Below are 53057 nucleotides of genomic sequence, written 5' to 3' on the forward strand. Positions count from 1 at the left end.
TTGCATTTGAAAAAGAAAGATTCTATTTAAAACACATGTGATAGAAATGTAAACTGCATATAACTGGAATAAGATGAGCTCTAAGTCTAAATAACACTGGTTTTCTCCTTCGGGCCTGACAAAAAGCAGCAGGCTGTGGTTTCATATGCAAAACCATATGGCCTCACTGCCACAAATTGCTGCAGTTTTCTTGTAAATTCAGCTGTTACTGTATGAAATGACCCGGCCTCTCATGGCATTATATCTGACAAACAGCCCTTCCACTAAACATAGCCTAAATTTGTCTTTGCCCTTTTCACACCGAGGACATGATGGCACGGCAAGCGGCAGCAGATGGCCAAAAAGGCTTCCTATTTTCACAGACTGCTAATTAGAGTCCTCACCACAGCTCACCTTTAATGTCAGCCTCAGACTGCTTTTAGCGCAATTAGCCTAATGGGGTCTGGGCCTGTGAATAGCCTGTAATGTTTAGCCCGGGCCAGCCGTTGCATTGCCGTTTATACATGTCAAAATAAAGGACAAGAGGGGTCTGTTGCACCGCGGATCCATTTATCACTGCAGCTGACGAGGAGGATGAGACAGTAACCATGATTACCCAGAGAAACTATTTAATTAGATGCATTAATAATTGAACTAATTAGCTCCCATGTGTCTCCCAAATGAAGAGGGAACCCGGAGCTTCACTTGCACCTCATCAGCTGATTAATTAGTCTGTTGATCGTTAGCTGTCTTGACGGCCTATATGCGATCAGATGAGAGGGCGGATAATGAGGGAATTGTCGGTCGATGGTGCTGGTTAATTAGTGTGACCTGATCCAGGGGCCATGTTAGAACAGTTGTTTATGCCACAGCTTCTAATGAGGAGGATTTAGGGCCGGATGATCTATTTGGAAGCAGGCTGCAGTAGTAGTGTTGTTTATGGACTCGGGTGAGGACTGGCCTTGAAAACCCCAAAGAAAATCACTATAATGTTTCAATAATCCATCCACAGAGACTACTAATGCCTCTGTGGTGCTCAATATTAACTTTAAATAATGACCTTACCATACCTTGTGGTAATTTGACTCCTAAATCCTCAATATAGTGTCTTACAGTGGGTCTGGGACTCAACATTGAGTTCCAAGGCTATTTAAATTTCATCCATGGCATTCCTATAATATCCTTAAAATACTTAAAGGACTTGGTCTGTGGTAGTTCTGTTAGCAACTATAGCTATTTTTAGCTACTTTCATCTCCAGTATTCATATAATATTCAGGATTTATGTATAGGATATAGGCCTGCTAGATCTAGCCTATTAAAGCTTTATAGTGGTTTTATCTTGCTATTAAAATACCTTAAGTTAGGACTTGATTTAGGAAAACAGCTGTTAGAGATGAAGAGTTCCCAATCAATATTCCTATCATAACTTAAGACAGACTTCCCAGAATCTTCAATTAACTCTCCTAAGATTAGGAAAACTGAATGTCTCACTTTTCCACTTGAAATAGTAGCTACCTTCCTATTTACTTAATGGTACAGTAGCTTATGGTATTTGCTGACAGTAGCTTAGCTAACATTAGCTAACGGTAGTTTTAGTCAACTCTAGAGACGTTTGAATCCTCACACTCTACTGAGTTGGCTGCCTCTCTGAATGTGGAAGTGTAACAAGTTGACAATTCAGCCTAATTTCAGGCTGCTTAAAGCGATAGTTCATCCAAAAGTGAAATTTCACTCAATATCTACTCCCTGCTGTGCTGATGTGAAGATGGGTAAAGATCTCCAGGTCACAAAACACTCCTGGAGCTTCAGTGGAAAACAGCGTTGCAGCCAAATCCAGTACAACTGAAGTGAATGGTGACCAGTATTAAATGTAAAAAGAGAATACAAAAAACCCCACAAAATGTCTCCATACTGTTCGTGTGGTGTAATCCAAGTGTCTGTAAGTCGTGACATTAAAATTTGACCCAAAAAGACACCATTTGCACTATGTTTTTTGCCTAAATGTCAACAGTAGCCTTTCAGACCTGATCTGCATGCACACACCTGAAGCAGGTACACAGGCTCTCACCCAAGCGGCGCAGCTGCAGCAAAGAAATTATGTTCCTTTTCTATGTCAAAGTCCTCGGACATTTTCTTCTTTGTTGAAAGTTTGTAAAGTCAGCTCTGTGCACAACAAGTCACTATTTCTGAGCAGATCTCTCTCTGTTGTCTGAGTCGCTTCCAGGTATGTAAACACAGGTGTGAAGGTATCGCGAGATCTTGTATATCTCACGTCGTGCCGCTTGGGCAAGAGCCTGTGTCCCCGCTTCAGGTGTGTGCACATTAAAAATATAAAGAAATACATTTATATTGTTAAATAGGTGCACAGTATGACTTTAGATGTGACCATTTCATTTCATCTTAACTTTCAGTAAAAGATCTGAGTATTTTTCCACAAGTGACTAGCTAACATAGTCATTCAATTGCATGTATTTCCATAACATTCCTATAATATTCAAGGACCAGGGTGAAACCCATAATTGCTTTTTGTACATTCCAATAATATTCCTTTAACTCTCATGTAATAGTCCTTCAAGGACCTGTGATGGAGGTTAACGACATTTATGGTACTGTGCTGTGTATTCTTGCCCTCATCTGATCTATTACTGCTTTTGTTACCAAGAAATTTTTATATCAGTGCACAAATAGTGTATGAACACGGTGAGTACGTGTCACACGCACGCACACATGGACATACCGACGCGCTGAAAAGGCGCTGCTGCATCTGGCGAGCTGCTGAAAGCCAGTGAGCGCTTTGACTACAGGGCGCCCTGGAGATAATTGGTGTCCTTGGAGTTGAATAAGCTCATTCTAAAACACCTCAGGCCCGGGCTGTCCTGGTGTGTGACTGTCTATTGAATAATTGATTCAGAGAGGGAGGGGGCGGTTACTATCAGATCTCAGCATAATGACTTTATATAATTAGCACGCAGCGCTGAAAAAAACATTTGACTGTGGGATTTTTTTTTTTTTCAGAGAGAGGAGGGAGGAGGGAGAGGAAAGGGAGCTCTGCGAGAGAGAGAGAGAGGAGGTTCAGTTTAGTCTGTGCAGGAGAGCTGAGGGGGAAAGAGCTGCTGCAGCCTGTGCACAGACAGAAATGCTTCAGCACTGACATCAGCTCAGATAGGACTCCTGATTTGAGGACATCTCTCCTGCCGGCAAGGTGATACCAACCCGAGGACGCTGCGTTCATCCGTCCACGGGTTGAAGGAGACTCCATGGCTGTTTGTCTCGGCTTTCTCCGGGTGTATGACGAGCGGGGCTGAAGTTTGAGAGACTCCGGGTCGATGCTGTAATTTATTCAGAGTGTCAGAGCCCTGTGTGTTTATTACTGTTGCTCCTCGGGGTGTTATCTGGCGCGGGGGCATTTCTCCTGTTGTTGGATTGTTTGTTTGCAGAAGAATGGTGCTGGACAAAGAAGAGAGTAAGTACAGAGAGGACACGTTTCTGTTTCAGTACGTGTGTTATTTATAAAATGGACAGCAGAAAAGATTAAGTGGACTGTGTGCAACAGAAAAAAAAAACTGAAATAAAGATAGCAGAAAACAGGTAGTGTATTGCCCCAATATCCATGTCAAACTTAGACTGTTGAATACTTTTTTATCAGGATAAATTAGGATTATTAGGTTGACTGCGATATCGGCCATATTATTGGCCGATATTGGCCTACCTAGGTTGTATTGGACAGTATCTATATTCTGTACATCCAATATGATTATATTTGGACAGAACATAATGCACATCGTTTTTGTGTTTAATTTTTTAATATGAATGAATTAATATTAAAAATACTGGTGAAAGTTTTCTGTTTCATTGTCATTTTGGGCAATAAAGTTTATTGTTAAACTGTAAAATATCCTTTGTCACAAGTGTTTGATAAGCACACGTGAGGGATCATTGCAATATCTGCCAACAAAGCAATAGGTTTTACTCTCAATATTTTTATTTACATCAGCCCCAAAAGAGTGTCAGTCTCTTACAAAAACACAAACAAACCAAAAACTGTTGTACTTCTCTAATCATGACTCGATACTGGCCTTAGACATTTGTCCCATCATGATACTTCTTTTGAGGATTAAATTTATTGTTTTTATTGCATTTAAGGTGACCTAACTCGTTATGTTTTGTTAGATATCGTTAGTAATTATTTAATAATGTACTGAATATCGCAGTAAAAGAAATGTCTCAATACCATACCAGACTGTGACAATATCTCTCACAATATTTCATCTTTAATTATTTTATTTATTTATTTTTATTTAATATGATAAAAGAAGTAATATTGTTTGTGACATTGTCTTCATTTTGCAATTGTACATACATAATTAAAGCATTCATTGCCAAAGAAATGCCAACTTTTTGCACATGCTGAGGTCACTTTTGTTTTATTTTATCAAAGAAGGAAAGTAGAAGACCCTTTAAGTTAAAGTTTTTAAGGAAAAACAAAATTTATTTGATCAAACCATGCTATACACACAAACTTATTATTTATAACAGACATTTTTCAAGTCTTATTTTTTCTCTGTTTTTAATATTGCGATCAATTTTGTATCCTGTACTTTTTATGTTGAAGTTGTTGTGCCTTAAGTTTTTGGTATTGTTACATCCCTACGGTTGTAGTCTTATAGGAACCTAAAAAAAAATTACTGTAGTGACTATAGTGTGAATTCAGTTGTTAATCATGACTGACTTCTTTGCTTTTCACGTGATCCTGCAAGATATTTAACCCCATCTGTCTCTGTCAACCTGTTGTCTCCTGCCAGGTGTGTCCCTCGTGTCCCTCCAGTCCAGAGAGAAGCCGAGGGGCTGTGCCGGCTGCAACGGGAAGATCCGGGACCGCTTCATGCTGCAGGCATTGGACAGGTACTGGCATGAGGACTGTCTGAAGTGTGCCTGCTGTGACTGTCGCCTGGGACGGGTGGGCTCCACCCTCTACACCCGAGCCAACCTCATCCTCTGCCGCAGAGACTACCTGAGGTAACCACAACCCCCCTAAAGGTGTATCTGCACTGAATGAGGGAAAAATGCTAAAGGTGCATCATGCAGCTTTAAAACAAATCATCCCAGCAATCGCTGCTGACGCCAGCATAGAGGTCAAGTGCAACATTTGCAGTATATTGATGCTAAAGCAAATAAGGGTTAAAGGGCTAGCTGACTGTAGATCCACTCAGGATTTAAGTACCATAAAAGGGAATGGTCTGATAATGGTTTGATAATGTATTGAATCTGAGAGCCTCTCATTGATACCCCGGTGGAAACTGAATTAGCAAAGTGCGCAGATTTGTAACTTATAGATGAAGCAACATGTCCTGACCAGAGAAATGGCCATATAGGTTGTTTGCGTAAGCAGCTAATTGTTTTTATCTATTGTGGCAACCTCTAGTAAGCATAGCAGCAATGGAGGAAGTCAGCTGATGTAGTAAAAAGAGCAAGAAAGATTGTGTAGGGGTCAGGTTGGGGTGGATGGACGGGTTAGACCCACCCAGATTTTCACCCATGACACCACTCCACTGTTTGGAAACCAAACGTTGACTTATTTTAAAGGATCAATATGTAGCCATTGCACGTGGAGAAATGAGTACTGCAGTCCAAATAGTGAATTGGAGCCAAGGACTGTATATTAAATAGGGTGAAATCCTGTTTAATGTACAGTCTGTGGTTGAAGCACTTTGTTTTCCCTGCCCCCTCCTGTGCAGACATGGCAGAAACATGCAGGCTGTGCTCCACAAGAGCTCAGGATGGGCGCAACCTGGTAAACTGACAGTAACAAGTGACAGCAAGTCCTACACTGTTATTTGATTTGCTGTTTATAACTGTCGCTTGTCTGTCAATGTAAAGTTAAGCCTGTGATCCTGAAGACAAAAGCACTCTGCTCTGAAATACCACACTGCCTGCCAGACTCCATTAATATTTTGCTCAGTTTAACTGTTAATTTAACTTCTACAAGACTGTTAATGATTTCGTACAACTTATAAACAGACACTTACTCATTCAGTGAAAATTTTGCATTAATCTGAATTATGTGAAAAGGACACACAAAACTGATATTCTGACCCAGAAAAGAAAATTTCAAAAGGGGGACACTGCAACTGTGGCGTTTATGTGAAGCGAGAATATCAACGTAACATGTTTCCTTGATCTCTGATGACTTATTGTGATCATTTTATGATTTATTACAGTAAATATATGGCAACTTATAACATATGTCACATGGGCAACATAACCTAACATACTTGTTTTAACCCAAACCATGATCTGAAACTTACCAAGTAGTTTTGGCCAAAACCTAATCAAACTGCAACCGTTTTAACACAAAACAAGGTCTCTCTCAAAACGAGACGGTGAGGGACTTTTCACCACTGAAGAGTACAAGCAATAGGTGTACCAGACATTTCTTGTATCAGACCTCAGTCATACAAGACTTTGGTCATGTGGTTAACATTTTGACATGGTCAGTTTGTTTGGGTTTAGAAAAAGTTCATGGTTTGGGTTAAAATAAGTCATGTGGGAAGTAATAACCTGCTTGCACAAATGACCCATACGACTGATTTTCTGATGAGGATGGGCTGGTCTTTTAAAACATGAGGACGTGTATCATGTCGACATGAATGAGCAGTCTTGGTTTTACCATCAAGACTTTACCAAATAGGTAAACAGGTGTTGCTATCAGGAAGGAAAGAATGGTATTGGAACATCTTTAAATCCAATAATGCATGCACCATTGCAACACAAAACAACATCTTTCAGTTAGCTTTCCAAATGTAGATTACTCTGATTCTATAAACTGTCTTGCGTCAACTAGCACAAAAATGCTGATGATCCTTTTGGCTAACTTAATAAAGCTTTCAATCAGAAAACAGTGCAGGCAGGCAGCCCAACTCCATCAAAGGTGAGTCATGTTTCCTATAAATACTGCACAACACCTTAATTAATAAATCAAGTCCAAGCATGTTTTCCCTTTCCAGAGTCTGCTTTAAGTCATCATATTGGGACTCTGCACTGAGCCAAGTCTTCTGCCTCCACTGTATTTGAAAAGTGTTAATCTTGTGTAGTTTAATTGAAATGTAACCCATGTTCAGTTTAGTGTACAGTAAAAAAAATAAGCAGATTTAGTCACCATTATAGCAGATTCACCATTATGCACCAATACTCAGCTCTGGATTTTCAGGAAGAGCTCAATATTTTTGCAGTTAGATGAGAAGATTGATACTACGCTTGTGGTCTAATCTAACTCGCATAGCCCCGGCTACATGTTTAGTGTTATCACTTTGTTAACTTTTGGCAGTAAAGCAAATGAGCAAATTCCCCAGATGTTAAACTATTGCTTTAACTACATTATTCAGCCAAGAAAACACCACACTGAAGTGTATGCTATGCTTGCACCCACAGTATCTGCCATGTAATGGGGCTGGAACACTTAACACACTGTGAAGCACTTCAAACACTCTTTACAACCCCTTAGGATAAAGATAAATGTTTTTAGATTGTCTGAACAGCTCCTTTATAAAATCTTTTGTGTGGTGATTCATAGCCCTCAGAGGTCGGGTGATGAATAACCTCACTCCCAATTATTTAAACCATGTTTTAGCTCTTCTATAGATTTAACCAGGCTTCAACCTTTCCAATCTTTTGACCATGAATCTTGATGACACCACTTATATACAAACCTAACCCTGGCTCAGTTAGCTCTTCTGAGGGTTATATATCCTTCATTTTCTTGCCTGAAATAACGACGTCTGGTGTCAGGTCAGCAGGAGAACTCCTGATATCTCGGCCACATTGCTGAACTCATGTGTTAGTCTCATGTACAATCCAGCTGGATTTGGTTGGAGCTAAGTCTCTCATTAGCTGCGCTGCACTTAAGAGACCAAAACCCCTTTTGACAGTTAAATTGGCTAGATTGCCTCCTGTTTTCCTCATCATTGCGAGGGTGCAGACCAAAAGCCTTTGAAGAGCAGGATTAAAACCATGTGATTTCTTTTAATTGGACCATTAGTAGAGAATTAGCATTGAGCTTCGTAGCCTCGTTAAGGAGAATGAAAAAACCCACCAGGTGCCTGCTCAGGACTCAGGCTCGTTAGATCAGAACATTCAGTTAATTAGGACTCTCTTTTGTTCCAGCGCTGGTCACTCGTTTGATGACGTTTTCCATCGGCGTCCGAAGCTCTGGGAGACACATGCTCGGAGCTTTCCTCTCTCCTTCTGCGGATGTCGTTTTTCATAACAGTTCCTCCCAAACCTCCTTTTTCTATTTGGCCTCTAATGGAATATGGAAATCAGCAGCGGCCACTTATCTTCATGTGTGTCAGGCTCTCAGGGAGCCGTTTGTTCGCTCTTTTAGAGGTGAATGGGAGGTGAAGCAATCTGCAGCTGGTCAGCACTGAGTCACAGAGTATTTAAAAAACAACACAGGGTTTGTTCTCAGGTAGTGTGAGGACAGAGTTCAAATGCTGTCAGATAAATTCTTAGTTTCAGATGAGAGTAATAAATCGACTCTCAAATTCTCAAGTTCTGAAGTCAGTGCAAAGTCCTGTGAGGCAAAAAAAAAAAAAAACACCCCTCTGGTTCTTAAAGTTACATTTTTATCCATATCAGTGGATCTCCATTTTACTGCTCTTTATCAGCAGCTGATCCAAGTTATGTCAAGTTTATGAAAGCTTTAACATTCACTTCACTTGTGAGAAAACTTAGATGGTTCGCAAGAAGTGAAGCGTTTGAAGTTTTCTAAAGCAGCAAAAGGTGGTTAACTGCACCACAAGGCCTTAAATCACACCATATACTCCAGTTGAGCCTAAATTAGCATTGCTTTTGGTGAAAGTATGCTCACTTAACTTAAAAAATATTCTTAAATTGTTCTTGTTTTGGCATGGTAGTATTCAAGCAGTGAATAAGGAACAGTTGTTAATTAATTAGTCACTAAAAAGTAGGTCCTGGCCCATTTCTGCCAGTGTGATTGGAAAAAAGCAAAACACTAAAAATCCTGTGTCATTATATTGAGAAACTTTCTCAGAATAATAACTTACTTATCTTATAAATAGAAAGATAATGAAAATAATAATAGAAATAATGAATTAGTTTGTCAAAATAATGATGTAGTACCTAATTAATTTGAGAAAGTTTTTCAATATTTTGAGAAAGAATCTAATTTTTCCGAGATACTAAGACATTATTTTGAGTAATGAATATTTTGAGTCTCTCAGTATAATGATTTGCAGGATTATTTTTTCATCACAGTGGTGGAAATAGACTTCTATACCTGATTAACTCTCAATCTGGAACTAAGTTGTAGATAATCATGAGTTTAGTAGAGAACAAATTTTACACTCTTTTATGATATAGGGTGCAGGCTGATACAGGCTTGTGACTCCTTATATTTTTCTGTATATGACCCCTCAGTCGAAAAGGTTTGGCCACCCCTGGTCAAGGCTGTGGCTCCTTTGCATGTTAGCATTATAGCTCTATAGATAGCAATGTTGGTTGGTCTACCACTTTTGTCCAAATTGAAATATCTCAAAAACTATTGGATGGACTGAAAAGACACCAGCTCGTAAAATTATCATTTGTGGTTTTAAGTGAAATATCTCACGTCAAATAATAATAAATAATAAAAAATAATAATTTGTTTTATAACCAAATAATGGCAAAGATTTGCTTTGCCATTATTTGGCAAAGTCAAACACACTCCTGCCACACACTCCCATACCGTGTGTCTCATTATGGATCCTTTAGCGGAGACATCAGACAGTTTGTGATGATGATGATGCTGTAACCAGTGATGAACTAATCAACAATCCCTGAAGCCTGAGTTGTACTTTGTTTTTACTGTTAATTTGCAAATGTTAACATGCTAATACGAAACTACAATGGCAAACATGGCAAAATTAAACTATACCTGCTGAATGTCAGCATGCTAACATTGTGATTTAACCCCAACATTTCATGATGTTTTTGTGCCTGTTTTCATTCATCACTCCCAACCTACAGCTACTCTGTGCCACTATCTACTTCAGGTTATATATCATATCTTTTAGTACTTATACATACTCATATGATTATATACTATATATATACATACAGTTATCTTTCCATGAAATCATCAGTTTTTCTGTGCAGTGATATTTTTCATCCATTTCATATTTTCATATTTTTCAAACCACGCTGTGGAATTTTTAATGTGCAGTCATCCTTTTTACAGGGCAGTATTATTTATATCTATTCTGCTGGTGTAATTCTACACACCATGTGTGTTAAACAATGTTTGTGCAATTATTCTGCAATTACCTGCAATATCCACATATTTCTGGAAGTGAAGGGTGTATATAACATCTGTGACAATGACTCAGAGGTCAGTCGGTCCTGTTGAACTACTTTTTAGACTCGTCCTCTCTTTATTTCAGTGCTTTTTTCCTCTTCAGCTCTTGGCTGAAATGTATCTAAGTGCGTCCAGACTACAGGTCTGCTTGTCGCCCTCTTTCTTTCCCTCTGCAGGCTCTTTGGGGTGACGGGGAACTGTGCAGCCTGCAGTAAGCTGATCCCTGCCTTTGAGATGGTGATGAGAGCCAGAGACAACGTCTACCATTTAGACTGCTTCGCCTGTCAGCTCTGCCGCCAGAGGTAAGATTAGGGGAGCAATTAGCCAGGGAGATCAAATTCACTCGACTTATCTGGGAGGTGCACTAGTGAGCTCAGTGGTCGTCATGAGCGTATATTACCACTGCATTGTAATCAGAATGTGATGAAATTTACTACACAGTTTGAAACCTCGAGGGGGTTAAAGACTTTGTATATCACTCGGATCGTTAATCAGCCAGCAATCATGCAAGATTAATTTTCTGATTATCATAGCAGTGGATGTATGCTGAAAATATGCCTGAAATGCTCCCCTGGGACCTCATGATTCACTTCAGCTCAAGCAAGAACCAAGACCCAGTTCCATATTTTTATTTCTCTCTGCAGATTTTGCGTGGGAGACAAGTTTTTCCTCAAGAACAACATGATCCTGTGCCAGCTGGACTACGAAGGAGGCCATCTTAATGGCAGCACAGAGAGGCAGCCTCAATAAGAGGTAATATTGTGATGACGATGAATTACAGGCCCAGACAGCTGCTCTGACAGTTTGAACTAAACCATGCGCTGAGATGTCTGGAAGGTATACAAGTGAGCTCAGCAGCTCATCCCAAATATGACCATATGTAGACATGAGACTTCAAACCAGAGGCTGCTGACATTAGCAAGAGAATCCCAAGATAGGATGTAGCATATTATCTATGAAAACGTCTGCTTTATGTGACATTTAGGATGGATGCGTATGTTCAGTTTCAGGACTAGTTTATGGAAATGGATTGATGTCTGATAATTGAATCCATGTTGTGTGTCACATCAGATTTCTTAAGCACATATAAAGCAGGTTTAGAGCCAGATGTGTCTGCATTAAAGCTTAAAACTGTCTCTAAAGTTGCTTACAACCCTCTCAATAAATTGGACAATTGTTCACATATTAAATCAGCAAAACAAGCAGGTTGTTGGTGTTATTGCCAAATCTTGCCAAACTGATAAAAGAGCTCAACAGTCAGGCTCCAGAAGTGAAAACCTTATTCAAATTCTGAATATAGGATTCAGATTATTCACTGATCACATGCTACAAGATTGTGACACGATGGTATATGCAGCTGTAGAAGCCACAAGTCTGCATGATACCAACCTTCTTTTAAGAAAAATACTATTTATTTGCGATATCCTGGTGAAGTACTACACTACCCATAATCCCAAATTGTAACAGCAAAGTCTTTGATCAGTGGAGCTCGCTGTTATATGGAAATGTTTACCGCCCCAGCAAACAAATAGCTCTGCTAGGAGACTGGCAAGGTAGGTAGCTAACATGAGTTGTACTACATGTCATTATGCGTCAGTGAATATAATTTATATACACACACAACACAAAGTACAACATATTACAACAAAGTTATTGGCAATATAAACACTATAATAATGACAAATAAACTGGTTTACAGTATGACCAGAGATGTGATCTAAAAGGGATAAAAGGCCATTTTTAATTTCATCTGACTATGAAAGACGCAACCAATACATGATTATAACTCAACTCTGCAGCCCAACAGAGCTTTTTAGCCTCTTTTAACTCATTGTTTTGTTTTTAAGGAGCATTTACTGTATTTATTAGTATCACCGCTCACAGAAAACTCAGTTTCCAGATGCAACAGGTAGCTGTTTTTTTGTTTGTTTTTTAAAGAAGCACCGATAATGTATGGTATCAGCTCAGCACCAGACTATAGACAGACAAAGTCAGGGACTCGCTGTTAAACATAATGGAGCACTTAGGAGTCGGTGGAGACCAAAACAGAGCTAAGAGTGGATGATGATGATGTCCCTCCCTGTCAAGTGGTTGTTTAAATAGACAAGTGACACAACAGCATTATGCAAGAAGTGGTATTTTTTGAGATTTTGTGCCCCTTAGTGCAATTCACTGTCAAAAATGTATGTGCCTTTGTTATGATTACATTACATATGATTAAAAACTAGCAACAACTAACACAACCAAACATAAAACAGCTGCAACAACACAAGACATATCAAGCCAGCTAATGGTATTCCAACAGCAAGAAAGCCAGCTCGACATTTGTCTTTTATCTTGTGGATTTTGTTCTTTCTGGCGTCCATCCTATCACCCGGGCCCAGGAAAACCTCCTGCTCTCAGCAGTCCAAAGCTCCTATGCAAATATGGTGTAAATCCAAAAACTAGCTAACGGCATCCACAGTTAGCAGTTACTTTATCAACAGTCCGTCTATCAGGAAACTCTAAAAATCACAGAGGGTTGAGGCAGAGCAGCTTTTGTCCATAAAATTAAAGGTACATGGTACAAGAACAGACATTCAGGGCGCTGAGTAACAAAGAAAGAGGCCACATTCATCCTATCACGAGTCAGTGTACAATCACAATGATTTGTAAGCTGCTTTAAGGTAAAATAGTGACATAAATGTTGCTTTAAACAAGTGTCTGGCACATGGTTATTGCAGATCACATTGATTGTTCATTACTGTTTACTATAAACAAAAAGAATATCAGTTTTTGTCTGTGTACTTTACAAATCACTAAGCAAATCTCACAGAAACTGAAGCAAAATCTTAAATCCTGACATTCCCAACACTGGAAGAAGAAATATTTTACAATCAAAAAGTCAACACATAGAACTTTAAATTAGTGTGTTTTCCCCAATTGTCTGAGACACTGTGCATGTGTCCTTTTTGCTCAAATTCTGAATTTAGAATAACAGGAAGGACCAAATAAAAACAAGAAGCTCTACTATGTGATGTTTTTAATGAATATCATTATTACTAATACCATTATGTTTGGCAAAACACTAAAAGCAGCGTGGTTACTTTGGTTTTAGACTTTCTGCTGAAATGGTATCCTTTCAGTAAAAAAAACCATACATGTTCCCACCACCTGGTCGTTAGATGACCTTTTCACAACAATGAGGTGACATAACTTCAGAAATATGACACTAGATAGTCCACCGTCCCCTTTCTGTCCCTCAAAACATCGCAGGCTTTTGTTTGGTTTGATAAATAAGAGTAGAATAAAGTATGCAGTTGGCACTTGCTTTTAAACAGGTACTTCTCATTGACATTGGAAGCCAAGTTGCCTGCAGGTTTAAACACATCTACAGACGCTCTTTAAATCTTTAAGCACCAGACAAACAGATCCTGTGGGAGCCGAGCTCTTCCTTTATCGAGCCTCTCGATGGGCGTGAGCAGTGGGCGGCTGTGAGGGCAGATGGGAGAAGTCTGAAGGCAAGTGCAGCAAATGCCACAAAATCCACAATGATGAGGGTTTCAGGCTCTGCCTTGGTTCAAAAACATACCCTAAAGCCACGAGCAGCCCAACCTATCATTAAGATACCGACTCTACAACTACAGTTCATAAAATACACGACACCGCACCGGACATTTGATGGACTCTGGAAGTGGAGAGTTTTTACTTTTGGCTGGTTTCAGGTCTTCCAGAGTTCATGCTGAAATAACTTTAGACCTTTGGAGATCATTTTCCTTTTCCTACATAAAAATCTTGAAACATCTGACAACTCTGGAGGTTTTGGTCAATTTTCTTGTTAACTGAGGTGAGAAATGAGGGATCTTTAATACATGTGCGGTCAGATGTTTGTCATTTGCTGTATATTTTGTTTGGAGGGCGTTAAAACGGGAGTCGACCTAAGAAATGGGGCTCCAGCTCTGTAATTTTGATAAAATGGCTACAGTGAAGGTTTTTTGGCTTCCAGATGCTGTTAGTCTCTCTGACTTTTCTCTAAAGACCCAAATAGCTTTGTTGATGTTGGATTTTTTGTAGATTTATTTAAACTTTTGTCAGAGACCTCTGAATGTGACCACTGGACCACTGTGTTTCATATATGTATTTTTCTTGGTTGCAGCCCTCCTTGAATTATATATTAATGTATCTGATGTGAGCTTCATGCCACTTGGTTATATGTGAATAAAAAGTTACATAAAGTAACAATAATAAACTCTAATTCTGCATTTATTTTGAATACAGCATGAAATTGTGAAACATATGTTAGATAAGTGACATTTTGGTTGTATAACTACTGCGTTATACAACCTCTGGGAATTAGCTGCATTGAAGCTTATTAATCTCCAACTCTGAAGTGAAAACAGAGAAATGCACCTAAAGGGTAAAGGCCTTCTCATGACTATGAGAAAAATATAGAATAGTGTATATCTTATCCTTTAAATAACAAGACAAATATAAGTTTTATTTTAATTTCCTCATTTGTAAATCATTTGGAAGCAAGATTTAGCCTGAATAACACAGTGGTGTGACTATGGGGCCACAGAGAAGAGATATCAGTAACATTAACACAACCTGCGATTTACAGTGTAATTCATATTAATTCAGTGGAAGAAAACTATTATTATAAAGTTTAACTGAAATTTCATTGTCTGAAGTAGTTTATCACTAACTTGTTTATTTATTTTTCAACCTGGACCCTACTCTCCCATGTTCTGTGTACAAGTGATCAATGAAAAACAACAAATTTTTGAAATAAGTCCAGTATTTGGTTCTTGGTAGTTAAAATAGGCTGCAATGGTTGCATCAGAATTTCTAGGGATAAATGCACCTGTCAAAGCACGAATACTTGTTTTGCCACGACTCAAATTGTTATTCTAAGTGTCTGGCAACATTATGGAAAGGATCCCTGCAGAGACAAACCTTTTTGTTAAAGAGTTAGATATGCTTTGTCTAACCAGAAACAGGTGATTTATGGCTCATGTCAAACTCACCAGACTCTCTTTACAGCAACATTTCCCAATCCTAATCCTCAGGGCCCGCTGTCCTGCGTGTGTTAGATGTTTCTCTACATCAGACTTCTGCAGAGGCTTTGTGATGAGCTGATCATTTGAATCAGGTGTGCTGGAGCACGGAAACATCTAAAACATGCAGGCCAGTGGGCTCTAAAGACCAGGATTGGGAAACACTGCTTTACAGAGACAATAATATAAGCATTGTAATTTAATTCAAAGTCAACAGAAACAAAATAAAACTCACCAAAAGCATCTTTTAATTTGGTCAAAATAAACCCTTAATTCACGGATGTGAATTAGAGAGGAGAGGAGCGAGAGGTCAGACATCAGAGAGACAGTGGAGAGAAGTGGCCAGAACATTTCCACTTATACAGTTAGAGGCATCTTTCAATAACATAAAATTACTGTTTCTGTAAATGGAGCCTGGTGGCTTTGGCGAGCAATAAATCAGATGTTTCTAGTTAAAGAAAAAAGAAATTACCCTTGAACAAAAAGGTCTCTCTCCATAATAATGATCAGACATATAACTTTTTATTTTGCTCTGATTCACTGGTGATACTTTGTGTTGGTTAATGTGTATTGTGGTCATAAATCACTTCATAAATAATGTACACAATGTTTGCACTGATGCACTTTATATAAGGCAGTCATCTTCAGCATCAATCAAATTTTCACATAGGTTCATGAAATTCATTGTGTGCTTAATACATGACATGTGAAAGACTTTAACAGAGTGAAATAACAACACAATATGTATATATTATTGTGCAGTAAAATCATTAAATGTAAAAGGATGCTCATGTCAAGATTAGTGTGTACAAATCTAAGGCTAAACTAAGATTTTCCAAACACAGACGCTGTTATAAAATGTAGCTTACTTTCACATACAGTCAGTCTTGGGTCACCATTAAAGTTAGAATTTATTTGTCTTTGAAATATAATACAAATTTAATGCAGTGGCTTTTTCTAAAAGAGAAAAATATCATTTTCCATTGCAAGTGAGATTCACTCCACCATTTATTCATAATGTATACCACAATTTATTACAAGACAAATAACTTCTCTGTCAAACTTACCGCAATTAGTGGACACATAAAGCTGACGATATGTTTTTATTGAACCCCTGAAACCACACAGAGTGACCTGGAGCTGTTTTACATTTTCTTCTCTCTGTCCGCAGATCAGAACAGGACGACTGTGAGCCAGTTGGACCATGAAAGTCACAGCAGCACAGTCAGCTCATCAGACTGAACTACGCGTGGAAACAACACTGATGGGACATGTTTCCTTCCAGCAGCCCTCGATTGAACTCTGTATTATAAAGCTGCGTGGTAACAATCCTGAAATCTGACATGTCTGATCAGACAGATCAGAGATCAACCAGGAAGTGAGCAATGAAATTTATCAGGAGGATTTTTCCAGAGCACTTAATGTGGACTGTGGTGGTTCTGCCCTTTACTCTTTACGTTCAACAAATGATTTGAGAGTCTGTTCACTAAACTTGAAATACTAGATGGACGGAGTGAAGCCAATCGGGCCACACATAGCATCAACCAAGTCATCCATCACAGAGAAAATACTAAGTTGCGCTTTTTAAATTTCTCTCTGATTGTCAGATTGTTCTTGCAGTCACTGAACTCCACCCGTCTGGCATGTAAAGCCCCGAAAACAAACTGAAACGTGTTTGCAAAGACTTTTTGGCACAACTGAGGAGGACCAACTGTTTCTTCCTCATCTCTCCTCTTGGCCTTGCGACTCTGAAGACTGAACCGAGTGGCACTTCAGAACTACTTTTGTTTTTGATCTCTCGCTGTTTTTTTTTTTTTTCTTGACTAATTAAACTAAATTTTAATTTCTGTTTGTGGGCTCGTTATTTATGAACTGAGGTGACCAAAATCAGTGTGGGAAGGGAGGAAGACCATCTAAAGATCCCCTCCAGACATTTATTAGATACAGAAAACAGCAAAAAGTTCAATAAACTACTGATAAATTCTTAAAGGGATAGTTTGTATATTTTGAAGTGCAGCAGGGTTGGGAGGGTTACTTTACTGTAAAAAAGTTTTCTAATTCGGTTGTTAATTAACCATTAAAAAAGTAGTCAGTAACCTAATCTAAGTATCACAATATTAAAGTAACAGTAACTTGATTACTAATGTTAGTGGCTTTTCTGTATAACTAACATTAGTGGTTGGTTGGTGTATCTAACGCCGGTGGTTGGTATATATAGCTAATTATTCGTTTGGTCTGTGTAGCTAACATTAGAAGCTGTTCTGTGTAGGTAACATTATCGGATGGTCTGGTCTTACCTGTAAGGGTTTCTTTGAATAAGATGTTGAGACAAGATAATGGTGAAATTTCAACCAAGTGGAAGCATTTTTTCATGATATAAAGAACTGGCAACTGTCAGATTAGCAGGTTTCACTCAGTCCAGAGTGATGTTGAGACTCAAGAAGTGTTATGTGTATGTACTGCACATGGCAGTTCTTTATTTCAAGATAAGGAATACAGTTACCTTTTTAATATCCTGATCACATGATCCTGTTACATGTAATCCGTTTCTCCCCAAGCCTGTGATGCCAGCAGTAAGTGTGGGTCAAATGCCATAACAGGCTATTTTATTACAATAAGGGTCACTAACATCTAAACTGACACACCAGATGGTTTGTTACACAGAACCATCTGGGAAGCCGTCCACAGAAAGTCTTTGGAAAAGGTCAGGCGCTTTCCAAAAAAAAAAAAAAAAACACCTGGCAGGTGATTTAATGAACCATTGTTACATCTGGCACGGGCTAACTTCAACCAATCAGATCTACTGACCCTAACCGAAGCCTGCCGGAAGAAGAGTGCAAGCATCTCTTCCTTCAATAAAAAATAAGTTTTTAATGCCATTATTATATGCTCTTCTTTCACTGAAGAAATCTCCAGTTCTGATATAACTGATACTATCACAGTATTTACAGGAGTATACTGAGAAAGTATAAAAATTTGGCTTGATTTTACATGAAAGATCAAAGGTAAATTTACTATTTACATTACATCTAACCAGGGGTGTAATGGGGGATAAACCCAAATAAATTCAATTTATCACCTCATTGAAATGAGGCTGAGAGTTTTACTCATTTACTTTCAGACCACACGACTGCATTTAACACATTACGACACAAATAACTGTACTGTGTACATTCTGTTCATCCTGAAAACCCCAAATTACTGTATATTGAGAGGGGATAAATGTAAAAAGGTACCTTGTTCAGCCAACCAGTCTGCCATCTGCTGCCAGAAGCAAGCAACAACCAAAATAAATACTACAATAAATTCATTATATCCTCCACCTCCCAATAAACTTTTACTTACTAATGAAATCTGAATTTAAAAAGCTCAATGTGATACATAAAAGCATTGAATGGGACAAAAATGACATTCTTATACAGTAAGCAGTCAGTGTCAACAAAAAAGCAGAATAAAACCAACAAAACATCGATACATAGATTTGTATATAAGAAACATTTCTGGGATTGACTGTGATCACAAAAAAACAGCTAAACCTTTTGAGCAGTACGACTCACATACTGACAAAACAACTTTTCATCATGTTGCCATTGGCCACACAATGTGGCAAGCTGACACAGGTCTTGAAACCAGAATGAAATGTTTTGGGTGAGTTACTGTCTTTCACAGACATGCACGAGAGTTGGCATGTCCCATGAAACAGTTTTGACAGTTGAACTTAGAGTTTTAGAGAATGTTAAGACTGTTTTGAAAGCAATTGAGAAAAAGTTATAAGTCATAGGCAGAAAATTTGCCAGAAAACGATCCATGTGATTCACTTAGCTGGCAGCATATTTTCCAATTGAGCGCACATCAAAAACATTCCATATAATACATATTAACTATATAAAATATACATGGCTGTCTCACAGATTTTGATATTTGAATGATTATTTTGCATATGCTTTTACACAATCATGACTGTATGCTGAAAAGTGTCTGTGATTCAGAATTCTTGACAAACCCCTTTTTATGACTTTTATGCCTTTATTATTATTATTATTTTTTTTATTGTATTCTTTTTAATGCCTGGGGATATTATGTTTTCAGGTCATTCCATTCTTGTCATCATGATACCTGAAGAACTCCTACAGGGAATTTATTCAATCTTCAAAAATGTAAATGATAAAATGACGAGATGATGACATTTTATATCCGAAGGGTCAAAGGTCAACTTCACTGTGACATTATAACATGTACTCCTCTGTAAAAAAAAAAAAAAAAAGGCTTTTTGTTTTTCGTCAGCAAACAACCCCTTACAGAAAATATGTGTCCCTGTGAATAATTTGACTTTACCTTTTTTCTTTTTAAATATTTCCTCTTAGTAATGTGAAAGAACAGCAGAAATGTATTTGCCCCATGTCAACAAAAAATACCCATAACGTGCATACACACACATATGAGTGTTTCACTCTCAGTTCATCATCATCATCATCATCATCATCATCATCATCATCATTATATCATTATTTCAAAAAACACAACTTTCATCCGTATCTTTGCTTAATTTTACAACCACCTGGTTAACCGGATAAATTAAGTGAATAACAAATCTGAAAAGATACTTGTTTAGTTTTTGTTATTGAAAAATCGCAGTACAGTGTAATTAAAAACATTAAGACGTTCCTTTAGCGCCACCCGGTGGAAAGACGCATGCGTCACGGCTCCGGCGCACTTCCGGTCCTCCAGTCAACAACAAGGAAGTTCAGCCGACATCCAGCAGCCTCCGTCCCCTCTGGTCTCTCGCCGTAAACCTGACAGATATCGTGTTTTCTCCACAGGAAGGTCGCCGTTCACCTGTCGGTATGTCCATGTCAACGTTTCAGAAGGTGACCCTCGCGACGTGTCTCGTGCTGTGCGTCGCTCTGCTGCTTCCCAAAATGCTGCTGTCCAGAGGGAGGAAGGATGCTGCCGAGCGGCCGGACGGTGCGTCACCGTGAACGGTTCATCTTTATGCACTTTAAAAAGCCACAGCTCCATGTGTCGGGTTGAGGAATGAATCTTTTAATTTGTGAGCGTTTAAGGTCGTGATATAAAGAGTATTTTGGTATTTCAAACCCAGTGTGTGCTGCACATCACCGCTGTATCTTCATCCATGCAATTCATGCAATTACATTTTCATCCCTGAGGAGGGCGCCAAATGCAACTACAGTTTAGTGGATGTACTGTTTAGAAAATAATTAGGGTTTAGCTATATAAAATTTTAGTTATATATTGGCTATTGTCCCATAACCTGTCCCATAAAAAAAAAAAAAAAAAAAAAAAAAAAAGCATTTAAGTGTGCAAATCTGATGTTCACTTTGGTCCTCCTATTAACTGTTGATCCAAAATAATATTTGACATAGCAGTAAGCTTAATATATATCAAATCATCATTTGTAGAGTACCTTTAATTGGGAGGTGGCTATCCTGAACCCTAACCCCAAAATCCAACTCATGAAAATGATACTCAAATGATTTTTGCAAATTTTCTTGATTATTTTATTTTAACTTTTCACAGTAAAACAAATACACACACAATAGACATAAAGCACCCAATTACTTAAAGTAACAAAACATTCAGGATTGTTCATGTAGCTATAGTAACAGGATATTTCTAACATGAGCTTTAGCCAAGACGCGATGAATAGAAGCTGCAGAAAATGAGGAAGTACAAAACCTTTTACCACAGAAATCAGTGTGATATCCATTTGTGTCAAAGGGAGGTGTTTAAAAGGGGAAATGAGCCTGTATGTCACATAGGTGTGACGCACAGTGAACACTGTTGATGGCCTTTTGTTCTTTATTTCATTTCTCATTTTTTGGCATCACTAAATCTTTTCTTCGCCATTAATGTCTTGATTTCAGGCATGAGAAAACAAGATATTCAGCTCGGCGCACACAAGATAACAACTCATCACAGCAGGGTTGAACCAAAAACATTTTATATATGAAAGTTAGGTGACCAATTTTGTTATTTATGTAGTGAATCAGTCATGTCATGTCTCCCTGCAGGCCCAGGCCGCCTCCCTCCCATGATGCATCGTCAGATGGCTCCGGAGGGTCGAGGCCAGCGGGCTGCAGGCGCTGGCTTCTCCAGAGCACACAACCCTGAGGCCGTAGCCAGGGCCAAGGGGGCGGGAACGGGGGCAGGAACTGGGGGCAAATCCAACCTGGCAGGACAGATCATCCCCGTGTACGGCTTCGGGATCTTACTCTACATCCTCTACATCCTGTTTAAGGTGAAACAAAGGAGACTCAACACAGCTTCTGAATGATAAACCATATAGAGAGAGTGGAAAAAAAGTACTCACAACCTTTACTTAAAAGTTTAAATTTCCCAGTGCGTAAGTGTTCCTTTGAATGTAAAGGAAACAGTTTATGTTTTGCTCCTAGTGATGAAATTCAAACAAAATTCTTAGGTTTTTCTAAGAATTTCCTCTTAAACTTACTTTTAACAGGGTTTAGATTTTCAGACAGAGAAAGGAGAAATATTCTAATAATATTCAAACACTGAATGACAATGAATCTTTGAAATGCTACAGATTAGATTGTGCAGGGATAATGGGCCTCATTCTTAAGAGGAAATTTCTTGTTAAACCCCACTTATGCAGCTTTAGTGAAGATTCTGGTATTCACCAATATTATTAAAAGCTGCTGTAAGATGATGTCATTGTCTGAACTTACCAGACCGTTCTAGCTGTTCTTTAATTTGTCTTTGTCTGTTCACATTACGGATGATTATTCATCAAAAATCTCATTGTATTAATGTTTTGTAAAAGCACCACTGGTCTACCAAACAATATTATCACATTATCAACATATTTTTCTTCCATATCACCCAGCTCTAATGTACAGCAGTGCATATTCTATAAGATCATCATATGTTTACACTATTTGATATGTTACAGTATGGTATTGGAGAAAATGTGCAAATGAAGATATATTGTATATCGTGACTTGGCCTAAAAATATCAGTATATTATTTATGAGCCATATCATCCAGCCTTAAAGTGTTTTAACGCTCTTTGTCTCCTTGTTAGATCACATCTAAAGGGAACAACAAACCGTCAGAGAGCAGATTTCCTTCTGTTCGGTCTGAGAACATGAAGAGAAAGATCAGTGAGTATCATTTAGCACTAAGTATACTCATTCCTCAGTGTTCAGCAACCTTTAGCACTTACTTCCATATAATTTCTAAAAAAACCCCCACAAAACAGTAAGCACTTATACGGTACTATAGCCCTCTAAACATGCTTTTAGCTCTTGTTTATTTAGCGTTTGAATGCAGTTATTTTTCTTGATCCTCCCAAATTAATGTAACTTTCTGAGGACATACGCTACTGCAGTGCTGCAGCATTGGTATAAATAATATGAATATTTTAGTTCTTATTATCCAATGAGTGTTGTCAAACAACAGTTTGGACAATAATAGAGGCTCAAAAACTTGATCAGAATAATCTGAATTAACTACAAGAATAATACTACAGAGTGTTATGCTGACCAGAAGAGCTTAACAGTTTTCAAATTTTGATGTAATCAAGTTGTGCATGTCAGTACACATTTAAAAAAGATGTTGGTTGCATGAGTAAAAAAACCTTTTGAAAAACTGGATTTTTGTCTTTACAGAAAGTCTTCTTCCATCAGTGACAATTTGATTAATAAAAGCTTTTGGGCAGCTGCATGCATGTGTCACATCTGCATTCAGTTAAATCCAGTTTTAGAAATCTCTATGGCTGATGTGTATCTTTATGGTGCATTAACGTAATGAGAAATAAATTAATGTTGGTCATTTTCTGGCATATTGATTCCCACAAAGCGTCACACAGTAAGATAAATTGCAGGCTGTGAAAACAAGATAATTTTGTACATTACTGTGCGTTCGTCAGTTCTTATCAGTTCTGTAGTTTGTTTTACCTCAGATTGTGTCTATACTTGTGCAGATAGTTCACTCTTTCCTTTGTTTTGTTTTTTCCCTCCAGCTGACTTTGAGTTGGCTCAGCTGCAGGAGAAACTGAGGGAAACAGAGCTGGTGATGGAGAATATTGTTTCCAACGCCCACCACAGTCCTGACAGGTGAGTATGCGCTTTCACCGAGGAATCACTGCAGCGCTGAGCCTCCTCCCTCTTCTTTTCCTGACAGGAACCACTGGTTTGATTGAACTGATTTGTTTATTTGTTAATTTAATCAAATGTATGCAATAATCTCTTCAGCAGCAAAGATTAAGACAAAGGAGACACTCCCATAAAGTAAAATATGAACACAGAGATCCTTTCCTTTCCTCATGTGCAATTTCTTCTCTCCTTTTTATGGAATTATATTTTATCACTGTATGTGGGTTGTTTTTAACACTTTCATGTATTATCTTCAATCACTGGTCAGCACTTAAAGTTTATTTTCTATTAATAGTTACCTCAGTAAGCTGTAATCAGGATGTAAGAAGTTGTTTATTCTTTTGTGAGCTTTATAATATGTATATATTTTTAAATGTGTAGGTTAATGTGTTTTTCTTTTTTTTGACATTATTCTTCACAAATTATTCTTCATGCTCTGTCGGTGCTGCAGGGTGAAGGGAGTGACGGCGGATCAGGAGGAGAGTCTCCTGCAGCAGCTGACCGAGATAACTCGGGTGATGCAGGAGGGCCAGTTGGTGGACAACGTGGTTCCAGAGAAGAAGACCGAAGACAACTGGGAAGGTACATGAACACATGCTCACAGTGGCTATTTTATAATTTAGCATGAAGTAGAAATTGCATTTTACCCACAAGAACAAATATATACAAATACAAACATATTTTCTGTCACACTTTGAGATATTGCATTAGAAAAGGTTGATGGAACTGGTGCAAACCAGTTGATGGAAATGCATATTATTAGCATTTTCTTTTCTTTTTTTTTTACACATTTGAAAAGTTCACCTCAAATTCACTTGATAATTATCCAGAAACATGGCTTGTGTTTGTTTTATGTTTTGTCTTTTAGTTTGACTTTTCGATGCAGTTCTGCAGCAAACACTCAAATATTCAATCTCAATCCTCCTCACAAGCATTTCAACAAGGAAGAGATCTGAAAATGTAAAAACTTTTCACAAAAAGTTAAAAAAGTAACGTGATGCTCATAAGCTTCTGTCAAAGTCTCTGCAAGTTCATTTTGATATTGTATTTGCATGAACTGAAACCAGTGGCTTCCTGGATGGCAGGGCACCAGTCTAAAACGGTATACTGTAGCAGACATGATTTATAGTTAGTGGGCCAAAAAACAAATTTCAGCTGCAAGAATAACACAATTGTCATTGCATCTCCTAGAAACTTCAACAGAACTGGCTTGAAAGTCTGCAGCATGGAATAGTTTGTAGTGATGTAATGTCTCCTCTGTCCCCTTTCTGGTTTCCTTGCCAAAAAACATGGATTGATTTTCTATAGGTTATGCCCAGTTTTCAGCTGTTTTTAGACTGAATTAGGTGATGATGTGTGTCATACACTTCCAGGTATGATACACAGATACATCCATCAATGAAATGCTGATCGGTTAATGACTCATTAAATTTTTCTAAAAGTGTCTGCAGATTATCCCGAGGAGCCTCAGCAGTACTGGGAACATTCCCGGTGCTGTTGTCAGCACGGTCAGCAGCACTGCAGTCCACAGACAGAGACAGAGACAGAGGCTGAGAGGACACGAGCTGATGGAGCTGACGTGGAAAGCATTCCTGAGGATGTCACAGGTGGGGGAGAGGCTGAGGAAGCAGAGGATGCTGTGAGAAAATCAGATTTTACGGCAGTAAGTACGGAGGATGTGGGACCAGAGAGCATAAATGAGAGGGTGGAGGTGCATGAACAAGAGGAAGGAGGGGGTAAAATTGATCTGGGTGTCCCAGAGGAGGACCTGGCTGGAGTCCTCGAGGAGCTGGAGCTCTCACTGAGGATGACGTCCATGCTGGAGCAGGAGAAGATGGATGACCTCAGCAGGTCGACAGAGACAGAAACTTCGGGCAGCACGGTCAGGCGGAGGAACAAGAGGAGGAGAGCAAAGAAAGCCTCACACTGACCTCCAACATGACTGCATATAAACTCAAGCCGGGGCCTGGTGTAACTGTGGACAGCTTCTTTCTTAAATCTGTTCTCATCAGATGAGTAGAAGCATGAAAGTTGGTGAAAGCATGAAAAGGTTTATCTTTACTTGAAATGAATAAGTGAGAAAATGTGTATACAGGGAACAGTTTTCCAATATCACCTTTATCCATTGGCTAAAAAGGAATAAGTATAATTTATTTATTTAAAGATGAAATATGTAAGACCTGAGTGTTCAATAATGATACTGCAGTCCAAATTCAAAACATTGAAGCAAGTTGTTTCCACCCTCCCTCTTCTCCTCAGACTTGAAGTGCAGGCAGGTCGCCTGCAGGATGTGGGGATACTGAACCTGCATGAGTGCAAGACAAGCACATTAGACATTATACTAGTCCTACACTGTATCTATTTTTTCATACCTTTGTGTGACGTTTTACCTGAATATACGGTATTATGAGGGTATCTGCGTGTTGTACCTTTATCATCAGGACTAAATTCAAAATACTCTGAAACAGAGCTGGAGGCATTTTTCTTCCTCTTTACTTGTAAGTTCTGTAACTTTATCCCACAACTGCCATGTTTCAGATGCGCTGTTAGCAGAGACTGACCCCTGGTGGCACATGCTGCACACTACAACACACCGTCTCCCTATTGGTTTAATAGGAAGAGGAACATCTGTATTGATGGTATTGAAAATCATACCATTGGGATTTCTTAATACCCCGTTATATCATAATACCTTTATAGTGCCCAAGCCTACTACTCTGTAAGTTGTTCAGCGATTTATAACTCTGTCAGTTGTCTTTCAATTTTAAGCTAAACCTGTTATCCTGGTAACAAAAGCCCACTGCTCTGAAAACACACTCTGGAGTCAGAGTTCAGTGACTACATGTTGTACTACCTGCCAGACTCTATTAACATATTCACTTAAACCTTTATAAACATCTACTTCTGCAAGATTATTTGTGATTTCTTATGACTCATAAACACCGAGGAAAGCAAAGGAGAGACAAAAGAGTGTGATTTGGTCCTGCAGACCTGGTTGGTCAAATAGTTTCGACCCACTTTTAGCAATGGAAGCTGAGAGATTGTTCTCAGTCTCTATTGAGTGAAGCGTTTAGAGACCGAGTTCAATCCAAACAGACACTAACTCATTCATCATTAATTTTAGCTTAATTTAAAGTGAATAAACTTAAACGGTCAGTCATTCAGCACCTGAATGGAAATGTCAAAGGAGAACATGCTGGTTGTAGTGTCATTGCCTGAGAAGCAAATATATTAATTTAGCAAGCTTCCCCAATCTCTGATGACATATCACATATACATATGCTTATTTTATGATTTAGTGCAGTAAATGTGTTACAGATTTCTCTTTTAAACAAACTTAAGATATTTAAGGAAAAACAGAGGCCTCGTTTATAAAATGCTCACAGTTGAATACAGTAATATCAGTCTGCTTAGTGTTTTTTAAATGTAATTTAAACCAGTGGTTCTCAAACTGTGGCCCCTGCTGTTGAGTCACTGCAGGTGAGAGGTGGATGATCAGAAATGGAGTGAAAATAAGTTGGAATTAATATGATTTATTTAGGGAAAGTAATACAAGTTTGCTGATGCTATTGTCACTAAAATTAAACTTGGATAATTTTTTATTTGTCATTGTTAATGATTAATAATGAACTTTTTTTGGCATGCCAGAAATTTTGTCAACATGGAGATACTTTCAGGACTCCAGACACCATGTCTGTGAACAAACCCAGTATCAGTAGATCTGTTATGGGAGTGTTGAGAAGGTCTGCAACTAACCATTATATTCATTATCAATTATTCTGCTAGTCTTTCATTGTAACTGTTTAGTCGCTGAAACGTCAAAACAGTTGTGACACAATTTCCAATTCCTACAATTTTCTGTAAGGAAAAGACACTTGAAAGTTTTTATCACATTGCTTATGTCGCTGTAATTTACTGGGGTGTTTGTGCCTTTTTTCAGAATATGTGATAAACTCACTAAACCCTATTCAAACTAATTATTTTAAACTTCCTGTGGTCTTTATTACCTAGATAATTTAACACCCTTAAGTATGAAGAGATAAAATAATGCATTGTACTAAATTAAAGGGGACAAGACCTATTGGACATAAATAGTTCCCCTTGTCTTCTCATCAGTGTTTGTGAAGGACGAATCATCTGTACTGATAATATTTTAAGCTTCTAAGACACCTGCTTTAAATGAAAGATTTTTACTTTTATAAACTTTATTTATTTATTAGCTGTTTAGGAAACCAAATGGGTATGCATATCCATGATTACTGAAGTACTGTGAATAAAATTTTCTGGATTCTCCACTTACTGACTTTTAGCTTGATTTATTTTACTCTTAACTGTCACAAAAAAAACTCTTGAAACTCACAGTTTAGCTCATCCATCTATTTTAAATATATTTGCTGTGGTGCTCATTCCAAGTCAGATAAGTGAGCATTAAGTATGTAAATTTAAGTAAGGACAAGTGGCAGCACAAGTCAAAAAAAGAGTTTATTACTTGTATAATGGTACACTTTACTCATACAAAAGCAACATCACGTTGGTTGATGTTTGCAGAGAATATTTTGGATGAACAGTTTAGCAAGTGGCACATCACAACAACAACTTTCCCCTCTAAGGGTTACTCTGATGCGTTGCAGTTAAGTGTCAGGTTGGTCTGGGTTTGTGCCCACCCTCTCACTCATAACAGGAAGTTAAGTGGCAGGGCTGCCTCAGTGCTCCATTGGCTCATCGGATGCCTGTCCAGCAGCGGGTTCATCTGCAGGCTGGGCAACCTGAAACACAAACAGAAGTGTGGTTTTAGCTTCAGGGTCTAATACTGAAATGTATATTCAAAAAAAATATAAAAAACAGAACATTTGGGTTGTTAAAAGGAGAATTTGGATTATTTCAAGAGGAGTTTTAAGAGGTACTTAGCCATAGTTAGTGTACCTAGAGTAGAACTCTATATCCGTTTAAGCGTACGCTATAATTAAAATATTTCTACAGCCTTACCTTGCTGTTGGATAGCCTTCTCTAACAGGAAAACCACTATCATAACCCAAATATCTGTCTCTTTTGCTCAATCTGATACCTTCGGCAAAAACTGTAATTTTACCTCAGAGTTGCCTCAGTCTGTTTCTTTTTGTTATTGTGTGACTTTAGAGAATCTGAACAATCCTTTTAAAACTAAAATATGTTTGCTGCTGACCCTGTCCCCAGCAGAACATTACTTGTTTTCCAAACTGGGGGTGTGTTGACCCCATTTACTGTAGGTAATACACTGATTATGGTTAAGTACCTCATACAACCCATCTTCAGATAATCCAAACTATCCCTTTATATAGATGCATCTCTAAAGTTTCACTTTAGCTTCACCTTAATGCCCTTGTTTATCCACACACAAATATATTTAAATATTCGCCTTGACCCCAAAACATGAGTCTATTTTATCAGTATGCCACTGGGTTAATTACCAAGAGGTTGACTTAAGTGAAAGCAGGAATTACATCTGTCTAATCTGACCAACAGATCACACTGCAGTGACACAGGTCCAAACTCGAATTTATAAATTCTCAGATCCTTCGCAGTACCTTTCTCTGTGGCCTCTCCTCCAGTCCTTCGAGGAAGGGGGCAACATCATCATCGTCATAAATGGTGAACTCCATGTCCTTCCCCACAATGCCAATGGAAACATTCTGAAACAATGAGAAATATATGTTGTGAAATGGTCTGTACATTATAATCTGCATCCATAATATTCCTTAAAATTGATTTAGGATTTGTTTTCCTCAACTGTAATTACATTATCAATATAATTTTAAATACAGTGACTCATTTTATGAGAAAATTATAATCAATATTCAGCCTTATTACACCTACTAGGTTTGTTTTATCTCAGAAAAGTGCATGTCTCATTTGAGATAAAGACGACTGATGTCTTGTGTGGTGAGATTTCTGTGGCAGAATGTAGGACCAGACAGGAGTAGAAAGAGTTGGCATACCTTGGTGGTGAGGTCCTGCTCGGTGGGGAGGGTTTCTCTGAGAGCACGGAGGCCATGCTGGACCAGCTCATTCAGATTACCTGAGATTAAAACAATATGTTCTTAATGCAAGTATTTACACTGAATAATCAGCAAGTGGAAGACACTCTTTGGTACTGTGACTATCTATGTTTGCATGCAGAGCCCATAAACAAACACTGAATAAAACCTGATCTGCAAAAACAAACATGTTCAGCTACAAAATTTGCCACTGCGAGGCTCTCAGCTAAAACCTTTTTTGTCTAAATATGAGTGAACAAGGCTAGTAAAGGAAATTTCATCTTACAGTCTGAAAACTTGTCCATGAACCTCTCCAGGTAGGTGCGTGCAGATTGAGAGCGCGCTCCGATGGACATGGCTTTGCAGTCAAAGTAGTTGGCTGATGGGCAGGTCTGGAATATATGAGGTCCCATGTCCTGGACAACACAGAACAAATTAACATGAGCTATGGTCAACTTCCAAAATAGCATATTTGTACATCATTTATTATTTCACAAGGGACAAAAAAAATATAGATAATTAAAAAGTAGTAAGGCAATATTAGAATAAACAAACTTACATCATAGCCAGCAATGAGAAGTCCAACTCCATAGGGCCTCCTTCCATACCTCTGTGTTGGAATTTGGGTTTCTGAAGGTTCAGTTAAGGGTCTCGGTTGCCATTCAGTTATTTTAGTCCACAGAGTAACAGTTCAGCATATTCAAACAAGAAAAACAGATTAATATAACCAGTGATTAGACACGCAAACACAGACACAGCACCACATTTTACTACAGAGCTTCAAGCCAACAATAGAGAGGATACTGCTGCCAATAAGAGAGACAAGACGTGACGTGGGAAGTGGCCTGTCGAAGACAAATCTGGAGTCCAAGCACTCCTGACGCATGAAGTTACTGTGGGAGAGAGGGTGTTAGCATCCAATTACATCTGTTGGTGTGCAAGTTCACCGAAAAACTTCATTCAGACCATAAAGGCAGCTATGACCCACCAGAGCAGTCTGGCATCAGCAGTCAGTCCAGCAATGGAGATGCCGACGTGGTTGTCGACATGGAGGATCTTCTTCTGGTGGGCAGCCAGTTCAGACTGGGCTCTCTGCAGAAACACGAAAACATTCAATTATGCATTATCTAATACTCTGACTGTCACCTGTTATCTGCTTCATACTTTCTTGTGTATTTATATGTTAGAACAATAACTGGATGTATAATCAAAATATTATCAAACTGCAAACTGTCAAGATAATAATATGATTTTTCTGCAGATCATTCTGCCCTAGTTAAAATGTATTTAAATGGTCCATTAAATGGCAGAAATCCTAAATTTCTTCCATGGATTTAAAATAAAAAAGGGTATTGGGGTAGCACTTGACAGCAGGAGGGAACAGATCTTCAGACCTGATGAATGATTTTGGCTAAACACATTTTGTTATATCATTATTATATTAGATCTTATTTTAATGTGAGTATTCTACAATGTTGTACATTTAATGGGAAGCAGAAATACTGACAGACAAAACATTTAATGATGGTACCTTTAGAGCAACCAGGACAGCATGGGTTCTGGATTTGAGTCCTACAGTTGCAGAACCTTGCTTCACTGCCTCCATGGCATATTCGATCTGGTGAATACGGCCCTGGATCAACATGAACATGAATCATTTAATGTACATATTATAATATGGCATGTTAATGATACATACAGAATTAAGGTTGACAAAAATAGATAATCGGACACTTAATTAATATCACGTTTACTGACAGTACTGAAAGTATAACGAAAAAAAAAATGCTAATGTTCATTTAACACCTCTGCTTAGATCAGTCTCTATTGTCCTTCCTGAAATTTGACTTGCAGCAAACAGAGACAGTGTTCAGTGACCTTTTCTGCACCAGTCTTGTGTGCAGGTTGTTGTTGTGAAGTCATTAAGAGACAAACTTACCTGTGGGCTCCATACTGTCACATCGTTGTCGTACTGATTGCGAAACTGCGGATGAAAACAAAACATAATTTGAAAGTTCAATATTTTTAAATCACTAGAAGTATTACATAATACATAAGAGCTGGGCTTACATAGTTGTCTTGCATTATCTGCGTCTTTCCTCAGGTAACTTACTGACAGTTTCTCACGGACTACATGGGGCTCTGAGCATCCAGCCTGGACTTTTCTAGACTAAGGTTTTAAATTACTTCCACGGCTGAATAATTGATAAGCTAAGCTTTGTGAACCAAAGGGAGTCATGCAACCAAGAATAGGCATCATGCTAACCAATGTTGTTACTCGTTATGTTCAGCGGTGGGTACCACTTTAATCAAGTCCTGCAGCGAGCTAGCTGACATTAGCTGGATAAAGTCCCGAGTGTACAAAACTTTGAGAAATAATTACAGATACTAACTGACTGTAGTTGTGTCAGCTGGCTTGAGAACAGGAGTTTTTAGCTTTAAGTCAAATGCCGGTGAGCTAAGGGAAAACGAAAGTAAAAGACATGATACATCAATTTGATGCTAACTCAGCCTCTGTAGGCTAACGTCCGCTAGCTATTTAGCGTTAGCCTGCTAAGAACCTAACCAATAAACTTGTTAGCACGCAATTATGATACGTTAGTTGGCGTAAAATGAACCTTAAACATTATTTAATGCGGCATCACCGGACAAATATTAGCCGTGAGCCGTTTCTTTAGGAAGACATCATTTAAGCCGGCATCCATGCAGCTAACGTTAGCAGTTAACTGAGGGTGTTTTGCTTACTCACAGTGCAGTCAAAAGTTAGCTAGCTATCAGTAGCTCGGTGTGACTAAATGCACCCCGTTTCCAAGGTTTTCCTAATAAATTATAACTACATCAACATGCCGTAAAATTTATCCACTCTATAGCCAAATTATATATTGTTAAATGGATCAACGTAGATCAAATTTCATTCATAGTTACCATCTCTGCTGTTGAAAGTGTCTCGTCTCCTCCGCCTGCGCTGCGTTCCTGATTTGATTTATTATCCTGGTCGCGCAGTCAGTCAAAAAAGCAGAGCACCGATTTCAAATCAGTGATCGATTGGGAAAAGTTGAGCCCAGCTTAAAAATAATGTTATTAAAATATTTCGTAATTTCATCCTTTTTTAAAAAAAAAATGTTTGCCCATTTTTACACCACGAAAGTATTGCGTTATTATTTAATAATGATAAAATGTTGATTTGTGCTGTCAGTGGTTTCATCATTTCCTTAATATCGGGGAATTTGTATAAAATTCCAATAAAATGAAAAGAGAAGGTTTATTATATTAAGATGAAGTAAACAATCCTTGAGTAATCGCATACCCGGGGAATTTGCAATATTACAGCAGCACTGGGGATAACACAAAAGCAAGAAACATAAATAAAAATACATAAATAATAAATAAGAAACAAGCAAGATGTAAAAAAGAGAAATTTAAGAATAAGTTCAGCAGGAATAAATCCTCTATGCGTATTATTGAGGGGAACAGTTCATTCTTGCTTCTTTTTCTTCCTTGCACTGACACACAGGCGCAGTGTTTGGTATGAACACTAGGCGGCAGCAATAAATTAGAAGACAAGACACTCTGGGTGCATCATTTAATGGTGGACATTAAAAAGGAGGGAACACATATCTGTTGCTAAAAATGTTCCAAAAGACAGACGGACAAGACATCATATAGATAATAAAAATGCAGAATAATGGTGGCTGTTTTTTTTGCTTGTTTGTGGATGTCTGTCCATGCCTGCCAATGTCAATTATGGAGAGCTTTACTTAAAATAATGAAAGTCTGGACTGCATTGTTTCCTTTTCTATAAAGGTAATGGCAGATTTTCACTGATCCAGGCTCATATACTCGCAAATGAATTCAGATCATTTTAAATCTAAAGTTTATGTTGTAGTTTCAATTTATACAGCCGACTTTTGGTCTTGTTAAAAAACTTAAATGCATCACAGAGAATTTAAATCACTCTGGTACAATTTAAATGCAACAACAGACTCAACTTTATTGTATTATTCCAAATCATATTTTTGGTAGTTGTGTTTGATTTAGTGTCCTTCTCCTCATAAGAAACTAAATAATTCAGTAATTTAATATACCAATCAATTAATCAATAAACAATACAAGCAATAATGCAGTCAAGATAACATTTGTGAAGACTCAGGAGGATATTGTGAAATTACAGCAGTAGCAGTTCATGTGCTGCCTGCTTCTTTAAAGGTAAATGCCACCCAATTTAATAATTCACGTATGTTATTTCTGTGCCACAGAGCACTCCAGTCAATACTTCTCATCCAGAGTTTTTCTTTTCTAAAAGCTAGAAACCAGAGAAGTAACACCTGACCTTTAAACAAGACCTTTCATATAGGTGTGACAAAGTCAGCAGCTTATTTATTATCAGTGAAGCAGATGCTGATGCCACTTGAATTTGATATACACTGAGTTCCTTTTTGTCTTCTTTTGACAGGAAAACCATCTTCATCCACTGAAATTCCAAATTAATTCTTGCAATGACATTGAGCAAAATGAGCTGAAACAACTAAAACAGTTCAAATAAATCTCTCTCTTTTTTTTTTTTACTGGCTCTGCTTACATAAGTGAACCTATAAATCAAAGTCCGACCAGTATATTATCCAGTATTGTCGTATTGGCGTATATGCATCGATATGAAAACTTTTTTCATTCAACATATAATGCAGAAAATGTTGCTTGGGGTGATTTAGATTTAGCAAAACAAGGAACATTTTTGAGAACAAGAAGAGCTCCCTGGCAGGTCTAGATGCTGAGAAGCTGCTTTTTGTTTAACAACCTGATCCTTATTGACTGATGGTATGAAATAATTCAGAAATTGACTGATACTGATTAGTACCAATGTTTATTTAGCTGTTTAATATGTTTTTATTTATTCTTTATTTTCTCAGAATGTGTTGACAATGTATATGTTAAATTATTTGATACGATAAATTTAATATTTCAAAAATGTTCTTTAATTAAGTTATATTTATTTTTAGGAAACAGCCTTCTGAGTATGTTTGCATAGTCTAATTTGACTTTCGGACTGCAAAATCAATATAAAACCCACATAGAGACCCATAAAGGCTCACCATATCAGCCACCATGTCAGTATTATATTATGTTTGGGAAGGCATATTATAGAATTCTCTGACCTTTAACCTCAGTCTTACAGTTTCCTTTCAATATATATGTCCATTTGTCTTTTAAAGGACCAGTGTGTAAGATTTACAGGGATTTAATGGCAAAATATGGCAAAATGTAATCTAATATTCATAAGCATGTTTTTTTTTTTGATAAGGCATTTCGTGTTTTGTTTTGCAGCCACCCTTGTCTCCTATGGAAGAGGTGAGGTAATGTGTTTGCAATCTGCAAGCTCACCACTAGATGTCACTAAATCCAGCACACTGGTCCTTAAAAACTGGTCTTTGTGTTTTTACTGGGTTGCTTTTATGGTCTGTGCTCTGTTGTGATGATACAGCACTTTTGTCATCAGTTGCTTTTAATAGGAATTAAACTTAATTTGTTGGGAATTTAGTTGTTTCTAATGGTTTTGTGAGTGACTGCAGCCTTTCTGTGTGGAGTCTGCATGTTCTCCCTGTGCCTGCGTGAGTTTCCTATGGGTGCTCTGGTTTTCAAAAACGTGTATTAGATCAGTTCTCCAGTCAGTACCCCTGACTGAGGTGTTGACTTAAAACTGGAGTTGGTCCTCAGCCGCTGCACAGTGGCTGCCCACTGTTCTGATATCAGGATGGGTTGAATGCTGAAAATAAATGTTACTGCATAAATGTATGATCACATTAAAGTTTACCTTTAAATGTGCTTTAAATGTTTTTGTTCTGATTGGACTGTGGAGCAGCTCTACAGGTGGATACTGACAGGTGAGTGGCAGGTTAACCAGTGAGCCTGTAATAAATGATGTCTTCTAAGAGCACTGTGCCTCTTCTTCTATTCTGTTCTCTATGGCTCAATAATTCTAGGCTATCCTGGGTTTCAAATTGTTATACAGAGGCCTTTTTAATTTCTCAAGGGATTCTGTCACTTTTCATGGCGCAGGTCTCTGCAGTCAGAGAAATGCCCACTGATGGCCTCATCCTCTGTAACGTCCAGCTCTGTGTCTGGTTTTAAGCTTTTTTCTCTGTTAATGATATCTGATGTACCCTTGATCCAGGAGGAGGAGGGGGAGATGAATTAGTAGGGCTGTGCTGACGAGCTCTCCTCCTCTGCCAAGGCAGCGGCAGCACGGCGGCAGCCATTACATCAGCGCGCCAACCTCCTCCTTTGTGATTGAGATTGTAGGAGCTGTGCTGAGCTCAGCATGTTTTTTTTTCCTGGGGGCCTCATTTAACTCTGCCAAACGGCCCCCCGTTTAATTTTTCAAATGGAGAGCAGCCTGAGTCACTGTGTGATGGGTCCAAGCCACACTGTGGACTCTGCACTCGCACATGGTGGCGGCGGCGGGGAGGGAGACGGAGGTGTTTTAAGGAGTAGAAGAGAGTGTGAGTGCGTCCATTCCTCTGCCCATTCATGGTTTTCAGTTTGTTTTAATCACATGGGAGAAGAGAGAACTCACACTGTCTCTGATTGAGAATGAGTTCCTTTATTCTTTGAGTAATATCTATTTTTAGATGAAATTCTTTTACTTTGTCATGACTTTTACCTCAGTTACAAGCTGCCACTTCTTCCTGAATGATGTTCTTTCAAAGATTAGGGTTCCATTAAGAACCCTTTTCATACAAAGACCCCTATTTGGAAGAAAGAGGTCTCCATGGATTGTTGAGATCCCTGAAGAATTTTTTCATCAAGATTCTTTTTTTGCTTTTGCTTTTCGAGTTGCAGAGTTTTAGAGATATCAGACATGGAGATGTCTGAAATTTTTTTTTGAAAAACTCAATAGGGGTGGGAGAACAAAGAGATTCTCTTAAGATTCTTCTTTTTAAGATTCCAGAATATGTTTTTTGTCTGCTGAATAGATTTTAAAAAATATATATTTAAATAACTAGCACTTGGTCTGTTTGCTTGATGCTAACATAAAACTGTAATTCCCATTAATGTGCTAAAAGAACTTTGCATTGAAAGCATGGCAGTATTATCCTAAACATCAGATCTGTTTTAGTTCATGTGCTTGACATAAAACGACTTGAGTGCTCATATTTTCAGGCACATATTTCCTCTGATCTGTGGGAACAAACCAATAGCTGTTGACTTCACATTTTTAAGTCAATCTACTATTATTATTATTATTGATACAGCAACCTTGGAGAGTCAAAACTCAAACTCACTATTCACAGTTTCAAAGTTCAACTTCATATGAGAAGGATGTTAAGTTAAAGGCTCTTTGTGCTGCATGTATTTTTCAGGGTCTCTATTCATTCTGACCTAACATCTTATTTAATTTATCATTTTCTTATTGCACAAGCTTGAAGAGCAGTGACAGCTAAAGTTTACTTCAAAAAGTATTTTTTTTATGAGTTTTATATGCAGTATAGCAATGATGCTGCTGAAATCAAACTCAGAAAGACTGACTGACATGTGATGTGAAGTGTTTTTGGAAATAGGACTCAAGATATACAGTCTCTAGACGTGTACGATTCAAACTTTTTCCATGGTCTAGTGCTAAAAAAGCTTTTAAAAACTGCAATAAATTGTAATATTTAATTGCAATATTTAAGAATCACAATACATATCGAATTAGCGCCCAAGTATGGTAATAGTATTGAATTGAAGGATAAGTGTAGAAATCATGACCTAGTTACCACAAGCCTTGTTGTGAACACTTTCATGTAAGAGCTGCTTTCTTTCTCCAGTAGAATCTACTGGAACTACTTTCTTTCTGCTAGAAAGAAAGCATCCTGAGTGGTTAAGTATTCCTCAACTCTTGTCCTCTTACTACTAGAAAGAAAGTAGTTCATACATGAAACTGCTCACAACAAGGTCTGTGCATTATCATGAGTAACAGGGTCATCATTTCTGGAAAGAGTCGTTACTGTTGAGTTTTTCAAATGAAATTTCTTAGCGCCTCGAATACATTTAGTCCCATTATATTGGAGAGAAGGCACATACCTCTTGAGTGATATCTGCAATCATCGACTCACACTATAACAATCTGGATGGATAAATAGCGCTATAGGTAAGAGAAAAAATCTGTATTTTAAATTTTTGCAGGAACTGTTCCTTTAATGTTGCATCCTGAGTGGCTAAGTATTCCTCAACTCTCGTCCTCTTGTTGCTTAAAATAGGTCAGCGATGTGTTTTAGCTTGGAAAATGACTGGACTAATGGGCGGGAAAGGTGGCGGCTCTGCCAAGGTTGCATTAAGCTGGCAGCGGTCAGAGGTCACCAGCCACACAGCAAACGCAGGAAAGCCATCTCGGCCCCTCCCCTTCTATAGGTTTTATGAGTCCAAATACTGTATATGTCACCACTGACGTTAACATTTCCTACAGCATACGTGTGTGAGAGATGAGGTGAGGTGGGAGTCTTGCAGAGATTCTGTTCGCTGCCGTCAGTTTCCTGTTGACGAAAGCGCTTATGCAGCATTTCAGTGGCAAATGGCTGAAGAGGCTTTTTTGGCTCAAAAAAAGCAGTAGATTGTGGAGCACTTAATAATATCAGCAGCTAGATAGATCGTCTCTTTGCTCAGTCTATGAACCTAAGAATAGACAGTGAATAAGTATCAGACCACACAGGCTTTTTCATGAATTACATATATACCATATCAGTTATCTCGTTCACTTTAAACCACTTGATGCCAGTGAGCATTTATATACACACACTGGCTTCTGAGTCATTCAAATGTCAGCTAACAGTAATCAGGCTGCTGTGAAAAGTGATGAAGTAATACTCTTCACTGTAAGAAGGAAATGCAGTCCTGGAAGAAGCTGATTTCAGTCATTATGTTAACAGTGATTACAATTATCCTATTCATCATTTTCATTGTTTTGATGCCAGGAAATGCAGCCACGCCAGTGCCGGAGCACCAGTATTCATTATTTTAATGTTCTGATTGCATCTGAGTGACCACAGCTCACGAAGCAGAAGTTTGGAAACTTTTTTAGTCAGTGGTGCTAAAGAGGCTGAAGTTTAAAATAATACCAGAACCATAATAAAACCAAACCAAATACTTAAACCATGGATCTTTAACAAGGGGTTCACAAGCCTTTAGGACAGTTATCCCCAAACACAGGAGATTTTATTTAGGCACCTAAAGACAGTAGAATTCAGCAAATTTAAGATTTAAATCTGCAGTAGACCTGCTATAAAGCATTTAAAACATGTAAATTGTTTTACTGATAAGAGGAAAAAAATGAGTTAATTCCATTGAAATGCACTTATTTGGTCTTATTAATAAAACAGGCAAAAAAGGTCCTATGTTGTTTTCCTGATAAGATGCCCCAAGACTTGGTCTTCTTAATGGACTGAATGTTCATGTTTTAAATTAAAAAGTCTGAAAGCAGTTCACAGAGGAATGTATCTTTTTTCTGGCTTCATCTACAGCACAGGTTGTGTGAATCACAAGCAAAGTAAGCTTTGGTTTGTAGATTGTGTTGGATTTTGTCTTCAGGTTTTGGATTCTGTGAAACTTCAACTTTTTATGGAGTTTGTAGTATGTAGATGTTACTGATCCACAAACTACATTACACAGTCATGTAAGACTGTAGAGTAATGACTCATTGATCTAGGTTGGTACATTGATTCAGTATTCAATGATCGAACATCATCAATACATATATTGTCATCTTTAAGATTACTTTTACCTTGAAAATCACATGGCAAGTCTGTGTCGTAAAAATGAGTTCAGTCATGTAATGATTAAATCATAATTTAGTTGCTTTGTGTGAGTTGACATAAATGCAGAGACATGCAGACATATGGTGTTGTCTAATCACACACCCCTGAGTCAAATCAAAACAGTTTTGTAGCAGACTTTGTGATATATCGTCATACAAAGAATCAATATACTATTGTACATCCCTAGTTATAAGGGATAAAGTTAAGCAACTGCCTGCAGGTACTGGCAAAATAATGACTGACAGGGAGTAAGCGTTAGGTGAAGAAGTTCAGATCACTAATTTTAAAATTTTTCGTTTTATCATTTCTGTCATTTAGTCTATTTCAGTCTCTCTGATCAGCTATTATCAAATTACGCAGGTGAAAGGAATAGGTTAAATAATACAAACTGTCAAAAACAAACTGCCAATTAACTATGAGTCATTTCCTGTATACTGGTACTTTAATAGACTCTTTAGTATCCATTCCTGTAATGTAATGTTTGTAATGGTAATTAGATCACTGTAAAGTGGACTGATACATGTAGTTAAAAGTCCCAGTGATGCTGTATTTTATATCAGCGCTCATAGAATGTCTCTTGTCCAATCAGATTACTTGATCTGAGCTTGTTTCAGTGATCGAGTCTGCTCCGGTGAAATACAGATCAAACGTCTTAGACGAAATATAGATTCTGCTGGCTCCTCTTGCAGTTTCTCTTAGAAGAGGACATCCACTGACTGCAACATCAGCTGCAGGGAAATCCCTTTGCTGCTCAGTGTTTTATCTGTAAAACTGGGCTTTCTCTAAGTGCTGTCAGGATTTATCTCTTGAAGACTCGCACAATTTGTTGGTTATTACAGCAGCTCGTGTCCAGTCAAGTACAGTATAAATTTACTCCCGTTAGATCTTTTCTTTATTTTGTTTGTCCAACACAGTTTAGAAATCTTCTAAAACTAAAGACCAAGATTCCCATCACCCACATCTGCTTTGTTTTAATGCTTATGTTAGTCTGTTAGAATTAGCTCTCAGTGTGGTGACTCTGGCTGTCACCACCCTGGCAGTGCCTGACTCTCTTAACTCCCCGTTAATCCAAAAATAGGCAAAGAGGTGGTGAGTGGAGCTGAAGCAGGTTGAATGAAATGGCTAGCGATTAGCCACCTGTCATGGCACCTGTCTGTCATTAAAATTGGCCATGCCCTCAACGATGCAAACTTTTAGCCTCCGTAGACAGCCTAAAAATAGTTGATGGTTAAGTCTCATCTCCAGGATATGAGTTGGGTTTCATTTTCTCCTTCCTGAGCTCCTCCTACCAGACAAGCAGGACATGCTTCATGCGTGCATGTAACAGTTTACTTGGGAATTCATACGCGAAACTTATGAACTGTTTTGACAGTGGAACTGTCTTGAGAATAACAGCCTAATGTGTGCATGCAGTGTTAGTAATGTCTGATTATCCTCAAGCCACTGGCCTCACATATAAGTTAGGAGTGAACAAAAGAGATGTGGATCAGCTTCTTTTTTTTCTAACTTTACAATTCCAGATTTTTATTTTTTTCATTTTCAAACTTTTAGTCTTTAGTCTTAAAGGTAAAGTCAGTTGGATTGTTCACTGCGGCTTGTAAACACAAAATTCAAATTAGGCACACCAAGCCCAGCAACCACCTGCAACATCTTGTTCCTATGTGGCAGCGACTCAAGAGTGATGCACAGGACTCCCAGTGGGATAATGAGTGATTAGGTATCTTGCAAATATTGTATGAAATGAATGCTTTGTTTGTGTATTTGAAGAAACTGCTACTAGCTTAGCTATCTTCAGCCTGGATCCCCAACAGACATAGTAGACCCTGACTCAAGTGACATCACTATAGGCAATTTATTAAACTTCATGCAGCTCCCTCAGTAGCCACAGTAGACTTTGCACAACTTTATAACAGATGTAGAAATACTCCCCAAGACCTGCAAACACTTGAAAGGGTAAAATGAAAGTTGTTCAATGCAAAAATTCATCTGATCCCAAATAGTCACAATACAGAGGATAAACTCTTATACAGTTGATAACATCCCTACCACCCTCAAGCTGAACACTTACGGAAAGGATCTAATAATTGCAGAGCTGCCTCTATAGTTTTAGTCCGTCTAACACTGTAGTGCAGTCAAGAAGACTGTTAGCATCGCTAAAGGTCAGTCTTCTCTTAATCTGTTGCATGTACATTTTCAGGTTTCAGTTTTACTCTTGAATTATTAGAAGCAAAGTAAAGACTCAACCCAACTATGTGACAAAATAACTGAGCATATAATTATAATATAAGCAGACTGAGACAAAATGGTTCCACCCACGTTTGTGATTACAAACGTTTCCCCTCATCTCTTTTGGACAGCAGGAATACACAATAATGTAAAGATGTTTGACTTCTGATGACAACACGGCCTGAACTCATTTGAAAACTAATGCAGCAGCACCATTTGTTCATTTGTCATCGTTGTCAGTGTCAATGCAGAAACATCTGATGATGCCAAGCCTACAGAACGGAGACATCCAATCATTACTTTGGCTCTCCGGCAAACATTTAAGCACTGATTGCATTTGCTCATCTAGCACTGCAGTTTTCGGAATAAAACTAATGTGAGTGGTCACTTTTGGAGATGAGAGCATTGTCTTCTGTCAGATAGCACTGCACTCATCTGTTTAATATTCACAGATTATTATTGGACAGCAGCAAAAGGAAACAATCGATGCCACAAATCTCAAAGCTCATGAATGATTTGAGTTACTGTCAGCCTTTTCCCATGACACATGATTTGATGACAGCAAGAGCTGGAAGAAGGTGGGAGAGGTTTACAATGAATCATGAATCACTCTTTTTCATTTTGTTGTTGCTCCAGAGCAGATTTTTCAAGACAATGGGATATTTCACGGTAGATGAATGTCTGACACAGAAGGCAGTCTGCTGCGTGATACATCAGTATGGTTTTTGACTTGTGTGAGGTTCAGTTCAATGAGCTGCACGTTGACGTCACACGTGTATTTCTGCTCCGTGCCACTTGGTGAGGGTCAATTAAATGGTGTGATTATCTTGGTGCAGTTCCTCTTTATTAGCATGTTAATATGTGAGGAGGGCAAAAGTAATTGAGCTGTAAGGTGTAAAATAACATGGTGACGCTCGAAAAATATATTCAGAAATAAAATGGGTCAGACTGGAGAAACCAGTGAACTCAAAGGCCCCCAAACCGAATACGGGCTCACAGCTCCTTATTTCTCTAACTTACATTTGTATATTTATCATAGGAATAAATACTAATAAAACAGTCCTGATATTATTGATTGAAAGTGGTTGGTTTTAGCTTCTGTAAGCAGCCATCATGTTTTGTTTTACAGGAAGAAAGAATGAATGATTCTGATATTAAAAAATACAAAGCACGTACACAAGCAGCAAACAGGTCACAGGCGGGAATCAAACCAGCAGACGCTGCAGAAGACCAACAGCCTCAACACAACTCAACGCTCGCAGCAGGCAGCATTTAAGCAGAGATTGGAACTTTCCACTTAGAAACATAATGCACAGTGCTACAGACAACTAAGGACAGCCAACAGAGCAAATACTTCAAAACTCATTGAAATATCCCCTTCTTTTAAAGTTCATGTGATGTGACCTTTTTGTGCTAAATGTAGAATTTATTTGAAAGTTCATGGTTCAGTAAAGGCATGCATGACTAATTTACATGATTATGGGCTGATATAAAAACCAATTGTCTGATTTTATTGCTATGTAATTATATCATCAGCTTCGACGGCGGGGTTGATCCTGACATTATGTAAGTGTGTTTTGTTGGTTATGGCAGAGCAAGCATGACAGCAGATGAGGACAGGGAGACCTGCCAATCAATACTTACAGCGATGAAGAAGCCCAAACAGCCTGTACACAGAGGAATTCTGATTCATAGCAAAAGGTTAGCTCAACTTGATATTTATGCTATTTGACTCTTGGACATTTTGGGAAATCCAGTTAAATACTACAGTCTAGACATATTTGGATGTCTGTTGTTGGATGTTGGATGTTGTGACCATGTTTTCCAGTGCTGGTGGCGAAATCCACATGAGTTTCAAACTTGTTACTGTTATATGTCACATTTCTGCATAAAATGACTAAAAACACTAGACGTATGTTACATATTTTTGTTGAGATGTGTACTTACATGATCACAAATGTTTCCAAGAAATGTTTAAATGTCCAGTCCAAACTAAGAAACTCAACTGTAATAGAGCATTTGCCACCAGGGCCCACCCCAGAAGGAACAACCTTCTAGAGGAGACTAGGATGGTTTAGCTTTCCTATGATCACCTACATTAACTTCTCTACACCGACTCAATTCATTGTTGTGTTTTATTACTGTATTTAATATTGATTGCTTATATTGTTTATTGATGGTGCCATTGCAAATAAAGTTTGTCTAACAAGTTGCATATCTAACGTAGTATCCAGTGAGTTTTCTCTGTCCTGAAAAATACATCTTGGTATCTCCTTCTTCTTCTCAAACACCAGAAATTGAGCATTTGTCTTCTGTTCCACAAATTATTTAACTTTCAACAGACTGGTGTGTGTCCCTGAAAATGTTCTGATCAAAATGGTCACCCTCTACTATCACATAACTAAGTAGCTTGGAAAATCAAAGGGGTTTTCCATACAACATCCTAAGGAAATCCTTATCGTGACTATGCAAACTCACACTGAAAATTTAAGGGAAACCCGAGCCTTAGCAGTTTTATGAAAAGCCTGTCCACTGGTGAAGTGAAGAGCTATGGCATGACTTCTGTGATTTGGCACCTAATGGGCGGGAGACACTTTGGTGCCAACGATGAGGTGGGCGTGTGATCAAGTGTTGTTCTGGAGGCACCTGGCTGCTCCGGCTAATCTATTCATTAAACCGCCTTAATGGCCTCTTGTGCTTCAGGATCCATCATGTCACAATAATGGCTTTTGCGACTGAAGGGCGCTTTTAACTGCATTTGAGTGATTGGAAAAACTGTCCCATTTCTGGTGGTGGAGGAAAAAAAATGCAATGGCTGAACACACCATATTAATTTCATTGCCATGCTGGGCCGAACCATTAACCGGTAGACTCAATTACGTCAACGAGGGTGACATAACAAGGAAAAGAAGAGGTTCATGGGTCAGGAATTTGATGGTGCACAATTTGAGATATTTTCCTCTGAAAAGAAGAATAAGCTCTTCAAAGGATGATGGGTACTCTTTGGTAAGAGACATGGCAAACTTTACTTAGGAAGCAGGGGGTACAAGAACAATGACAAAGAAAAAAGGAAGTGGTAATGAAAGAAGATGATGCAAAAAAGCCTCAAAGTAAAAAAAGATGGTAAGAAAGAACTCAGTGCACCGAAAGAAACACAGCATGGAAAAAGAGATAATTACTGATACCTTTGCTGAAAACAACAGTCTGAAATGACCAGTGATTTACCTTGAAAGCATGTTTAGCCTGTTAATGAAAATTTTCCCTCTCAGTTTCATTGTAACTTGAGCATCTTTGAGCCATACTGAGAGCCAGAAATGTCCAACTCTCAGCTTTGCTGCAGAGGCAGAAATGATGGCAGATTCTTGGGTCTCGGCCAGGCTTTATAACCGCATAACGTTTAACTTTCTATAAATACCACGGGACACGGTCCAAGTTGATCAAGTGTGATTGAATCTGAAATGACTCCAAAGACGAGAGCCAAGTTTCCTTAAGATACTTCAGAAGAACTGCCTGCCCCTGCCCAGCTTTTGACAGGGCACCAGCCTGAGTCACTCCATGATTTCTCTAAGGTGCATCACTGTTATTCAAGCAAAAATAATGGTTGCAATACACAAAATCTCAGTAATCTCAGGAGTATTGGTATCTTAGAACTGGACAGGTGAGCTATGTTTGCTGTTGCACAAGTGTGTATTCTCACAAGATGTCCTGAAATATTACTTTACAATTTGTTTCCTCCATAGGTCTCTGATAGAAGGAATATGTAATTCAACTGACCATTCCCAAAACCAATCTTAGCAACGTGGAACAACAGATCCTTGATTTCAGCCAGAGGTAAACAAACTTTTGCCAGCCATGATACATTGGTCCCTGGTAAATGAAGCTAACCAGCTAATGTTAACTCCATGAGTTATCTGAAAACACTCTTTCTGGCAGAATATTTAGTGTTGTCATTTAGAACCCTGTAAAATGGGTCTGAAATACGCACTTGTGAGCTACATAAATTTGAATATATTTTGATAGTTGTGAGGATTTGCTGAACTTATGTGATAGTAAACTGATATCTTTGGGTTTTGCTTCTTGTTTGCTACTTGTGCACAACAAGATATTTGATGCCTTTTGGTAAAGCATCTTGGCCCATTCAAGGAATTTCAAAGAGTGTCATGTCATCATCTGAGTTTGACAAGGCAATTAACTGTTTGGGTTTAGCTTTTTAGCTAGTTTACAATGTGTACAATGTGGTTAACTTTACCAAAACTTTATTCACCATCAGTATTGGTAATGTTAGTCATGTCATATAGCCTACATTTTTGTACATGCAGAACAGAGACCTCCATTAATAAGGAGGTGTACAGTATTAACTTTAGTGCACTGCCGTTGTGTGCAGGTTAATAATTCTGGGTTTGAGCTTTTATCATTGAATTAAGTGCCAGACTTACAGCTACTGTCATTTATATTAACTGGTTTAAGTGGCTATCAAACTGAAATCTTAAAGTTCATATTTAAGACAAAGACAAAACTGGATGGTTAAATCCCAGATTCCCATTCAAGTTCATTTCTATAATGATAATATTAATAAACTGACAATAAAACAGCTCAGCTGAGTAACTGACAGTTTGAACATCGTCCTGTGTCTGTTACTGTATCAGTATTTCAGCATCTAGTCTTCAATTAGTGGTGTATATTGGCTTCAGTGTTAGTCTGTAAAGTCCTAAAAAAAGACTCCTGATTGGAGCTGAGTTGTGTATGCATCAGCGTCTGGGACTCCAAGAGGTCTTTCCTTTTATTAGAAAATGTGAGTGGATGAAATAAATGCCCGGTTGATTCTCATAATGTTTTGTATAGTCGAGCTGGCAAGAATAATTACTGCACAACTCAAATCCAATCCCACCATATTTCTGCCAGTCAGGTCACTTCATTCATTCTTGTGTAATCATGATAAATAGGACTCTCAGCAGGCACTTTTCGGAAACATACTCTGCTTAGTGTTGCTCTGTCCATCCACAGCATTTGTAAGTGTCTGGGTAAAGACTGCTGAGAGGTCTCTTTTGCTCGTTTGCTCCTTTTTCTTGAATGAATGTGGAGTAGGTAGAAGTAAGCCAAGCTGTTCAGACGGTTATGTCAGAGCCAGGGGGCCGACATCCCTCCCACGCTGCGATGTCGAAGCCCTGATTGATGCCTTAAGGTCTCAACGATTGAATGTAATCTCCCTAATGTCTAGGGATGAGCAACAGCAAACGCCTGAAAAATTAGACTGCCCTGCGTGCTCCTTGACATTTTACATGCTTGCTTAACTGATGATCTATCCCCAAATGTTAGCATGACCCACCGCTCAGCCACTTGCCCCACTGGTTTGCCGGATAGAACAACATGTTCCGGTTGTAACACCTGCCTGAAGCTACATATCTGCCACTCCAACTGTTCCTGAAGCCTCCAACCCAGGTGTTTAAACACGGTCCCTCTTCTTCCTGTTGTAAAACCACAAAGTGACACCAGTTCCACCACTTGAACTTGCATTTAATCAGGTGGCGAGCCTCCTTTGTGGTGGCAAGCCACTGATTAGATTTGGAGATTGAGAGCCATTACAGGAGGCTGCAGTTGGATAATGACTTAAGTGCTGTTTCGCCTTCCTTTCTCTTCAGGAAGTGATTTATCTGGATGGGCCTGGCCTTAACTGACTGGGAGGTGCCCAACAGTGAGCAGGACCATTCATAGATCATATCACCCTACTCTGACCCCATCAACACTCACTGTCCTCCCAACACTGATTCATGGCTTCTGTACATTATAATACTGACCATATCCACAGCTTATGAGATGGGATCTTTCACTTATTCTTGTCCTTCACAGTTTCTTATATATCAGTTGTCTTGTGTAATATTAAAGCAACATGTGACAGGGCTAGAGCTGAAACAATCTGACGATTAATAGATCAGGTAATCAGCAGAAATATAATAAGTAACTATTTTGATAATAAATGAATCTTTTTAGACAATTTAAAGCACCAATTTTTGGGAAATGTGAAGTTGTGACACCTTTCTGTATAATTTATCACTGTAAATTGAATATCTTTAGGTTTTTGACTGAAATTTGAAGACTTGTTGCCTGATATCAAACAAAATAGTCAACTGGTTACACTCTGTTTCTGTCTTCAGTCTGACATTGCCTCCACTCTAGTCGATTTCCACGGAAGAGTGGGTCTCAGTTTTCCCTAACCAATCACTAGAGACCAATGTATACGGTGCACATCTTGACAACAGTTTGACAAGGGTGTAAGTCCCACCTGTGGTGCTGATTAGCTAATTGGTAGTCGCCCCGCAGCCGTCATTGGATCAATTGCTTTGTCAATTGAGAACTTGTCATTTCATGTCACGAGTGAGCAGATTCAAAGGTCTGGACCCCGGAGAGATAACTTCACCTTTGGCATATTTTTTCACATTTTTCTGACATTTTTCAAATATTTCATAAGCTATATGATTAAACTGTCAGATTAATCTATAATTAGTTAAGTCTTTGTTCTTAATAATTTAGGAATAACATGTAATTTGTTCAAATTAATTTGAATGCAACCAACCCTAAACTTTCCACTGTAAAATGAATGCTTTTGTTAATTCATGTGCAATATTGTTTTTCTGTTACATTCAATGTCATGTTTAAATATAATGTTCAATATTATTTTTTCATTATTATTATTATCAGGTACAGTATTATGTTTACTATCATGTGCATTTTTTACTTTCACAATCTAGTGCAATATAAATGTCTTACTTCTTAATATCATTGCTAATATTACAATCAGTGTCATTACCAATACTACTTTTTCTATTTTGTTTTTTTTAACTTATCCTATTTCTATTGTTATTCTATTAGAAATTATTTATTTGCATTTACTCCTTATATACTTTATATTTTATATTTCACTTTATATTCAATACTCTATTGTTATTCTTTGTGACTGTAATTTTGAAGCAATTTGGCACAAGAATTTCCTTTGGGACTAATAAAGTTCTGTCTTATCTTAATTCACGGTGCTGTCGCTACTTCACTTGAGTGACGAGCTCAGAAGTGACTTCAAATTTGTTGTTGCAGTAATGTTGTTGTGGGCAGCTTTTATCCAAGATTTTTCCATTTATTTAATAGATTAATATATTCTGTTATATTGATTCAAAATGTTTCTACACATTATTTCCTGTCTGTTGCCTGTGTTTTGCATTAACAAAGAGAGCAACTTTTAATTTCTTAATTTGCTGAGGGCAACAGGGAATGCAATAGATCACACTGACAGTGCACTGCAGGTTGCACTAATACACTGTGAATCTTTGAGTTTGAGCAGATGGTTACACATATAATATTTAATTTGAAATATTTAAAGTTCAAGCCATAATGGATATAGCTGTAGCTTTTCAACATGTAATAGTGTTTCTGACACAGCACCACCTATATACATACAGTTTATGAGCAGTTTATGAGTTTATGAGCAACACAAAGGCAGGTTAACAAGCATGATGTATTTTGGTCATTTTGCTAACAAGGGAGGGAGATGGTCTCCTCCTTAATTCCCCATCATCAAAGAACAAATCTCCACGGTTTCCATTTATCTGTGGGTGTCACTTCAAATATTGAAACCAGTGGTTGTAAATTGCTCCTCCTTTTCCAAGAATCACAAATACGCCCATTAGTCTGGTTTCAATCGTTTGCTTTATTGAAAGTGAAGGAACAAATATCCACTGAAGATTCAATATCAATAACTTCACTCTAATTGTTTATGTGTAGGTGGAGAGAGCAATAACAACAGCTGTCAGCAGAGAAACACTGAGAGTCGTGCCCCTTGTGCAAACATGGCATGTATTGTTGCTTCATGTCATAATGGAGTATTGAGGCTGCTGATAATAATATTCAATTACAGGACTGTGGTGTCAGTCATTGTTTGGCTGGTCATTTTGAGCACAGAATAAATTTTATATGGCCACTGCCAAACACGCGTCACAAACATGTCACCCATTAATTGTGCAGACCACCTCTCTCTACATGGGTATTCTGTGTTGATGTGCAAATATTTTTAATATTAATCTAATAGTCTAATATCTGTCTAATACATTTATCTTGTGTTGTTCTTTCACATAACAGCAGAAGTGAAAAAAAATGCATATTTTCTTTCCTGTAAGGGATCCTTGGCTGAGAAAAAGCTTCTATAGGTTTAGGTCACTGGTTCCTAGACTGGTGCCTGCACCCTTCCAAAGCATTGTAAAATATATAGGATATAGTAAATAAATATGACAGCCGAAAGAAAGATTATCTAAAATTGGCTCCACATTCACCAGCTGCAACAGTAAAGCAAACATTAATGCACCAATAATTCTAATTAAATAATATATATTATTCAGAAATGGGCCATTCTGCATTCACGTGAAGGTGCCCAACAACAAAAAAAGAGGAAAACATGGCTCATAAATTCTGGTTTACTAACATTGTTATTGAGAGAACGATTATTTCTTTACATCTTCAAATATTGAAGATATTTTTATATATTTTTTGAACATCTTTGATGCTTCTCTAAAGAGTTGGGTTAACACTGTGTACTGTTGCTGCATTTCTTTTCCATTTCAGATTTTGTTTTGTATTGTTACACTCTTCGCTTAACTTTCCAAAGTAACATGTCCTTGTCCAAAAGACACATATTTTCTCCACGAGACTGTTAACAGTCTTCGACCAAACAAACAGTGACATATGTCTTAACATTTGAACTCATGTAACCTTTGTATGTGTGCAAGACAGGAAATACTGATACATCACCTCTTTAATGAGTCAGTCATTATATTGACATATAGCACGGTAGTCTTACATGTCTAGTGATATCAATAACACCATTCATGTGTGTTAGCGTCATTTATGCAGGTAACATATGTTTTTGCTACATTTGAGGTTCTTCATTGGTCCAAACGAGCTGAGCCATTAAGATGACATATTGCAGGACATTTATTCACAGCCAATAACATGGCAGCAGGAGCAGCAGCAGTCATTGTATTGTCAGTAATAACTTACACTACAATGAGTGTGTTGATCTGAGCTGGGAGAGGCCCGGCTTCAAAGGTTACCGTATCGACTCAACGCTTTAAAGTTTTTTCAGGGACTGAGGAAAAACTTTGGAGGAGTCAGGACCGTCTGTCAGCTCCCTCGGGTGAAGTGTGATGCAGATGACCCAATAGGAGCACCCACGCTGAAAATATGAGCACATATATAAGTAAGCATGCTTGTACAGTATTGATACACTCACCCACATGCAGGAATACAATATATAGACCCACCGGCGCACACAGAAATGTGTGTGTGCACTCACACATGACAGATAACACACATACTGTCAGGTGAAAACACAGAAAAGGCACCAAGACAGACAGTTTTATTTTTAGCTGAGGTGACACAGCCACAGACAGTTTGTCTGCTCAGTTTTGAAATGCCACAGGATTGTTCAAACACTCAGCATGTAAAGATGATCATGCATACCTTCAAGACATAAAACATACATTTCTGATTGTCTCTGAAACACTCAGGTGCCAGTTTATGAGGTATATCTTGCTAAAACTAGTGCAGTTTAATACAACATTTCATTTAACTCTCCGATCACTGTGCAGAACAGACTTTGAGGTGCTGATGAACTGTATTTTATAGAGATATAGATAGAAATAATAGAAGCATTTTTCAGTATAAAAAACACATACAAAAAAACAAATTTTAACAAACCTGAACAGTAGGTCTTGTATTCCAGAAATGGAATACAACATTCATGAATATATTTTCATTAGTGTATAATAACTTGGAAATAATAATTCTTATGTTGTCTTTACCTTAGAATGAGCTGTTTATGTCTACAAAAGGTGTGAAACCTCTTCCGTGTAGAATGAACAAACCAAACACTGGCTTTTTCACAAGTTTGTATTTTTTCCCATGCGGTAGGAAGGGGAGGGTGAATTAAAGTATTCTGCACCACTAATGCCACTAAGTCCTACACATCGGTTCTTTGAATGTAGTTCCGAAACACTTGTGTTGTTTCGTACTGAGCTTTTATTAAAGTGCTTGTATGGTTCTGCAATGATGCAACTTTTACAGATGTGACAGTGAAAGATTTGTTTTAGTATCACTCTTTTAAAAAGAACTCATTAATACTGTATATGGACAGCAGAGGGGAAGCAGGGAGGCAGATTTATTGAAAGATAGTTCTCAATAAGCAACCCATTTATAGTCTTGCATGACCCGCTGGTAGTCACAAGGTGTGCTTCAAAGAACAGAGCTCAAACTTGAAAGATGAAAGTGTGAATAAGAACTTAAGAGAAACTTTTACTTAGTTACGAGTGCCCCCTTGTATGTTTTAATGAGTCCAGCTCTGTGTAATAAATTAGTCAGGACGGTAGAAGTGCAGGTAGAAAAGTGGTAGAAAGTAGATCCGTAGATGAGGCTTGAGACCTGGCAGCTGTCTATTCAGCAGTGATTTACCGTCTGACATGGGTGAGCCTTGTGGCTCAATAGCACTAAAAGGCTCATCCTGTCTAATGGGGTTCCTCTATGACGCAGACGAGCAGAGGCAACCCCTCCCCTTCTTTCACTCTGACATATAATCCAGAACATACACAGATTTACACACACACACACACACACACACACACACACACACACACACACACACACACACACACACACACACACACACACCTACTGTATAGCCATTCATTCTGTCCACTGTGTGCAGAGATCAAACACACATGCATGCACACACATGCTGTCCTGTACACTAATGAAAAGGAAGGGAATTGAGACGACGATGCACAACAAACAGTTGTGTAATTGCTTTTGAGAAACGGCTCTTGTCGGAGGCTGTCATCGATTGGTTTTTGCCGAGGACAACTCGTTTACTCAGTGTGTGGGTGGAGGCCCGGGCAGGCGGCAGTGATCATTACTGGACCAACTGTGGTATCACTTTATTAACTCAATATAGTTTGATGTTTGGCTGTAGTCGGGATATTGTTATACTTAGCTGATGTTTTACAGCAGACAGAGAACATACAGTAGCTGCTGATAAAAATACACAAGTCAAGTTGGAGAAGATAAAGCCTGCACAATGCTTCATCTGAACGTCGATATTCTGTGCAGAGTTGATCCATATGACTCGGTTCATGATATGTAAAATGCCATGAGTTCATTATTTGTGGTGAATCACATCATATCAGCCCAAATCAAATCAATGACAGGCTGATTACATAAGCTGACTGTGTGTTAGATGGTCTGGAGCAGGGTGGGTGTAGTGCTGGAGTTATCCAAACAGCGGTATGAATGAAGTGCTCAGGAGTGCGTCACTGTGTAGTATACATCCCTCCCCAGCAGATGGCCCCGCCTGCAAGTGCTTAGCTGGGGAGGGTGGCATTGGCGTTGGGGGGGCCCCTTATCGATTTGGCATTTGAGATATAGCATGCAATGTAACATTTTTGGAAGGTTCTTAAAATATTTATTGCTGGTGATGCTTTTCCACGGCCACCGGTTT

General features: G+C 38.3%; 3 protein-coding genes across 3 annotated transcripts; 2 read left to right on the plus strand and 1 right to left on the minus strand.

Annotated features, from left to right (window-relative positions):
* The first annotated feature begins 3380 nt into the window (after nucleotides 1-3380).
* On the plus strand, nucleotides 3381-17175 carry LOC146316537 (rhombotin-1-like). The gene is made up of 5 exons (XM_084734538.1): nucleotides 3381-3443; nucleotides 4783-4996; nucleotides 10508-10633; nucleotides 10976-11084; nucleotides 16539-17175. Exons 1-4 carry the CDS (start codon nucleotides 3422-3424, stop codon nucleotides 11079-11081), a joined length of 468 nt encoding a protein of 155 aa, XP_084590664.1. The 5' UTR covers nucleotides 3381-3421; the 3' UTR covers nucleotides 11082-11084; nucleotides 16539-17175.
* Nucleotides 17176-20070: 2895 nt separating this feature from the next.
* ric3b (RIC3 acetylcholine receptor chaperone b) lies at nucleotides 20071-25968 on the plus strand. Its single transcript, XM_084734410.1, has 6 exons — nucleotides 20071-20332; nucleotides 21400-21626; nucleotides 22428-22506; nucleotides 23367-23460; nucleotides 23951-24081; nucleotides 24942-25968. Exons 1-6 carry the CDS (start codon nucleotides 20212-20214, stop codon nucleotides 25427-25429), a joined length of 1140 nt encoding a protein of 379 aa, XP_084590536.1. The 5' UTR covers nucleotides 20071-20211; the 3' UTR covers nucleotides 25430-25968.
* Nucleotides 25969-27968: 2000 nt separating this feature from the next.
* Nucleotides 27969-32541, minus strand: psma1 (proteasome 20S subunit alpha 1). The gene is made up of 10 exons (XM_084734429.1): nucleotides 32439-32541; nucleotides 31453-31497; nucleotides 31045-31146; nucleotides 30502-30605; nucleotides 30318-30406; nucleotides 30073-30143; nucleotides 29800-29929; nucleotides 29475-29554; nucleotides 29064-29168; nucleotides 27969-28265 (listed from the first exon to the last, which is right to left on the minus strand). Exons 1-10 carry the CDS (start codon nucleotides 32439-32441, stop codon nucleotides 28203-28205), a joined length of 792 nt encoding a protein of 263 aa, XP_084590555.1. The 5' UTR covers nucleotides 32442-32541; the 3' UTR covers nucleotides 27969-28202.
* Nucleotides 32542-53057: the final 20516 nt, after the last annotated feature.

Source organism: Lutjanus erythropterus, chromosome 13 (assembly GCF_056507025.1).
Source record: "Lutjanus erythropterus isolate fLutEry1 chromosome 13, fLutEry1.hap2, whole genome shotgun sequence".
NCBI lineage: Eukaryota > Metazoa > Chordata > Actinopteri > Lutjaniformes > Lutjanidae > Lutjanus > Lutjanus erythropterus.

Coding starts and splice junctions, on each gene's coding strand:
- LOC146316537 (XM_084734538.1), top strand. CDS start 3,422: ATGGTGCTGGACAAAGAAGAGA. Junction 3,444..4,782: donor GGTGCTGGACAAAGAAGAGA/GTAAGTACAGAG, acceptor GTCTCCTGCCAG/GTGTGTCCCTCGTGTCCCTC. Junction 10,634..10,975: donor TGTCAGCTCTGCCGCCAGAG/GTAAGATTAGGG, acceptor TTCTCTCTGCAG/ATTTTGCGTGGGAGACAAGT.
- ric3b (XM_084734410.1), top strand. CDS start 20,212: ATGTCCATGTCAACGTTTCAGAAGGTGACCCTCGCGACGTGTCTCGTG. Junction 22,507..23,366: donor GAACATGAAGAGAAAGATCA/GTGAGTATCATT, acceptor TTTTCCCTCCAG/CTGACTTTGAGTTGGCTCAG. Junction 24,082..24,941: donor GACCGAAGACAACTGGGAAG/GTACATGAACAC, acceptor TTTTTCTAAAAG/TGTCTGCAGATTATCCCGAG.
- psma1 (XM_084734429.1), bottom strand. Junction 30,407..30,501: donor GCTGATGCCAGACTGCTCTG/GTGGGTCATAGC, acceptor TCTCTCCCACAG/TAACTTCATGCGTCAGGAGT. Junction 28,266..29,063: donor AGGAGAGGCCACAGAGAAAG/GTACTGCGAAGG, acceptor TTTGTGTTTCAG/GTTGCCCAGCCTGCAGATGA.